The 67,985-nt window shown below is 46.4% G+C and overlaps 7 protein-coding genes and 1 pseudogene across 14 annotated transcripts in view; 2 read left to right on the top strand and 6 right to left on the bottom strand.

Annotated features, from left to right (window-relative positions):
• Positions 1–10,261: 10,261 nt before the first annotated feature.
• On the bottom strand, positions 10,262–12,652 carry LOC120710233. The gene is made up of 7 exons (XM_039995882.1): positions 12,417–12,652; positions 12,161–12,306; positions 11,244–12,032; positions 10,979–11,113; positions 10,824–10,877; positions 10,383–10,723; positions 10,262–10,274 (listed from the first exon to the last, which is right to left on the bottom strand). The coding sequence occupies exons 2-7, from the start codon at positions 12,296–12,298 to the stop codon at positions 10,262–10,264; spliced, it is 1,470 nt and encodes a 489-aa protein (XP_039851816.1). The 5' UTR covers positions 12,299–12,306; positions 12,417–12,652.
• A 6,961-nt stretch (positions 12,653–19,613) lies between these two features.
• On the bottom strand, positions 19,614–22,785 carry LOC120708480 (iron-sulfur assembly protein IscA-like 1, mitochondrial). 5 transcript variants are annotated; one of them, XM_039993761.1, is made up of 5 exons: positions 22,307–22,785; positions 21,675–21,754; positions 20,689–20,932; positions 20,004–20,121; positions 19,614–19,926 (listed from the first exon to the last, which is right to left on the bottom strand). In XM_039993761.1, exons 3-5 carry the CDS (start codon positions 20,867–20,869, stop codon positions 19,833–19,835), a joined length of 393 nt encoding a protein of 130 aa, XP_039849695.1. In that variant the 5' UTR covers positions 20,870–20,932; positions 21,675–21,754; positions 22,307–22,785; the 3' UTR covers positions 19,614–19,832. The 5 variants fall into 5 exon arrangements, with proteins under 5 accessions (XP_039849695.1, XP_039849692.1, XP_039849696.1 ...); XM_039993758.1 differs by having other exon boundaries at positions 20,689–21,754; XM_039993762.1 differs by lacking the exon at positions 21,675–21,754.
• A 303-nt stretch (positions 22,786–23,088) lies between these two features.
• Positions 23,089–27,953, bottom strand: LOC120708479 (cell wall protein RBR3-like). Of its 2 annotated transcripts, XM_039993757.1 has the most exons (6): positions 27,735–27,953; positions 27,545–27,647; positions 26,237–26,357; positions 25,514–25,525; positions 24,208–25,176; positions 23,112–23,815 (listed from the first exon to the last, which is right to left on the bottom strand). In XM_039993757.1, exons 2-6 carry the CDS (start codon positions 27,589–27,591, stop codon positions 23,399–23,401), a joined length of 1,566 nt encoding a protein of 521 aa, XP_039849691.1. In that variant the 5' UTR covers positions 27,592–27,647; positions 27,735–27,953; the 3' UTR covers positions 23,112–23,398. The 2 variants fall into 2 exon arrangements, with proteins under 2 accessions (XP_039849690.1, XP_039849691.1); XM_039993756.1 differs by lacking the exon at positions 25,514–25,525 and having other exon boundaries at positions 23,089–23,815; positions 24,208–25,308; positions 27,735–27,952.
• A 2,075-nt stretch (positions 27,954–30,028) lies between these two features.
• Positions 30,029–31,152, bottom strand: LOC120710779 (annotated as a pseudogene).
• Positions 31,153–41,182: 10,030 nt separating this feature from the next.
• On the top strand, positions 41,183–50,305 carry LOC120708477 (probable LRR receptor-like serine/threonine-protein kinase At1g06840). Of its 3 annotated transcripts, none has more exons than XM_039993751.1 (21): positions 41,183–41,673; positions 42,302–42,453; positions 43,023–43,170; positions 43,548–43,619; positions 43,937–44,008; positions 44,101–44,244; positions 44,334–44,405; positions 44,501–44,572; positions 44,926–45,000; positions 45,554–45,622; positions 45,856–45,924; positions 45,989–46,060; positions 46,217–46,303; positions 46,384–46,452; positions 46,724–47,214; positions 47,404–47,556; positions 47,983–48,269; positions 48,440–48,491; positions 48,721–48,971; positions 49,113–49,247; positions 49,682–50,305. In XM_039993751.1, the coding sequence occupies exons 2-21, from the start codon at positions 42,348–42,350 to the stop codon at positions 50,024–50,026; spliced, it is 2,841 nt and encodes a 946-aa protein (XP_039849685.1). In that variant the 5' UTR covers positions 41,183–41,673; positions 42,302–42,347; the 3' UTR covers positions 50,027–50,305. The 3 variants fall into 3 exon arrangements, with proteins under 3 accessions (XP_039849685.1, XP_039849686.1, XP_039849687.1); XM_039993752.1 differs by having other exon boundaries at positions 42,288–42,453; XM_039993753.1 differs by lacking the exon at positions 41,183–41,673 and having other exon boundaries at positions 43,939–44,008.
• A 785-nt stretch (positions 50,306–51,090) lies between these two features.
• Positions 51,091–54,889, bottom strand: LOC120708478 (WUSCHEL-related homeobox 8-like). Its single transcript, XM_039993755.1, has 3 exons — positions 54,298–54,889; positions 51,557–52,081; positions 51,091–51,480 (listed from the first exon to the last, which is right to left on the bottom strand). The coding sequence occupies exons 1-3, from the start codon at positions 54,497–54,499 to the stop codon at positions 51,395–51,397; spliced, it is 813 nt and encodes a 270-aa protein (XP_039849689.1). The 5' UTR covers positions 54,500–54,889; the 3' UTR covers positions 51,091–51,394.
• A 2,434-nt stretch (positions 54,890–57,323) lies between these two features.
• On the bottom strand, positions 57,324–60,858 carry LOC120708476 (KH domain-containing protein SPIN1-like). The gene is made up of 7 exons (XM_039993750.1): positions 60,525–60,858; positions 60,291–60,379; positions 59,842–59,996; positions 58,663–58,776; positions 58,462–58,578; positions 58,218–58,361; positions 57,324–57,820 (listed from the first exon to the last, which is right to left on the bottom strand). Exons 1-7 carry the CDS (start codon positions 60,620–60,622, stop codon positions 57,689–57,691), a joined length of 849 nt encoding a protein of 282 aa, XP_039849684.1. The 5' UTR covers positions 60,623–60,858; the 3' UTR covers positions 57,324–57,688.
• Positions 60,859–67,005: 6,147 nt separating this feature from the next.
• LOC120708473 (pentatricopeptide repeat-containing protein At3g14730-like) overlaps positions 67,006–67,985 on the top strand; it is a 3,429-nt gene continuing 2,449 nt past the window's right edge. The window contains exon 1 of the mRNA XM_039993747.1: positions 67,006–67,985. This exon is cut by the window's right edge and continues 1,118 nt beyond it. Coding sequence (XP_039849681.1) covers positions 67,119–67,985 — 867 coding nt within the window. The 5' untranslated portion in view covers positions 67,006–67,118.

The raw sequence follows: 67,985 nt of genomic DNA, 5'->3' as shown, positions 1-67,985 counted from the left end.
GTGTGATCTTGGACTAACGTGTGCCTTTGACAAGAATGGTGTTGTAGTAACTCATGAAAAAGACAAGTCATTGGTATTCACGGGGTTTAGGCATGGCAACATTTACTTGGTGGATTTCTCTTCAAAGCAAACAAGCACCATGACATGCCTCTTCACCAAGTCTTCTCTTGGGTGGCTTTGGCATAGAAGAATTGCTCATATTGGCATGAGCAACCTCAAGAAAGCCCACAAGAGAGGGATGATCACCGGCTTGAAGGACGTCACCTTTGACAAGAACAAGCTATGTAAAGCATGTCAAGCCGGGAAGCAAGTTGCAACACATCATCCCATCAAGACGATGTTGTCTACCTCCAAGCCGCTCGAGCTACTTCACATGGATCTCTTTGGTCCAACTACATACAAGAGCATTGGTGGTAACCTCTATTGCCTAGTAATTGTTGATGATTTTTCACGTTACACTTGGGTTATGTTTCTAGGCGATAAGGGTGAAACTCCGGAACTCTTCAAGACATTTGCAAGAAGAGCTCAAAGGGAGTACAACTCCCCAATTGTGAAGATCCGGAGTGACAACGGCACCGAGTTCAAGAACATGAAGATTGAAGAATGGTGCGATGAAGAGGGCATCAAGCATGAGTTTTCCGCCACCTACACGCCTCAACAAAATGGAGTGGTGGAAAGAAAGAACAAGACTCTCATCACCCTAGCTAGAGCAATGTTGGATGATTATGGCACGTCCGAGAAGTTTTGGGCGGAAGCAATCAACACGGCGTGTCATGCATCCAACCGAGTATATCCTCACCGACTCCTCAAGAAAACTCCATATGAGCTCATCACCGGGAAGAAACCAAATATATCATACTTTCGAGTCTTTGGTTGCAAATGCTTCATCTATAAGAAGAAAAGGCTCGGTAAGTTTGAAAGTAGATGTGATGAAGGTTTCTTTCTTGGTTATGCATCAAACTCCAAAGCATATAGAGTATTCAATCAAACCTCCGGGTTAGTTGAAGAAACATGTGATGTGGAGTTTGATGAATCTAATGGCTCCCAAGAGGAGGTTGTTGGCTATGAAAATGTAGGTGATGAGGAGATTGATGAAGCTTTGAAGAAGATGTCCATTGGGGATATCAAGCCGGAAGAGGTGCATGAAGACAATGATCAAGGGGGAGGATCTTCCTCATCTACACCAAGCACCTCCACGGCGCCCCAAATGGATAAAGATCAAGAAAAAGATGATACACAACCTCAAGAAGATGTGCCAACGCCAACACCCCAAGTCCAAGAACAAGAAGAGCAAAACGTTCCACCACAAGCACAAGTCACCCATGATCCACCCCAACAAGCATCCACGCAAGTACCGCTAGTGAAGCATGGTCGCATCTCCAAGGATCATCCAATTGGTCAAATCATTGGTAGTCCATCAAAGGGAGTAAGAACTCGCTCTAAACATGCTTCATTTTGCGAACATCACTCGTTTGTTTCTTGTATTGAACCCACTAGCATAGAGGAAGCGCTTGAGGACTCGGATTGGGTGATGGCCATGCAAGATGAGTTGAACAACTTCACCCGCAATGAAGTTTGGGTCCTCGAAGCTCCTCCAAAAGACAAGAACATCATCGGCACCAAGTGGGTCTTCCGGAACAAGCAAGATGAACATGGGGTGGTGGTACGCAACAAAGCAAGACTTGTGGCAAAAGGGTTTTCTCAAGTCGAAGGTTTGGATTTTGGTGAAACTTTTGCTCCGGTCGCAAGACTTGAAGCTATCCGTATCCTTCTTGCTTACTCTTCACATCATAACATTAAGTTGTATCAAATGGATGTGAAAAGTGCATTCTTAAATGGTGTTATTAACGAACTTATTTATGTTGAGCAACCTCCCGGGTTTGAAGATCCGAGGAATCCTAACCATGTTTATAGGTTGCACAAGGCACTCTATGGGCTCAAACAAGCTCCAAGGGCTTGGTATGAGAGGCTTCGTGACTTCCTAATCATGCAAGGCTTCAAGATCGGGAGGGTGGACACCACGTTGTTCACAAAAGACGTCAACGGGGATCTTTTTATTTGTCAAATTTATGTTGACGATATTATCTTTGGCTCAACTAATGATTTACTAAGCCATGAGTTTGCTACCATGATGTCTAGGGAATTCGAGATGTCCATGATTGGCGAATTGACCTTCTTCCTTGGTTTTCAAGTCAAACAAATGAAGGAAGGGACATTCATCCATCAAGAAAAATATACTAAAGATATCTTGAAGAAGTTCAAGATGGATGAGTGCAAGCCAATCAAGACACCCATGGCAACCAATGGGCATCTCGACTTGGATGTGGACGGTAAACCGATTGATCAATCTCTCTATCGTTCTATGATAGGGTCTTTGCTTTACCTTACCGCATCTAGGCCCGATATAATGTTTAGTGTGTGCTTGTGTGCCCGCTTTCAAGCTAACCCAAAGGAGTCACACCTTTCGGCTGTGAATAGGATCCTTCGGTATCTCAAGCACACTCCTAGCATAGGCTTGTGGTACCCCAAAGGCGCTAGTTTAGATCTCTTGGGATACTCGGATTCGGATTTTGCCGGAAGCCGTGTGGATCGCAAGAGTACCTCCGGGGGTTGCCACTTGCTTGGGCGTTCTCTAGTTTCTTGGTCAAGTAAGAAGCAAAATTCCGTGGCTTTGTCCACCGCGGAAGCGGAATATATAGCGGCCGGTGCATGTTGTGCCCAAATCCTATATATGAAGCAAACCCTTTTGGACTTTGATGTGAAACTAGATAGGATCCCACTCCTTTGTGACAATGAAAGTGCCGTAAAAATTGCCAAGAATCCAGTTCAACACTCTCGCACAAAGCACATTGATATTCGCCATCACTTCTTGCGTGATCACGAAGCCAAGGGGGACATTTCCCTTCAAGGTGTGAGATCCGAGGAGCAATTGGCGGATATATTCACAAAACCTTTAGACGAGAATACCTTTGTTAGGCTAAGAAATGAGCTAAATGTGTTAGATGCGGCAAACGTCATGTAAGTTGCCATGTCATATAGAAAAATGCATACATATAGGACACTTGTCTAACCATGGTAAGATAGTGATGAGCAAGGGTTTAGCTAGAGGTGGTGGTCCACTTGTTTTTCCTCTAGGCTTGTAGAAAGGCTCATCATGAAGAAGCTTCCCGTGGGTTCAAACTTGACAAGTAGATCTTAATTTATTGTTATGCATTTCTTGTCATCTAGATGTGCACTTCATGTTTACTATACTTTCGCATGTGGTTGTAGTTTGCATCATCATTGCATGCGTAAGGGTCACAAAGGAGATCACTTGATGAAAATGAGACTTGTTTTCATATACATGATCTTAATTCATGAAAAGTGAAAAGAGCAAAGTGTTAGGTGCGTTATTGCCTAGTGAGCAATGTCATGATGAGTTTGAAGCTTTCTATCTTCAATATTCCTATGACATGGCTCATACATTTTATTTGGCGTTTTGTCTCTCTTGCGGCTTTTCCTTGTGTTTGAAAAGAAATTTACTTAAGCAAGTGTGCTATCCTATTTATTTTGAGGGGTAAAGTCGCCTATGCAAGTCCATTAACTTGAGTTTATTTGAGTTTTATAAGTTTATTGGACTTAGCATAGAAGAGTGAGCTGAGTGTGGGGTTTTTGGCTTCACCGGTTAAACCGACGTTCAATGGAGCATCATCATCGGTTTAACCGGCGTTACTAAGTTTTGTCTCAGCTCAGTCAAGTTACAGGCGTTCAACCGGCGTATACAAAAGTCAGAGCATCGGATCAACCGGTGATAGTAAATGCAAATCAGACCTAGCAATCAACCGGTGTTTTGATCAATCAACCGACGAGTACACTTTTGGTATCGTCGGATCAACCGGCGTTCAGAAGGATTTTGTGCTGAGTGTCGGGTGAACTGCACCGATGAAATCGACCGGTGTTCTAAACCTAGTCATCGGATTAACCGGTGTTAAGGAAATTCGTGGGGCCCGTCTGTCATATATGAGTCTTGCTCGAGCCGCCGCCTCTCTTCCTTCTCTGTTTCACCCGCGTCCCTCCATCTCGAACCGCCGCCGTGCGCCATCCGCGCCGCCGCTCGCCTGCAAGACCACCGTCGCCGCTCCGCCACAGCCCACGCGCCGCCGTGCGCCATCCGCGCCGCCGCTCGCCTGCACGACGAAGTCGCCGCCGCCGCGCCCTCGCGCTCGCCCAGCGCCGCCCGTGCGCGCCTGCGCCGCCGCCTGCGCGCGTAGCCGCCGCCGCCGCCGCTCCACGCTACTCCACGCCGCAGCCGCAGCCCCACGCCGCAGCTGCAGTCCCACGTCGCAGCAGCACCCGATCAGCGCTCACCAGGTGCTCGACAATTTGCTTGTTCGAGATGGGTCGCGAAAAGAGAAAGGGAAAAGAAGTTGTGGTCGAGAAGCCCGCTCGCAAGCGGACTCGTGCAGAGAAGGAGGCCGAGAGGGCCGAGATGGTGGCCAAGGCCGCCGAGGAGCAGGCATCAGGCCGTGCTCGTCCGTTTCAGATCAGGGAGGACCGCAGAGGCAGAGGCAGAGGCAGGGGCATGGGCAGAGTGAGAGGTGCCAGGGCCACCAGAGCCGCGACAGCAGCAGCAGCAGCAGCAGAGTCAGATCAGTCAGATACAGCTGCAGATTCAGATTCAGAGGCAGAGCAGTCCGAGCAGTCTCAGGGGCAGAGCACACAGGAGTCACCGACTCTACGACGGTCTGGCCGCACTCGGCAGACATCCCCAGCAGCAGAGACTTCACCAGCGACCGAGCGTCGCACTGGACCGAGGACGCGAGGAGGTCACCAGCCACAGGAGCCTCGCAGGTCCACAGCTGCAGCAGCAGCAGCTCGTAGAGCCGAGGCCCTAGAGGCCGAGCGCGCAGTGTTCCGTATGGACACTGTTGTGCGTCTGGAGCCAGGTGTGCTGCTCCAGAACTTGACCCGAGCCAATGCGGCCAAGGTCAAGAGACTCAGGTGGAGTGTTGACGAGGAGGTCTGGTTCCCGGTGACCCGAGACAGCAGAGTCGACAGGAGGTTCTGGACTTTGCTACAGGCCAGTTTCTACGAGACCTACCAGAGGCGGGGCCACCGGATCTTTCAGCACAGGGTTCTTGACTGGGTCTCACTGAGGACAGCCGCAGGGGGAGCAGATGTGAGAGCACACTTTGCTCATTTCAGAGGTCTGCCTAGACTGCTAGAGATGGAGCAGAACCGTTATATCGAGGACTGGGTCAGAGTGTTCTACGCTACAGCTTGGATAGCCCCCGAGCGCAGAGCTGTACACTTCATGTTTGGAGGGCAGGACTTTGGTTTGTCGAGGGCGACCATTGCTGGTATTCTTGGAGTTGACCTGGTCGACGTCTCGCTGCACGAGAGGGTTTACGGGGACTCAGATCCACCCCGCAGGGCGATGGTTGGCGGGATTGCTCCTTCTCACGAGGCGATCACTCAGTGTTTCCGCCAGCCGTTCCCAGCCTCTTACGCCAGAGTGCCGAGCTTGCTGACCCCAGAGGCTTACGCTATTCACATGGCACTCCGGAGGACTCTGTTACCGAGGAGTGGCTACCCAGAGGGGTTTACGGGACTGCAGCAGCTCCTGCTTCTACACATCCTCACTCACGAGCCGTTTGACATAGTTGACTTTATTCTGGCTGAGATAGAAGATGTGATCACAGACGGGATGGGTGTGGTGCGACAGTTTCCCTATGCGCACTGGATCAGTTACATATGCTCTATGATAGTGCCAGCAGAGTCACCCATCAGTGCTCCTTACCGTCACGACGAGGCTCCCAGGTTCCCTGTCTACCGACCCACAGCTCCACAGGACAGGAGGAGGGGCAGACACGCAGATAGAGCAGCGATGGCTCGACTGTCACCGGAGGTTCAGGCACGAGTGGCAGAGGAGGATGAGGCACTCCTAGCAGCAGAGGCACAGCTTCCCGGGGGAGATGATGAGATTCACTGGTCTGAGCTTGAGTCAGACTCCTCCGACGACGTTGAGTACTTTCCTTCAGCTGCCCCAGCCAGTCACGATCACGAGGCAGGAGGTTCAGGACAGTCAGCACCTCCGACTTCAGCAGCTGCTACAGTCTCTGAGTCTCAGGTGACTCAGCCGTCCGAGCTCACTTCACTACTACAGCAGCTCGTGACCCAGCAGAGAGAGGACAGGCTTGCTCAGGAGGAGGCCAGGAGAGCCCATGAGGCCCAGATTGCTGCTATACAGAGAGAGGCCGCCCGAGAGCGGGCTGCGTCCGAGGAGCGTTTTGTCGGGCTTATCGACAGAGTTTCACAGAGGACAGACGCTCAGTTTCAGCAGATGCAGCAGGGGATGATGGCGATGTTCGGGATGATCTCACAGCTTTACTCTCACACCGGACTCGCCCCGCAGCAGCCAGGACAGTCAGGCCTTCAGGGTGTTGGAGCACCTCAGCTTGCCGTCACACCAGCTCCTCCTCCTCCAGCCCCTACTGCAGCTCCAGCTACCTCAGCGACACCGGAGACCACGTTCTCGATGTCAGCACTCTTTGGGTCTGCCGGTCGTCCGCTCTTTTCACCACTACCGGCGACCACACTCTTTCAGGACTCACCGCCAGCGGTTCAGTCGGTCGCCCTCCCCTCCTCACTTCAGGCAGCACCTTCAGGGGGAGGAGCAGTAGAGGAGTCCCTGCTTCCACAGTCGACGCAGCCGGCAGCCTCAGCAGTCACCTCTTCAGATATTGATACTTCTTCTGCTGACCCGGTTACGACTTCTACGGATCCTCTACCAGGCAGTGCCAGCACGAGAGCCTCCACGACAGTTACTCCCCCAGTGAGCTCAGACCCAGACCAGCAGCTTCCGTCTGTCACCGAGGGTGAGAGTTCTCCGTCCGACGACGACGACCCGGACCGCTTCGTCGCCGTACCACGACAGCACGACCCGTAGCTCGCCTTTTGGTGCTTTGATGCCAAAGGGGGAGAGGTGTTAGGGGGAGCACCAGAGTTAGGGGGAGGGTAGAGCTAGAGAGAGCTCGTAGTTATCAGGACTTTGATTCTTTTGATTCTTTGTATCTCTTTTGGTGTTAGTTCATGGATATGTACGTTTGTCGCTTGAGTATGCCGTGCTTTGAGACATATCTATGAATTTCGTTTGAGCCGTTGAGCTTTTTGGTCCTTCTTTTCGAGTTTGCTTGTGTTTATCCTGCTTTATCTTTCTCGCTCTCTCGTTATTTATGTTTGTGTTGTCATCAATCACCAAAAAGGGGGAGATTGTAAGCATCTAGGCCCTCAAGGTATGTTTCGGTGATTAATGACAACCATTATTGTGACTAATGAGTTTGTGCAGCTTAAAAGATCATTATCGCTCATTTGGTCATATGTCAAAAGAGGCCCCTCAAATTTCATTATTCAAAAAGGCGATCTCGGTATTCAACTCAATTTTATGTCAAGGCTAAGGATCTTTCTAGTCCTAAGTGTCACAAGGTTGAGAAGGACACTTAGGTTAGTATAGGTTTTATAGTTTTGTAGTGATCGCACTATTAAGAGGGGTTAAAGCTTAGTAACTTGAGCATGGACATGGTCATTTGAAAATGGATGCACACTATGGTCACTCAGGTTTCTAGAAGTTCAAATAAGTGGTTCTCAAACTATATCTCAAGAATATTTGGATTTCATTCAAGACTCAAATCAGAAAAGACAAAATCAGAAAAAGTCTATACACCGGTTTAACCGACGCTCTCAATTTTCCATACGTCGGTTAAACGAAGTCAGCAGAGTCTGGACAAATTCAATACACCGGTTAAACCGACGTGTTTGAATTTAACGTCGGTGCATTGGTCCAGAGTTGGTTTTTCCAGGGAAATTCAAGTTCTATTCACCGGATTAACCGACGCTGTTTGAATCAAGACGTCGGTGCAATTGACCAGTGAGATGGTTTTTTCAGAGGAATTCAAAAGTTGTACTCACCGGTTAAACCGACGATAGGTTTGAGTTAACGTCGGTGCAGTTGTCCAGAGACTTGATTTTTCAGTGGTTCAGTGGACAACTACACTCACCGGTTAAACCGATGCTACGTCGGTTAATCTGCCCCAGTTGTAACGGCTAGTTTTCAGAAGAGGCAGTTTACATTCACCGGTTAAACCGACGATGACAATGGGGGGTACGTCGGATTAACCGGCGCTACGCAGTTTTCTGGCAGCTTTTCTCCAACGGCTCTATTTGTGTGAGCTGCCTATATATACCCCTCCAATGGGTCATTTCGCCCACTCTTGACACCAGGCAACATCCAAACACTCATACCATAGTCAAGAGCCACCTTGAGCTTCATCATTCACATACTTGTGCATTCAATCAATCAAGAAGCAAGATTAAGGACTTGAGTAGAGAGAAGCTAGTGTGCATCCGCTCTTGGTGATCGGTTCTTGCTCAAGTGAAGGCCTTAGCTTGTTACTCTTGGTGATTGGCATCACCTAGGCGATCTTGGTGATCGAGGTGTTTTCTCGCGGAGCTTGCCAAGGATTGTGGGAGCCCGGAGAAGAAGATTGTACGTGGCTTGATCTCCACCACGCCGGGATGGTGAACGGAGACTCTTAGTGAGCGCCCTCGTCTCGGTGACTTGGGAGGTGACAATACTCTTTGTGAGTGTCACAACGTGGATTAGGGGTGTGTGCCAACACATCGATACCACGGGAAAAAATCCGGTTGTCTCTTGTCCATTCCTTTTATTCAAGCATTTTCTTTCATGCAATTTACTCATGTGCTTGACTTAGAGATCATAACTTAGCTCTACCTTGATAGGCTTTACTTTGTTTTAGCTCTCTTAGCTTGTGTTTGAAGCTTAGTTATCCGGTTGGTGAATTGGTGTCCTACTAGCATTGCATAGTTTAAGGTTGCTTTACTTTGTTTTAGAATTTGAAAAAGGCCCAATTCACCCCCCCCCTCTTGGTCCATCGATCCTTACAGGCACACATCATACAATTTCTTTAGCTAAAGACGCATTAAAAAAAGTGACTGACATGAAACACAATAGTAATGCCTTTTGTTACACGTCATCCTTGAAAAAAAAAGAGAAATAAAACGCCGTCCATGCGCCATTTTTGCATTTCTTGCCCCCCTTCCGATGCTTCCTCTATGTCCTTTTCCCCATTGATGTGCTACAACCAGCCCCTTCCCCCCTATTGTTTGGATAGACGAAATAAACAACAAGTTACTTCACCAGGGGAGGAGTACATGATAGGGGGGGAAGAAGAGAAAAAAGAATGTTTTGCTAAACTTTGAGTAGTGACTTACTTTGTCTCGCTTCCTTGACAGAGAGTGCTCTTCTAATCAGCTTGGTTTGCTGGACTAGTGATCCACTGGTGAAGAACTTGTTTCCGCAAATTTACCTCACTAGATCCAATAAACTTGGGCAGCCTGCTTCCATCCCAAAACTCAATCGCCTTGAGGGTGAACAATCCGTAATCATGGTTGCCGTGGGCAAAAAATAAAAAGTGTGTACATCATTAAAATGTTAGATAAAAAAATAACTATATGATAGAAAAGGACAAGATACAAGAGGGGTGTAGTGTTATGTGCGTACATTCCAAATTGCCGGTAGCCCGAGATAAATCGAAGTTCATAGCTAAAAATATTAGGGACTGTGCACCCATTGTGCTTTGCCGTGTACTTCTTCCATAGTGTTATGATCTTCGCGCGAACCATGTGTGCTTTCAGAACCAGTGACTGGGTACCAGAGGTCCTTAGAGAATCAATGACTTGGAACTCTTTATCTACCAAGTTTAATACAACTGTAAACCAGTGCCCTGCTGCATCCGGTTCGTTTTCATTTGCTTCATGGATTGGGAACAAGATCTGGATTCCAGGTGAACAACTTGATAATTAATTCATATGTAAGTTGCTAGTAGGTGATGTAACTTGTGTGCTAAAATGTAAGTAACTAGACATGGAAAAAAAGGGGTAAAGAATATTTTCAGGAGCATACCAGATCATATTCTGTGTTGAGGAAATCAAATGTTTTCTCAACCATCCTGCAATAAGCTTCTGTTGGCATCATCATCTTCAACTGTTTGTTTTGCCGTTAAAAAAAGACACATTATTAGACCCAACTGATAAAAATAGATCATACAATAACTAGATAGGGGAGGGGGGCAAGTAATTTACCCCAACCCATGGTGACATTATTTTCTTCCTCCTTTGTGTTGGATCTTTCGACAATACAAATGTCCCAACTTGGAGCGCAATTGTGTTTAGCGATCTGCCCATGGCCATGCTATTTGCTAGCTCACTCGCAGTAGCTGTGATTTCATTTGACTTGAATGCGTCCAGACTGCGAAACAAAGGGAGAGCTTGTTAGTATTGTTTTATTGTGCATGTGTAGTTTCTTTATTTGTTCACCTACATACCTGATATCAGCACCGGACCGCGACCTCCACTTGCAAATTTCATTGTATATGGTTTCTTGTTCCGGGCTCAAATGGTTTGTGTTTATGGTGGGGTTTGTGTTTATGGTGGAGTAATCTTGATGCTTCGCTGAGTTCTTCATGGCATCATCACAAAGTTGGTCAAACATTGAGGAGGTGATAAAATCATCAGTAGTTGATTTAATTGGGCTCTTCTGGGTAACATCATCAAACCCAAGTGAGAAACTGGGTGCGTCTGGGGCATCCCTGTATCCTTTAGATTTCTTGATCTCCTCAATAGTGCGCATGATTGGAAGATTGCTTCCTCCCTCACCGGAAATGCCCTGCCAAAACAAAAAGGAAGGAAAAATGTTTGGGGAAAAACATTTGTACTCAATTTGCTGGTTGCATATGTCAGGGTAGTGCTTAAAAAACTGCTCGCACCTTTGCTTTCTCATCTAACTTTTTGGCTGCCAGCGGGCCTTTGCTCTCTTCACCCTGGCCGTTTTAGAGAAAAAGGAATATTTACAAATATGCCTTGACATATTGGAAGTGAGAAAAAAGAAAAAGAAAGAAAAGAAAAGGAGGCAAGCAAAAACCTTGTCTGTTGGAAGCGAGGCTTCTACTAGCTTTTCCATTTCAGTTGAAATTTTCCTTGGCTTCTTGGTGTAAACATTTATTCTTGCTGTTGTTGATGATGCTGCAGATGCTTCATCTTTTTTATTTTCATTGCTCTATTGAAAAAAAAAATTGCTGTTTAGAAAGTTGATAGCCAGTGATGTGGAAATTGCTAGTCCAGTGGTGCACAAGTTGACACAATTTATGCACAAGTTGATGCTGAAAAAATGATGTGACCATGTGTACCTGTGGGCTTTTGCTGTTTTGTTTGAGTTCGTTTGAACCCTTTACTTCTTGGGGGAGCTGCATTTTGTCTGAAGTTTTCTTTCCATTATCCTTTTTGGGTGCAAGTGGAGGCAAGTGGCATGCAGCCTTCAGACTTTCAGCAGCCAACTTCTTTCTAGTCATAAAATCTGTCCTTGTAGCAGTTCTCTTGGTCCTCAATTCTTTTTTTGTTTCAGGAGAAAGGTGGTTGTCGATGGCATCTTTGATTTGTTTAGCCTCGAACTTCTCAGATTCTTCTTTGAGTGGCAGATTTAATCCGGAGTCTGGCATAGGTAGTGGATGCATGCAATCCTCAACCATTTTCTTCACCTCCGCTATTGCACTCACTTCTAAAATCTCTATCGGTTCAAAAACCATTTGCTTTGCAGTCGCACGACCTGATATTGTATCATCAAGTAGCCCTAATGCTTCCATCTCTTCTCTGATACTCAGCGTATTTTCTTCCCTAGGCTCCAGATGGTCATCACTGCACTTGCCTGAGACTTTTGTATCTGCTGTCCCTTTAGAATTTTGAGGTGTTAACCTTTGACTTGCATTCCCACTTTCGTCCCCTATATTGCTTGCAGCTTGCTCTTCGGGATTGTTGTCCCCACTATACCCTTCATCATCTTGGTCGTCATCTTTCCTTAGTTGTTTGCCTTTAGCATCATCACAATTTGCTAGTGGTGTGTTTTTTTTTGTCTTCTTCTTTGTCATCACCATCTTTGTTGTCTTCTTTGCCTTGAGGGATACCTTTCTCCTTGCTTTGAACTGAAAATCTCAAACAACAAAAATGAAAAAAAAAGTCATGTAAAAAATGTATAACTTGCCACTTCAGAACTAAGTAAATTGCTCCTTGTACTGAAGAAATTGCTAGTGTAGATTAAAACTCGATATACCTTGTATTTCATCATCATTTTGTTGACTCTGCAGCCCGGTGATGTCAACTTCTTGTGTACCATCTCTTTGTGTTGCAGTAAAGCCGGTGATATCAATGTCAAGCGACTGGGTGTTGCAAGCAAGTTGAGATCCCTCATTTATATCCCTGTGCAAAAAAAAGAAACAAAATTTAGCTTGAAAAAAATATATGATGGGTGAAAAAGAAGACATAATCATTGAAAAGTTGCTATCCATGAAAAGTTGATGATTGCATACCTACTAACAATAGGCTCGTCTTCCCGATCTTCTCCCCCATCTTCTCCCCGATCGTTGCCAGAATCTGAATCGGCATAATCTTCCAATTCCTCACTACTACTTTCCTGACCCTTTCCCCCATCATCTTGTTTTCTTTTGGATATGCGCTCACAATTAACAATGGGCTCGTCTTCAGACTCCTCAGCGTACTCGAGATCCCCCCCAGAGGGTGTGTCACTTTTATCTTCAAACTCAGCATCTTCGTCTTTTGTTGCTGCCGAGCTGCTCTATTTTTCTGCCGCAGCTGCACGTGTGCTCTGTGCTCTTGCTGGTGCACCTGTGCTGATCGTTGGCTGCTTGCCGCCTTGAGACAGTTTGAAGGTAAGATTTACCACTGCTTCATTGATGGCCAAGCTGAACTCGCTGATGGCTTGCTTGAAGGTGTTCCTATCCTGCATTGATATATTGCAACCTTATATATATTAACATTGATACATTGCACATGATGTGGTGGGAGTGTGAAAAAAAAAGCTAAAATTACCATGGTGACTGATTCAGCGGGCATGTTGGAGTTGACAAACTCATCAATCCTTTCTGGTTGTATGAGCATGTTGGGGGAGTTCATTTGGTACTTAGCTTTGAGCTGCAAAAAAAATTATATGACGTATATAGTCAACTTGACTCAAGGTGGTGATGTAAGTTGATACATGTCCATGAGTAAGTTGATACTAAGACAACATGCAGATTGATACTCCATGAAAAACTGAGAGAAAAAAGGGACAAATGACTCACATGTAACATCCCAAATTCAGTGCTGGATACCTTGTCCATTGTAGTGATTCTGGTAACCAAGCTTTGTGTCCAAACAGAAGCTCTTACTTTTGCAGTTTGATCTACAATATCACCGGTGTCGAGGGCATCCAAATACAAAATCTACAGGTAATGTGTGGAACTCAGATTATATAGTTGGGCAAAAACAAATAACTTGCATTGTGTGAATCAAAAAAACACATGGGGGGGATAATCCGTCGTACCGTAAGGAGAAAAAGATAGCCTGATGTAACACCCTGGGTGTCTGCACAGTAGTTGTGTATATTTTATATGCATCATGTGCTTGAATTGCTTGAAAAAGGACCTTTTTGTAATTAGAAAAGGTTATATGTGTAATATTGATTTTATGCAAGGGTCTTTCTATAGTTTAATTTGAATTGAATGTGTGATTATAGCTTTTGTGGAGGGTGTTTTTCCAAAATGTAGTGTAATCATTACATGGCAGGAAACTTTTCAAATCAGCCCAAGTTTGAAGTGAAATTTCATTGAAAAAGTCAAGTTTCCTTTAAATTCAAATTCCCTTCTATGTTTTCAAATTTAGCTCTCTATTCTTTGATCAAATAAATTTTTGCACAACATAAAAGTTGTAGATCTTGAAGAGTTGAACAACTTTCATGTTGGGCACTTTTTCATTTGAGCCCTATTTTAAAAGATATCACGGGTTTACAGTTTAGTCCCTGGAATTTTCAAAAATTGCAAAACAGCCCTTATCCCCTTCCTCCAGCTCCCTGCTCTGTTTTCCCCCGCCGCCGCTGTGCAGTGCCGCCGCCGGCGCCGTGGAGAGCCTTCCCGGCCACCCCTTTGCTTCGCGCTGGCACCCACGCGTCGCTCCGGAGCTCCTCCCCCTCCTGTTGCCTCGCGCTGGAGCCTTCCCGGCCGTGCCACGCGCCCCGCCGAGCCCAGAACCATCCGCGCCACCGCCACCTCGCCGTTGCGGTGGAAAGCCCGCTGCAGAGGCCGCCGCCCTCTTCTAGCGAGCGCCCGAGCACTACACATACCCGAGAAATCGATTCCGTTCGCTCTTTTGCTCTCTCCTCGCTCCCACGCCACAGAACGTCGCCGCCGCTCCACCCCGAACGCCGGCAAGCTTGACGCCGCCGCGGAGCCGCCTCACCGCCGCTCCTCCGCCCGTGCTAACCCCCTAGAGAGCTCCGCCGTGAGCCCGCGTAGCTCCCAGACCACTTCCCCTCGCCCAACCCTCACCGGAGTCACCTCGCCGCCGTTCTCCTCCGCCGCCGACCCGCCCTGCTCCGTCGAGCCGCCGCCTCCGAGCCTCTCCCCGCACCCCAAGACCACCCTGTGGTGCGCCTTGAACCCGTGAGGCTCCCACACCCCTCCACTCTCGCCGCCGGTGAGCCCCTCGCCGGGAAACGGCCGGTCAACCACCGCCTCCCCTCTCTGACCCGGCCCAGGGACCTCGGGTTGAAAGAAAGAAAACCCCAGGGGGTTATTTGAATAGCCATAGACTCAGTTGAATAGTGCTCTAAGGACTCCTTTGTAATTTTTGCAGTGAACTTTGAAATTCCATAGAAATTCGTAGAAAATTCGTAAAATAGCAAATCTTGATGTTTTGGAATCCTTGAGAGTAGCTCTTTGCAGTAGAACCATAATATTGTAGGTGTTTGTTGCAAGTTTTTGCTGTACAAGTTGTTTGTGTCACTAGGTAAATAAAGACTAGTTATTTAATCTTGTTCTTATCTAATGGTTAAAAGCTTGTCTTGCTCTGAAATTTTTATGGTAGTTTGTTCTTGTAACACTAGTGTTGATATAAATATTTCGTGGTCAGTTCTCATGTGTAGCTATTTATGTGATTTAATCCTTGTTTAGTAGACTTTAATTATGATAAATAGTTTGTGCTGATGATAAATCATGAAAATATTCTTGAATGTTCTTTTGGAGTATCTTAGCTTGTACATGAAGTTTGAGCATCAGTTCATGACTAGAACAGGATCTAAAAATGAATCTTGCTAATCTGTTGTTCTGTTTTGTTTATTTTCTCATAATTATTTCTGTGTAGATAAAATCATGAAAAATTCACTGTAGATAAATCATTCCTGTGTAGGCCTGTTGTTAAATGTTGAGCCTCTGTTTTTCTCTATCTTAATCTGTGTAATTCAATATTGTTCTAGGTGTGATCTGAATGATTGAATTGTTATGAATAAGTGGCTACATGTTTTGGCGTGATTTTTGCAGGAGAGCTTACTCTGTTCATGTTAGGTTTAGGGTAATTTTTTTTGCCAAATTTATTACTGTTTGTGATCTGAGTTGTTAATTTATTAGCAAACCTTGGTTTGATTGCTATAGGAATCAACCACTACTTACTTTATGAAGTTAGTATAGTTTTCTTGTGCTGTTGATCATGATGCCTTGTGTAGTTAGATTTGTTATTTAACTACTCTATAAACGATTGCACTTGTGTGTTTATAATGTTGTTCTTGCATTACATATAGATACGACTACTTTGTCGGACGGGACGTACGAGCTGATCCCGGAGTCTGACGGAGGTGATCCAGAAGTCCAGGTGAACGCCGCCGAACTAACTGAAGCCCCGAACCAAAGTTTGGAAGAGCCTAGAGCTGAAATAGTTAGCGACTACCGAGAAGGCAAGCCCCGGACATAACCTATATTTCAAATTATTATCATTTACTGTTATTACTTACTTGTGCATTTACAGTTCTTAGGATTTGAATTGAAACCCTAGATGCATGATCCTAGGAACCTATGTACTGAACACTAGATCTGAGTTCGACTACTTGCTAAGCTTATAGGACCGGTAAAAGTCGAGTGATTGCCTGTCACTCGCGAGCTTTATAGGAATTGCTTGTTTACTTTCTGTTATCAATGTAAGGACGACAGACGGGGTTGTGTTCGATATCATGACCTTATGTGAGACCCCGTCTGTGTTAATGAACTTGCTAAGGTTGCGGTGTGTGGTAGTGGTGGTTAAGTTTTTGAAAGTACTAGCCACATGCCGTAAATATGGTACGCGGCAAGCGTAGTAGCCGATTGGACGGCAAGTGAATATACCTTTCACTCTCTCTTAGGGATAGGTTTTATTTTTATGTTGCGCAACACTACGTCTTCGAGGGACTAGGTTCGGCCTTGGAGCCCTGTAGTCGGGGAGAGTGACCCTATCCACAAGCCGGAAAGAAAGGTCAACGGTTGTTTGGAAACGACCCGACGGTGTTCCAAACGTGTGTGTTAGGTTTGTCTGGCCAGGTTGAATTTCGATTCAGAATCGTCCGCCTCTCACGATGAAATGAGACTGCTTGATCCCTTTGCCACACAGAGTAATAAGAGCAACAATATTATTTATCAATCTTGATGTTTGCTTAGTTTTCTACCATGATTGGATAGTAGTTGCTTACATAGAATGGTTAATCTACTAAAATCTTGAAAGCTAAAATTTGAAAGTAAGGATCTACTCTTTATTGCTTTTTCAGCAAAAGAAAACCAGAGCCTCACAAACCCTGCATAGTCTAGCTAAAGTGAGTTAAGTATACCCGTTGACAGTTAAGTCTTGCTGAGTATTAGAATACTCAGCCTTGCTGTTGAAACCCTTTTTCAGGTATGAGTTTCGAAGAGCAGATCGCTAGTTTGACCTATCCTTGCTCGTTGCCTCCTGGCTGGTCCGTAGAGTGGGATACGTCTTCGGCCGGCAATGACCATGACGAGTGATACCATGCTTGGGCTAGCCTGGTATACCTTTGCGACGTGTTGTAGCCGTCGTGTTTTATCTTCCGCTGTTTAAACTCTGAACTTATAGTTAAGGCTTGTATAACTGTTTTACTAAAGTCTGGTTTTGTAATAATGGTTTGATCTGGTTTGTAATCTTTACTATGCCTGTGTTGTAAAATTGTGGTTGTAATATCTCTGGACTCGTCTTCGTGCGGGGTATGCTTGTTCGATCCGAGAACCGGTGGTTGTATCGGGACGTTACCCGACAGACCAAGAATTGTTCCGTTTGAAGTGCGTTTGAGCTGGTGTTGCCTTTATGGTGATGGCCTGCGCACTTGAGCCGGGATAATTTAGGCGGTTCTGCCACATCTGACACTGATTTGTTTCCTACTTCATTGAACTCCGTGATGCCTCTAATCAATTTTTCAACTACAAGCCTACACCAATTGTATTTGTTGATCTTTTCTATATCTGTGATAGCATGGAACGCCCGCACACACAAACTTGGGTTTGAAGTAGGGCACAAGAATGAGCTGATGGCAAACTCAAGCCAATACCACAGCCATAAGGTGTCACTCCTCTTCTTTCCCTCACCCAAAAGCTAATTTTCAGCTTCGGTGAATGTTGGCGCTTTTTGGTCATTTTCATGGTTGAAAACTTTGTAAAATTCTTCATATGTGTCAGCAAAGCTGTTCTTTGCATAATCGATGTGCTCTCCAACCATTGGGAGCCCCAGGATCCTGTGGACAGCGTGGTCATCAACCTTTATTCTGCCCTTGTACGGTATGACCAATTCGGATCTTGTGACATCAAATCTCTTGATGAGCCAGGAAGATAGCTTCTCTGGGACTGACCAACATTGAACTAGAAGCAGCCCCTCAAAACCGACTCGTTCGATCTCCTTTTTCTAAGGATCTTCTAGTGTGCTGTTAATAAGTATCAACCTCCTAGCTGATCCCTTTTTCCTCAAGTCCTTGAACATGAAAAAAAGTGTAGAAAAAAATCAGTATGTAGCGCTAGAAAAAAAATAAAAAAACAGTGGCAAAAACACAAGTGCTTCAAGAAATGGAAGGTGTATGAATAAAAAAATGCAAAAAGGAGAAGGCGGGTGTGTTGAACCTTATCTGGTTGCTTCTTGATTGTGTGGCATTCATCCATCGCCTCTTTTCCTTTTGATTTCTGCTTTACTTCATTGCCCATGATGATGCTTTTCTTGCGCCTCTTGTTTTCCACATCTTGATCCGGCATTCCCTTGATATCCCTGCAGCTTGCTCTAGTGACTCTCTTCGGCGAGAGGGCAGCATCACTAGCACGCTGTGTTTGTGTGGGCCCACCAGCACCACAACCTCCCAAATCTGATTTAGAAGCTGCTCTTGTATTTCTTCTCGGTGGAGATGGATGTCCCACAGTTTTAAGTTTCCGTTTCTTAGCCATGCTAAAAAAACAGGCACAAAAATTTGAGTTAGAGTATATAAAATGTATATTGACCCTAATGTGATACTATATATTGAGTATGTAACTTGGCGATACAGGGATGTCTGACTTGACACTAAAATCGACGCTATTTGCATGCAAAATTTCACACAACTTGACACTGAAAAATGACTGATGTCAAAATGACTCACTAGATTTCCCCATGTCGTGTAATTTGGTTCTATGGGGGCACCAGACATAGGAAACATACAAAAAATGGAATCTGAAAAACAACTGATTTGCTGCTGTTTCCATAAATTCGTAATGGAGAACAACTTCATTCGCCATGGCGTAAGCAGTGTTCCTGTGCTGCAAGGGGGTTCGAGTGGACGACGCAAATGGCGGCGGCAACGGGGAGCCCCGTCTACCTCTACAGCACGCCGCGGGTCCAGCAACTTCGCTGCATACCTGTACTGCAGGGGGTGTGCGGGTGGAGGCAGCAATGCGCGGCAACGGCACGGAGCCCCTTCTACCTCTACAACACGCCGTGGATCCTCCGCAAACTTTGCCACCTACCTTTACAGCTAGGGGGTGCGGGTGGACCCGCGGCGATGGCGGGCGGCAGGGCGAGCCCCCCTTCTACCTCGACAGCAAAGCCAACTACGGGTGGAGCAATAGCATGCGGTGCGGGGCCCCCTTCTACCTCCTGCGCCTCCTGCGCGAGCTCGGCTGCGGCACCATGGCGGGGGAGGGCAGGGCAGGGGTGAGATGGCGGGGGGGAGGGGGAGAGGATGGGGGTTGCAACTCACATTGAATCCGCAGCGGAGCAAGCGACCCAGATCCACTGCCGCCGCTCCTCGACGGAGCCACTGCTGCCGCTCCTCGCCGGTCCTCTGCCGCCACTCCTCGCCGGCCGGTCCTCTGCTGCCGCTCCTCGCCGGCGACCAGGACCCGCACGGCTGCTCTCGCCCCCCCCCCCCCCCCCCGGTCGCAGGAGGCAGCCGTTGGGGGTGTGCAGGTGGAGGCGGCGTTTGGGGGACGGGGAGATGAAAGCGGCGTGGGACGGTCAAAACAGGCCGAAAAAGGGAGCCTGGGCTCGCGTCGGCCTGCTGGGCTGCGAGGGTCGCGCGTTGGGTTGCTGGCGCCACCCGTCGCCGGATAGACTTTGCGAAGTAACTTATCCCTAACCAACAAACCCTATAGGGATGGCGGCACTACAGTACCGCGCCGCGCTACAGTACCTTGGCCCAAGTGGCCCTATAAGCCCAGCTGACTACCCGTGACACATACATTGGATTTCCAGCACAAAAATCGCTCAAAATGGAGATTCAAGCTATCAAAGGAGTACAAGGTGCAAACCCCACAATCTTCATCTGTTCTAGCAGATCTATGAAAAAATGGGGGAAGTAGGAGACAAAACAGAAACAAATAGCTGCAGACCCAACAAGGTTGCAACACAACAGACCCAACAAAATCAGTAGCCGAGGCCTTTATGCATTTACAACGCAAAACACATCATGATGTGGACCCTTTGCTGCTAGTAGTCATAAAGGATTCACCGCAGCCGCACTCCCCTTTGGAATTTGGGTTTATGAACACAAACTCGGACCTACAGCAGGATTATTTAGTTCATAACTGAAAACAGATAAGCAGGGTAAATAAAACAGTCACTAGGAGGAGTCATACTTCAGTGGATCATCAACATAGTCCATCTTGGTGCCAATAACATGCATTAATGCCTTGGGGTCGATAAGCACTTTAACCCCTTTCTCCTCGACAAGCTCATCAAACTTCCCCTTCTCATCTGAAATTAGATGATGCCCATTGAGCAAAATCAGATGAGAAGCTAGAACTTAGCATACATGGCCAGGCTTTTTATAGCAGTGATTAATGCTGATGCAATTGTAAAAAACAAGTCACTCTAGGATTCAAAATTTGTCCCAAAAAACAAGTCTCCTACCCTATTTAGAAAGTGCATGTGCATGTAAGAATCAATTAGTGCCAAATATAGATAATAAATAGGGGCAAACACGGTCATTTTACCTTCTTGTTAATTTGTCTCAGAATTCCTAGGATGACTTTTTTTTTGGAACGGAGGGAGTAGAAGGTAAGAAAACTAAGCATCGTATGGACACCATGGTCAGCATCTTATATGGAATTCTACATATTTGATGCAGGGGCAAGTATGCAGCAAGATATGTAACAAGTAGTATGCAACATGAACTTATTGAATTTGAGGGCATATCACTTTTTCTGTCATTTCCAAGCCCTCTAAAAAACTGTCTGAAATTTGTTGAAGTCAGGAGGTTCTTGGTATGAAAGTGAACCTATGACGAACAGGTACAGGAAGAAACAAGGAAAGCAGTAGTACCGGCGTAGTTGAGCGTGTATGAGAGGCCGTTGCAGCCTCGGGCTTTGACGCCGAGCCGCAGGTACGGCCGCTGCCTGAGGCTGAGGAGCTGCCGGATCCTGGACGCTGCGGCATCCGTCAGCGTGAGGGCCTGCCTCTGGATGGCCCTGTCGGCCACAGCCCTCAGCACAGAGGACAACATGGCTAACTAGCTGCGGCTTCCTCGGCAAACCCTCCTCCAAGAACAAGCAGCAAAAGCAAGGTCCTAACGGAATCACATATATAATAATGTTTTCCACTCAAACAGGTCAGAAAACATAATTTCTGGATAAGTTCAAGGCAACATTGATAGCACCATAACATGTTGATGTCAGCAATATTTCACCATAGGAAAACATGAGGGGAACATGCCATACGGGAAAACCAACTTTGATCACTCCACTTGCCTCCAATATTCCAATCACAAGCATTAGGTACACTTTCCATCACAAAAATTAGGCGTACTAACAAATGAAACAGTACCACCAGACACCAGAGACAGAACGAACTTCAAATTATCCTGTTCTGACAAAGCCCAAATTTTCTGCGCTACCCAATTAAATTGATCTGCTTTTCTGGAAAAAAATTAAACTGATCTGACGCTGTGAACAGAAACTGAAACAAAATAACTGCACAACTCTAGGTATCACAAATCGTATTCACAAATCAACATAAACTTATTTCGCCAAATAGAAGGATCTGTGGGAGGAACGCCGATCGTGGACACACGCGAGAAGGGGTCCTCGCGGGGCTTCGCTGCACACCGGGAGGGGAAGCCTCAGGAGGGGCCTCAACCAAGTGGGTGGCCGCTGGGATGGATCTCCGCCGGAGGGGTAGACACTGCTAGGAGAAGCCACCGCCATCACCTGGATGTCGCGAGGGTGGGAGGGTGGAAGGGAAGGGGGATGCGGTAGGAAATGGAGAGGCCAAACTCGGACCGGGATAAGGTGGGATTGGCGCTCGTGTACCTTGCCGTGACGTGTTCCTCTTCTTCGAGGGATGACGAGGGCCCTGTTTGTTTGTTCCCGCTTATCTGGACCTCACTTTTCTGAGAAGCAAGATTTTGAGATAAGCCAGCTGTCTGGAGAATCGGCTGTCTAGATAGACTGGGTGTTTATCTGAGTTGAGTGGTAAAATGTATGAAGTGCCCTGAGGCTGATGATATCTCATTTTTTTACTATCTACTAGCAGAAGTCAATAATTCTTATGTTTTTTAGTATTTTGACTACATAATTAAATTACAATCAGATCAAATATAGGTTAATGTCGTAAATGTACCAAAAGATTTATGAGCACTAATTTCTAAATTCCGAGTACATAAACGATGGATAGAACTAAATCAAGAAACCATAGTGGTAAATGAATCCCATTTTGCCACAACATTTCCTGACTTTTCCATCTAAAAATACAGGGGCTATTATTCCAAAAATTTGTTCTAGAAACTACCAGTACCTCAAAGAGAAAAAAAAATCCTATACATATACCAGTAACCTACAACAATCCATCTAGTAGCAAAACATGCAAAACAATCCATCTATATAGCCAAACTAGTCAATCATCCACTACTTCAAACTAATAGCAAGAGGAGGGGGATACTTACAGCTCCTGAATGACAAAAGGGGAGGCAGCGGCGCACAGCAATGCAGAGGCAGCAGGGGCGGAGAGGGCAGGGCCTGCAGCAGGGAGAGGCAACGGGCTGCAGGGGCGGCGGGACAGGGCAGGGGGGTCACGGCGGCGGCAGACGGCAGGGGCGGCGCAGGGAGTGGCCAGGGGAGGCGCAGGGTGAGGGAACGGGCAGCAGGGGCCGCGGGACAGGGATGGGAGGGGTGCAGGGAGAGGGAACGGGCTGCAGCGGGGCGGGAGAGGGCAGGGGCGGCGGCGGCGCGGATGAGGGGGAGCGGCGGCACGGGGCGACGCGATTCAGGGCGGGCGGCGCACAGCACGGGAATCGGTGGAGGCGGTGCAGATCCTTGTCGGGGAGAGGATGGCAGGCGGCGGGTGCCAAGGGAGGTAGAGGCCGCGACCGGAGCGCGAGGAAGAGGCGCGGCGCAGGGCGGGGATCGGGAATGCGGGTAGAGCGATGTAAACTGATCCTATATATTACTGTTATATTTGCTTTTATATTTTTATTCGAATACAGATAGTGCTAGTTTTTATCAGATAAAATTGTAATAAATATTAACATTATAAAAATATAACTTTGTAGTATTCAAATACTGATTGATGAATGTCCGAAATCAGACACGAACGAATAAAAACTCTTCTTGACCAGATCGAATTCAAATAAAGTCGAAAAATATCCGTACGTCTCTAGATGCGGGAGAGGAAGCGAAGGGCAAGGACCTCTAAAAATAACCCAATTGTAAATCAATGCAAAGAAAGGAACAAAGTGGTTTGCATCATCATACCGTGAACAGTTGAAACTTATACATCATAAAGATGTCAAGGTTGTAAATTGAGTATATATTGTCCCATACATTGGATTTCCAGTACAAAAATCGCTCAAGATGGAGACTCAAGCTATCAAAGGAGTACGAGTGCAAGGTACAAACCCCACAATCTTTATCTGTTCTAGCAGATCTATGAAAAGATGGGGGAAGTAGGAGACAAAACAGAAACAGATAGCAGCATACGGTTTGCAATATCTAGGGAAGAACAGAACAATGAAGTATCTTTACGGGTTGTAAACGGTTCATAGCGGACCGAATGGCTCAGGAAGCGGCTCGAACCTGTGATCAAACACTGGGCTCTGGTCAGACTTGTCGTCCACGCTATGCAACCAACTCATGTTCTTGGTGTCCTCCTTCAGCAACATCGCCTCATATCGTGAATTGGCATATATATCCAGTTCACTCAAAACCTCTTTTGGTCCAGTACTTTCCCTATCAGGGGAACCAATTGAGCTCCCACCATTGTGTGAAAGAGCACTGCTAGAATCTCCAGAGAAGTGCCCATTGCTGCTGCCATTATCAGCGATACATCGGTCACCATTTGTGATAGAATGGCCTGGGTCTGATGCTCGAGCTGGTCGGCCCTTGGTAGTAGTAGAGCGAATGCTATGAGGAAAAAGAGATGCACCACGGATGCCACCCAAGTTTTGTCGAATGTCCTGTAATAAATATGAGTCAGTCCGTTTCTTCTAAGCAACAAAACTGTTACTTAAAATCACAACAACCTAAAAAGGAGCAAACTTACGAAACTCAAAGTAACAAGAGGAACTTACCAACAGCAGATCCAAGACGTAAAACTTACAAATTCATGGTTTTTTAAAAAAAATAACATCTTTCAAGAGATATCAAATTCTTTAAAGCATTCAAATTTACTATTTTAATTTTTAAATAGGCATAATATGAAAATTACTTTCAGTCAGTAACGTGATGGTTGCAATCTTAACTGAAAGCAGATGAGAACTACTTCTCTCCTTTTCTGATAAAGTGACAGGTAGAAACACATAAGACCTTGTTGAATTGAATTCAACATAAATATGAGGGGTGAACGTACCATGTGCCTGATAGCCATGTCAAGTGACTTCCTCGATATTGTCCTACCGAATCCATTGTCTGCTGCTGTGACAGACCGCGAGGTTCTAGTCGTTTGACCTTCCAAAAAAGATCTTTCGCTCTGCCTGCTTTGGTGTCCATTGGTAGATGTCTTTGATTGGGTATCAGAGAACTTACTTCGAGTGATAGCAGGCACAGACATCTTTTTTACAGGAGCTGTGGGAACTGGTTCAGCATTCAGGGTTGATCTGACCCCCAAAGACATACCTGGTCGTGCTCTACCAGCAGAGAGTGGTCTTTCTGGCAGTTTAGTCCTTAAGTTTGGTGGAGTTTCACTTGGGAAATCTGGAATATCTAGTGGGCGAACTGGAGCTCGTAGCCGTGTATTTGGGGAACTTGGACGGGATGATGGTGCTGACGAAGGTGCTGAACTCCGACCACTACTGGCTAAGGCTCTGCCATTAGAAGTCAAGTTATTGCTGCCAGAAATCCGCCCAACAGAAGGTGAGCGACCAACAGATGGCGTTGACGAACGCATGGTAAGCTGACGAGTGGGTGTGGATGACCGGGAGCTAGAACGGCTCGATGAAGGAACTGTACTTGATGAAGAACTGGTACGAGTTCTTGCAGGAATTTTACCAGAGAACGAGCTGGGACAACTCACTGCACTAGTTGTGTTTGAAGATGAAGTAGACAATATTCGAGACCGAGATGTTGGAGTTGATGATCTTGAGCTTTGTGCTGATGTGGGCTTGGGAGCCGTAGAGTTGGCCATAGAGCTAGACATAGAAGGATGATTTTTCACTGGAGTAGATGGACGAGTTTTAGTTGGTGTAGACGGACGGGCCTTGACAGGTGTAGAGGACCGTGTTGGCACTGGACGTGAAGATGGAACAGATGGCTTTGATGCAGTAATAGTGGCAGTCCGCTTGCTCGGGGTTGTAGGTCTTGAACTGACAGAGGAAATGTTTGCATTGAGGATTGATGATCTGTTGTTGCTAGACATAAGAGTAGATTGAACTGCCGGGTGGGAGACAGAATTACTTCGTGCTGGTCTAGTGGAAAATGTTGAACGTCTATTCTCTGGTTCAGAAGAGGAAAGCTGCAATGAACATATACAAAGCTATATTAACTATAATGATGATCCACCATGATATGAGCAGCTGTAGAGAAAGTTTCAAGAAACAAGTCATTGGCTGAGTATGTTCTCACAGTTAGCCTGAAGATGGTGTGATTATCAAGTTTGCCATTCTAAATTACATGATACTTAATTTTCGTTTCTCAAAAGAAAATTCCAGTATACTGTGGATGCAAATGTACTGCATGTTGTACAACTAACATCAGAGAGATGTGTGCAATAATTTAAGAGTTTTCAAATATGGGTATCAAATTATTAAGCAAGGCATAAGCATCGCGCTATGAGAAGAACAGCGATTTCTGCCAATTGCACAAATAATGATCATTTCTAAGGAAAGCTTTTCTGGCAATATTGACAAATCATCAAGATGTGATTTTTGAAAATAAAGAATGTACTATGTTGCAATACCCACGTCTACCATCCACTATAATTTAACAGGATGCCCAGATGAACAAGAATTTTATCGTCACTCTTATGCATACTATCTAAGACTGTCCAGAAGATGATTCTAGCAAATTCTTGAAGCTAGACACAAATTACTCTTAAATCCACCATAAAATATGAAATCCCAGTAGTTGAAATTCCTAGCTTTGCAGTTGTATATTCCATAAAGCATGCATAAAAGATCGTTACAAGCATGTGGCGATAATATAGACCAATAGAATAATATACTTGACACCGCAGGTAAATTTGATGCATGCAACTTGAATGTGGCAGTACATTGTTATTCCTTATGCAAACAAACCATTAATATGGCCTGAGAGAATTCAAATGCCACTGGTAATATAAAATATATATAGTCTTCACAGGGTATCTTGACACCTATATAAAGAATCAAGAAACATGTTGCATGTAGAAACATATGGCATCTAATAAAAGTAATTGTACCAACCTTCGAAGCTCTAATCGTCGAGTATGATCTGGTAACAGTACGTTTAGTCACAGTTGAGGATGGGTCTTTCTCAGCAGCATCTAATGCAGGAACACGGGGTGTTCCAGGGGGTGTCAGAAGCCTAAGGAATGCATTACATATGTTACATAAGATCAGGACAACATATGTAGTCAATCATGCACACATCACACATGCACCCGCACAGGAAATATCAGAAATCTTTAGCTGTGAAATGATGAGGTTCAAGCAAGCATAAATGGAAGTTAACTCCTAAATTTTGACCAACAAGGCAACAACACAACAATCCATTTTGGAACAATCTCATAAAATGGCATCCAAAGCAACCTTATTGTAGATCACTATTTTGTTATCGAACACGCAGGATACTGTACATCATTAAATTAAGGTAAGTGAAAAAACTGTCCAATTACTAGCCATTCTACAGCACAGGATAGTTTATTTTGCACACAAGCCATGGAAAATGTTGAGACTACGACCTAGAAACCACCTCACGCAGTTGCCCCTGCTACTGTAACAACCCGGCCTTGCCATAAAGCTCCTGCAATCGGTCTGGACCCATGGCTGCAGCACATTACCACTGTAACACTTCCTAATACAGGTGAAGCTGCCGTGTTCAATAAGGGCAATTGAAATGGTGGGATGGTTGCATGAAAGCAATACATATTTCAACTAAACATGTATTCAAATGATAAGTCAACCATAGTTCGATCAGTGTACTTTCGAAATTTCAGAACTACATGGGCAATGCGATCTTGTATAAATCAATGTATGTCATTTAATCAGCAATAAAGTAATTCTAATGTAAGATAATTTGAAGACATTGTGAAGTAGGAAAACCTATTTCTCATTCTATTCTAAGAAAAATTGTATACACGTAATGTCCAGAGCTTTGCTCTTCCCGGAACGAGCCCACACAGACACACCAACCATCAAGTTGCATGCTTATCTTTGCTCTTAGCACAACAAACCCTTCAGCCAGTCCAAATAAGGTCCCTACCGGGCAGGCCAACCTTGCCTAATGCCCAAAAGCAATCACAATCATCGGACCCAAAAATCCCAAACATGATTTTGGGGAAATCCCCGAAGAAAATAAGGATAATCAGCACAAACTCGTCCGGGAGCGAATAGACCAACTCTCCAGACCGTTTGAGAACACCGCATTGCCACCCGTTGTCACCAAGTTCACAGTAATAACTATTCGAATGATTAATCAATCGCGTGCCGCACGAAATCATCCCCAAAATAGGAAATCGGATCACCAAAAAACGAGAGAAATCATTCAATCACCAGTCGTAGTCGTTCTTCCCGATCTCCGTGTCCAGCAGGTCCTCCATGTCGGGCCCCCCGCCACAGACAAAAAAAACCGCCACTACTAGATCAACACCCGCAACTGCAAAAGGGGAAAATAAAACCACGGCTCATAAACCCAGACGCTAACGATAGAACCCAGCGGTTGCGGTTACGGTCCAGCACTCACCCGGGCGATTGGGCGAGAGGGGATCCTTCGGCGCGGCGGCCGGAGACTGCACGGGCCCTGAGAGATTTGAATCGGCGTAAGGGGAGAGCCTCGCACCCCCGCGCCGTGCTCTCCTTGCCCTCTCGCTCGCGGCGAGGCGCTGCGCGTGCGCGCGGGTTTGAGACCGCGGGGGAAGAGGAGGCGACTACGACGGGAGACGGGGCCAGGGCCCAGGGATGGATGCGTGTGCTTTGCTCCGCCGCAGTTTTACTTTTTTTTTTTTAGTTCTCGAGTCTTCCTTTCGTTTGATCTTTCGAATCGCCGGGCGGTAAAAATATTGGCGCCTGGTGAGTGTTTCTTTAGTCCATGTGGGCCCAGCAAGATCTGGTCCCAGCGGTCAGTGGATTTTGGCTGATCGAGGCACGGCGTGGTGGTAGCGAAAGGGCTGGTAATAAACTACTACGATCCTGCTTGTTTTCACTTATAATCCGCTTATTGGTGAAAGTAAGCGAGAATTCCATCCAAACGTCTTGATTATTTCTCGCTTATCTGGGAAGCTGCTTACCTGGGAATCGGGAGTACAAGGTTACACCGATTTCCTCCAACGCGGGGTCGAGGCCGCGTATCTGAGAATCGAGCAACAATTTCCTCGCATGCCCCGCCTCTACCCGTCTTCCGACCAGGGTTAAAAAAACCGGCCGAAACCGGTCCGGTAACCGCGGTTACCGGTCTAACCGGCCCGGACCGGTTCCGGTTCCGGCCGGTTTCAAACCGGCCCAAATTCAAATTTTAAATTTGAATTTCAAAATATGGGAAAATCTCAAAAAATTCTTAAAAATACTTCAAGTTGCGACGAATCTAATGGTGTCAAATTTTTTCAAATATTCGTTCATTTAGTATACTTTGCGAGCATTTGAAGTTAAACAAAAAAAATATGCATACAAAAGTATACAAATACAATGTAAAAGTAGTACAAAAGAGAGTTGGAGGGTTCATTTAGGCTAAAACATATTATACAAACATTCATTTAGTATACTTTGCGGGCATTTGAATTTAAACTAAAAAAGAAAAAAAATTTGAATTTAACCTAAACCGATCGGTTACCGGTCAAACTGACCGGTAACCGGTCAAACCGGACCGGTAAACCGGTCTAACCGGCCGGTTAGATGTTCGAAACCGGTATAACTGTGGGTTTTGAATTCAAATTTGAGTTTGGCCGGTTTTTACCGGTAACCGGTCCAACCGGTCCGGTAAACCGGAACCGGTGGCCGGCGGTCGGTAAAAAAATCCCTGCTTCCGACCCGTGCCCCTCCCCTGCGCCGCCGCACCTATCCTACCCACGCCTCACACGCGCATGGTCTGGGCTAATCTTCTTGTGTTAGCACATGGTCTAGGCTAATCTGACGAAAAAAATTAAATAGGCTACTGCAAATGATATTGCACGTTTTACTGAATTGAATTAGTGTTGCTATATCATTTGGTATATTAGTGATATTAATCTAATTGTACTGTAAAAATTATTAACTTCTACTTGTATTCAGTAAAAATATGAGATATCATCAGTCTCAGGGGCACTTCAGATATTTTACCACTCAACTCAGACAATCGACTCAAAATAATTAGAATTGCCAAACGTTCAGCTTATCTAGACAACTAATTTTCCAGACAGCTAGCTTATTTAAGAATTTTGTTTCTCAGAAAAGCAAGATCCAAATAAGCGAAAACAAACATGGCCTGCTACTCCCGAACAATGGTACTTGAGGCGGACCAAGATTCAGTACCTTTGCTCCTTGAAGGTACGCCTTACCTTTAGCTTCATCCCGTGCGTTCATTCCACATCCGATGACCCTTGGCAATCCAAAAAAAAATAGCTAGGACTTCATCGTTCTCCCCGCAGCAGCAGCTCCTGCCGCCGCGCCAAGGCCTCGCCGTCGCCTCCTCCCGCGCACTGACCGTCCCCGGTGCGTGCGCCAGCTCCGTCCCCCACGTCACCCTCTCGCGACGCCAACTATTTGCCGCCTTCTCCCTATGCGGCGACGTTCACATAAACGAACCGCTCCCATCCGCCATGGCCGCTTGAGCGCTTCATCAGGAAGTCTCTGGCGCCGCGGAGCTGGTCCGGGATGGCCGGCGCGATCTCGGGCGCGGCGCCGTCTGGCAGGGCCGGCGGGACCGGGTGGAAGAAGAGGAGTCGTCGAGGCTGGGCCTCACCCGCCGCGCCGCAGCAGGCCAGCAGCCTCAGGACGCCGGCGCCGAGTCTACACCCGGACTGGCGCGCCGACGCCAACATTGAAAATTGCCGATTGGAGATGCAGTTGGTTGGAGAGGCTCTCTTTGATTGATGATGGTTTTCTTTACAAGAAGAAGCACGAGCGCGATCATCTACCGCTAACCCAAAGAACAAATCAAACAAGCTACTGCTATAACTAATGATCTCCGTTCACTGCGCGCGGGCGGCGCCGGCGGGGCGTCATGGCGGTGGTCACCCTCGTAGGGGACGACGAGCATGGCGGGGTCGTCGGCGGCGCTCTCCTCATGCTTCCGCGCGGGGCACCCCTTGGCGCTGCTGCACCGGTAGTACCCGCGCGGGTAGGAGGACCCGTTGATGGGCTTCTGCCCGTACTTGCGCCACGAGTACTCGTCGCCGGGGATGTCGGACGACGCCGGCGAGTGGGACGACGACTGGGACCCGCGGCGGCGGTCACACGCACTGTGCGGCGAGACAGCCCGTGCCGGCTGGCTCCGCTTCGCCTTCCTCAAGCAGTGGCACCGCGCGGCGCCGGGCTCGGCATGGTGGTGGTGCGCGGCGGGGGCGGCGGCGTCGGAGGTGGGGTGCTTGCGCTTCGGCAGGGGGGGCTTGCCGGAGGACACGGCCGCCTGGTCGGCGATCTGGCTGAGCGGCGGGGACTCCGCGCGGGGAGAGCGAGGACGCCAGCAGCTCCAGGCTGCGGAGCCCCGCCGCGGCGGCCTCCTGGAATGCGAGGTGCTCGTAACGCCGCTGTAGGACATGAGGTCCACCGCCATGGCTTTTGGCTGCTCCGCTGCCTCCCTGCCGGCGCTGAATCAGAGAAAGAAAGAACGAATGGGGCGACGGAAGCGAAGCCTTGCTTGTTGCTTGCCGGCGTCGGTGGTGGTGGTGATTTCTTGGCTTGGTGAGCGCCGCCGTCGTGCTCCCGCCGTCCGTCGCGTCGCCGCTCCACCGCGCGGCGCCGCGCCCACCACCGCCAGCATCACGATGAGCGGCGCCCACCTGCCGCCCGCGGACGGCTCCGGCGCACCGGGACTCGGCGAAGGGCCCGAGGACGCGAACGCCGCCACGTAGGGAGGAGGCGGCGAGGCCTTGGCGTGCGCGGTGGCAGGAGCTGCTGCTTCGGGGAGAATGATGAAGTCCTAGCTATTTTTCTTTGGATTGCCGAGAGTTGTCGGATGTGGAATGAACACACGGGATGAAGCTAAAGGTAAGGCATGCCTTTAAGAAGCGAAGGTACTGAATCTCGGTCCACTTGAGGCGGTAGCCTGGGAAAGTCAGCGGGTCTTTTGGACGGGCAGAGAGGCCAGGCCCAGGTGTTGGGGTTCAATTGGGTCGCACGCTGATAGGTGGGGCAAGGTTTCCTCACCAACCCCACAGGTCAGTCGCTGTCCTTGGCAGCGGGAGCCCACCGCCCACCGCCCGGGTCAAAGGTTGAGGTGGGTGCGTCATGGGTGGATCACCGGTCCGAGAGCGCGAGCGATTCTTTTTACAGGTGTCGGATGTTACGGGCGCGACCGGCGGCAAGCTTTTGACGAGCGTTTTTGTTATTAGGTGATGCTAATAGTCACATAAATGCTGCGCTAATAATCATCTAGGTCTAGGTCTAGGGCCTTAAATCAATTCGAGTAGGCATGTTAAATTTGAATGAGCAAATGTTTATTTAGAGCAACTCCATTAAGGCTACTAAATGGGCTGTCATCTTTATATTTGCTCGGTGAGTGTAAAAAATTGATCTCCAACAGGCCTTCCAAATAAGCTGTCATTTTGGTAGGCCTTCCAAATTTCTCTCCCCCCCAAATTTGGTGGCGCTCTATTTGGGCTGCCAACTATGGGCCCTTTATAGAAGCCCAATTTACTCAGCCTGCTGGAGTGGAGGCACATATTTGGGTTAGTAAAATTTAGAAGTGGGCTTCTAAAAAGACATTTGCTCACTCAATTTTAGAAGCTCTACTGAAGTTGCTCTTAGAAGCTCACTTCTAAATTTTACTCACCTAAATATAGGCGGCCTCTACTCCAACAGGCTGAGTAAATTGGGCTTCCAACAGTTGGCAGCCCAAATAAAAGGCTATCAAATTGGGGGGGAGAAATTTGAAACACCTACTAAAATGGCAGCTCATTTGTTCCCCTACTGAAAATTGATTTTTTATATCTACTGATTAAATTTTTTATATGGCAGTTTGTTTGCTCTCGCTACTGAGTTGAGTTGCTCTTATCCAAAAGCTCGCGGCAGCGAGAAGCCATGATCCGAAATCGCCGTACTTGCAAAAGCCTCATCATCGCGTATCGCCGTACTTGCGTACAGTACTCGGTACGCACGCCATGAAAGGATAGTCCGGATCCAGTACCAGGAACACTGATACGGCTGCCGCGTACCCTTGCGAGCCGCGAGCAGGCAAGGCATGCCGCCGCCGGGAAGAGCACACGTCTAGGCAGAGCCGCAGCGCAGGGTTAGTTGGCGGTGGCGATCGGCACAGCCGCAACGTCACGAGGGAGAGAGACCGGCCGGGCCACTCCGATCAGTCGCGCCGGGGTTGCCGGCGGGACAGGACAGGAGATCGATCGCGCGCGCCGTTGATGAGGGCCGGCCCGACTGGCCGAGCTATAACTATAACGAACTTCCATTTACTGGCATCAGCCGCCTCTCGTGAATGCTTGGATGGGTGAAAGAAAGGAGCAGGACTGTTGCTGTAGGACATCATCTATTGCGGCGGCACATGCGTGAAGTGTGATGCGTGGCGCCATTGCCCTGGCATGGGGGCGCGGCGGCGTGGGCTGGGTGCGCACCCGCGCGGGCCACGCACCGGCAGGGAAGGAGGAGGACCGTGGCCGCAAGGCATTTTCGCGAACTGCTGACGCGCGTGCTCCAAGCAACGGCGGCCATCGTCAGTCGCAGTAACCCACCCAGGGGCCAGGGCAGCTGTGCCAGGCACAGCTCGCCTCAGCAGGAAGCCAGAAACGGAGGGATTGAAGAAACTCGTCGGTTGTCGTGAAGGTGGAGGCGGCGGCGGGACCACCTTGCGCTGCCATTGGACGGAGGAAGAAGACGAAGTCATCGCCAACGGGGACAATGGTGTCGACGGGAACCAGATTGACGCCCGTGAACACCGGCAGCGCCGTCAGTAGCCGCGTTGAGACCTCGTCCTTTCCTCGCTGGCAGACCTCCCGCGGCGAGGCCAGACGTGTCTCGCCGATGAGTCGATGACGGTGGCGCAGCTGGTTTGACGACGCAGGGGTTGCTTTCTGTAATTTCCGTCAGCTTGAAGGGCCTGGGGTGCACGGAATCTGAAATCAGGTCCTCTAAAACTAGATCTAACGGTCAAAATAACTTTCCAAATTTTTGCATAAAGGTCCCTATGTCGGATCATGATTATTATTCGAATATTTACAGTAAACCTCTCATTTGGATCGTGGTCCAACTTTTTACAATAACACCCCTCATTCGGATCGCGATTGACCTTTTACCCAAAATCCCCTCTAATTTGGTTTACATTAAGCCCCTTATGGCCCTATTTGGGTTGGGATATCTCGCGACAGGTTCCTACGGAAGAATAGCGATAAAGAACGTGGAGATTTTTTTTTTCCAAAAGACCCATTTCTATCATTATTAATTAAAAATAAGAAGCAGCAGCAGTTGTAGGCGCAAGAGGCACCAAGGTTTAATCGGTTCAGGCTGGAGCATCAGAATAGCCCCACAACATAAAAGAAAAACCCCACTAATTACTCGCTAGGGGTTCTATCAACTAGAATGGCCAAGTGTTTGGCACCGGCCGAGACCCAAAGCCTGGAAGTATCTTTGATTTCCTCAATGATCCTGCTTGACGTCTTCTCTTCATCATGCCACCAAGATCTTCATTTCATCATGTCACCAAGATCGTTAACGAGCGAGCACCATAAACCCTTGAGGAAAATGAGCATCACAAATGTGGACACAGCTAGAAGGCCTCAACTTCTTTGGGCTTTTCACCTGATGGCCAAAAATTTGCCAAGTCATCACTCGTCTCTTCTCAGAACCCAATGTCAGAAACAGGGAGAATGAGGTCGCTTCAGCTTCAGTCACAGGAGACCCTACTAAACCAAAACTAGTTGCACCATCCTTCCAATCTGTGATACCTCCTGCTCGGTGCTGATTGGTGGTGCAGGGGAGTACCTGAGATTTTCCAGGAGCCCGGTGAAACGTTTTCAGTGCGTGCATTGTGATTCTCTGCAAAGAGAGATTCAGTTCTACAGCTATTTCGGACAACAGGTAGTGCTCCTATCCAGAAACGGATCATCGCATTGCATTTGCAGATTAAGCAATCTGCTGCAAGAGACTCGACGCCATCAGGCTGCGAGGCAAGCCATAGCAGTAGCAAAATGCAAGCGGTTGCCCAATCCAGGCATGACTGACAACGTAAGATCACATTTACCCAAAGAACAGTTTTGCATTGGATGATACTACTGGCTACCGAGTTGTTTCTGCAATTCTTGTTGTAACCGAGTGGTGCGTTATCGCAGCACCAAGTTCAGTCAACGGCTAACCCTGTCCATCTGAATCCTGAATCTATGCTTTCCCTTCTGGAGGCCTCTTTGCATGTCGGAACATCGGACCGGGCCGGATCTAGTCTGTCTGTTCTCATCATTTGTTCCTGTCAACACTTTCTTGACGGCGTGCTACTGTCAACTTCAGACGTACTGCAAGTCTTGTGCCTATGTAAACTTGCACTTGCCTTGCCTACCTAAAAATCTGTCCTGCTCAATCTCCACCGAAAGCTACGGTTCCACCGCCTTTCGTGTGTGAACTGCTACTGCATTTGCTTGATTCCATTGAGGACTGCAACTGCAGCGCTGTTCTCCGTCAGCATCAGATAACGCATAGAATGCCGTCGCGCGGAGAGCATCGCCATCGACCCTCCGATGCCGTGGAAGGCAGAAAGTGAGTGATCCGCAATCTTCTACCTGGATTCCTTGCCCTCGATTCCCAAATGAGCCTTTCTTTTCTCCACGTCATCGAGCTATCCGCAAAAATATCATAGAACAAAAAAAAAACATCCGGGTAGCTCATCATCGGCAACGTTTTTCCGATGGGATTTATCCGCCGGTCGGGCAACGAGTCCGTACTTGAGGCGCCGTCAGTGAAAAGCTCCTGGCCGCCTGCAGTCAACGCGCGTGCTCGTTACGAATATGAAGCAACGCAAGCCGCTTACGGCCATGGTTTATCCGTTGATCCTTCTTCTTCCCTCGGTAGATTAGTGATTAATTAGTGCGTAATGGACTGGACCGTTGGGTGTGCGAACCAATCGGAGACGCTGCCGTGGCCGCGCCATGGATCTTGGCAAGCCGCCGGCCCGCCGTAGATGAGATCCTCAATTTGGTCAGGAACTCTGGACGTCCGCAATTCTGATGCTTGCCATCGGCGTCTGCAAAGTCATATATAACAAGTTATTATCTGTTTTTTCTTTGGAGAGCAGCTTTGTTGTAAGCATGTTTTCCCTGAAGATCTTAGGCAGTTGAGGAGTTAACCAAACACCTGGACCGTCCAGAAGCGGCTACAGGGCACGCACGCACGCGTCCTCGAAGTTGAATGCGCCCCGTGTTGACTTGGCTTCTTGTTTTTTTCCCCCGGCCTCTCCTTGACCTCTGGCTTGATGATTACCAGTGTTTGCTTTACTATAAGCACAGGACAGCCATCAGGTTACGATTGGGGCACGTCCTACGTTTTAGCTCTACGGATTTCACTTCTGTCCACCAGCTAGGACGAGATGTTTACAGGGATTTTTGTTGCAGTTGTGTGTCTCAAAACTTCTGTTGAAAGTTGAAACCCTGTGTTCTACAGCACTATATGTCGCTGTCACTGTGGTGTCACACTGTTTCTGGCTCTGTTTAGTTGATGAAAAGTTGTTGATTTTGGTATTGTAGCACATTTTGTTGTTACTTGACAAATAATGTCCAATCATGAACTAATTAGACTTAAAAAATTTATCTCGCGCTAATCAGTTAGACTGTGTAATTAGTTATTTTTTCAACTGTATTTAATGTTCTATGCATATGTCCGAACATTTGATGTGAGGAGTACTGTAGAAATTTTTTAAACTAAACAGGACGTGAATCCTCGAGTCTTAAGGTCAAGGCTCCAAAATTTATGTCCACCTGTCCATGTCTTGGACTGATCAGCGGCGCCGTACCTGCAAAGAAAATTACGTACAGCAGGCCGAGACGGGTACTTGGTGAACTTTGCGTCGCCGACAACGTATTCCGCTTTGGTCACGCTCAACCGACGGTGAAAACTCCGAATCACCTCGCTGACTTACCATTTCAAATTAGTTACAATATTCAGCTAGTTTAGTTAAATCCGCCACATTTTAATTGCGTATTTATTTATTGGGTAGCTAGACTTAGGATATAGCTAAAATGGAACGGAGAGTGTACTTCACATTCACAATCACTTGCAATAGGCAGTTGCGCAATGACACTCGATTTAATATGATAATGGCTTATTGTTGGTTACCACTACTAGATCAGAAGGGGAGAAAAGGACCATTGCTTCCGGACTGAGCAATGCTTGTAAGATGCTAATATCGCGTTACCGCAGCTATTCATGAACAGCTGGTTTGATGTAGAAAAATGTCAAAGCCAGAAAAGAAACCAGTCAGATTGAGTTTCTTAGTGTCCGCACTTGTGTTACTCTATTTTCATTTTCTAAAAAATATATTCCATTATAGTCATGAAGATTCATTTTTTATACTAGTTTCTCCTGCATCCATCATTCTCTATATTTCATACTCTATACCAACTATCAGGATGTGGGGTTCATGTGTCAGATTTTTTTTCTTTTTTCCTCCCGCACCGGACCGTCCGTCCCCATTGTAACATCCCGCCTCCCCGAGGCCAGGCCCGCTTACCTCCGGCAGTTTTCTAGGACATAGACTGCCCTCACAGACCAACACAAGTCTTTTATGCACACTTTGTCCTCACTCGTGCGCACTCGGGAAGAACTTTCCGGTCGGTCACCTATTCCCAAATTGCTCCGGGCTAAGCACGTTTAACCTCGAAGTTCTTTAGAGATCGGCTTCCGGAAAAGAAGGTGCAGCTTGTTGGTATAAATATTTTATTAATTCTATTAAGCCCAGGGTCGGGATGTCACACCCATCCAGCTCTCTCTCTCGCTCTCTCCCACCGGGCTCGAGCGCTGGCGTGGGCGGCGGCGGCCGCTCTCCATCCGTGAGGGCGGGGAGGCCGCGCCCGCGGCCATCGCCAAGGCGGTGGAGGAGGGAATGGGAGATAGGGAGAGTGAGGGCCGGCGTCCTCGTGCGTAGGTGCAGGGTGCTCGGAGAGAGAGAGAGGAGGAAATCACGGCACGCGGCAGCCAGGCCGTCGAGGCGTGCGGCGGCCAGCTTTAGCGCGCTGCGGGGCGGAGCGGTAGGGCTGAGGCATGGCGGTTGCGAGGTGAGTCTGGAGGTGAGGCGTAGTGGAGGACAACACTCATCTCGATCTAGCGGATGACGGGGCGTAGCGGGAGGCTCCTCGAACTTTTTTTTTTTGAAAAGATAGCAGAAACACTGCTCTGTCATATAAGAGAAGCAATCATACATAATGCACCGAAGCATATACTATCACACAAATAAATGCACACCACACACACTACACCACCAGGAGTTGAAAGCAAGCCCACACGGCTCCATGAACCTCGGTGCGGAGCTTTTCGTACTAGAGGACCGGGTACCGGATGGTTCCTTAGATGTAACCCCGTTCGGCAGTGATTGATTCCGCCGTCTCATCATCCGCGCCGTGTTTTCTGCGTGCCGGACAGTGCGTCCGTCCTCCAGGCGTCTTCAGGTAGGGCGTCTTCAGCTAGAAGCCCTCCATCTTCTGCAGTCAAACGCGCGTGCTCATTGAAGTGTCTGAAGAAAAATGGACCAAACGCGCAAAGCAACCAAGCTTATTGCCTCGGTTACCCATTAATCCTAATCCTCTCCCAATTTTCCCGCTGGATTAGTCAGGGTCTGAACCATTGCCCCTCTGCTGGACCATAAGCAAGCGGCTGCAGGGCACACACGTACGCACCACCATCCGTGCTGACCTGACCCTGGATTACTGCTGGTGGTGATGGCCTGACTGATTTCTTCTTCGTTTTCCTGCCTCGAGACCTCGTCCTTTGCCGCCATCAAATCGGCGATTGAATGGCTTCCGAGAAAGAAACAGCAGTGTATCACGCTAAGGGTGGGTTTTAGTTGGCGAAAAAGTTTGGATTTTTGTACCGTAGCACATCTCATTGTTACTTGATAAATAATGTCTAATCATAGACTAATTAGATTTAAAAGATTCATCTCATGCTAATCAGTTAGATTGTGTAATTAGTTATTTTTTAACTGCATTTAATGCTTCATGCAGGTGTTCAAAGATTCGATGTGACGAGTACTGTATGAAATTTTTTAAAAACTAAACAGGGTCCAAGATTAGAGCACGCCCAACGCGCTCACCAGTTCTAGCCGTCACAGATATATATCAGCTAGGACTCTGAGTCTGGTCCAGATCTATCTATGATTTCATAAAAAAAAAATTGAGATCAATGTATTGTTTAGATTTATGGGTTATTTTTTAGCCCACCCCAAAATAGTTCAAGAGCAGCCAAACAAAAGAGCTATTACCGAGCTATTTGCAAGTAGCTCACTTCAAAAAATTATCCCCTCCAAGAGGTGCTATTTAAGATATTCTGTGTGAGGTCCACTTATTCTCTCAGACTCTGTTTAGTTAGTGAAAAGTTGTTACTTGACAAATAATGTCTAGTCATGGACTAATTTGGGCTTAAAAGATTCATCTCGTGCTAATCAGTTAGACTGTATAATTAGTTATATTTTTAAAACTATATTCAATACTACATGCATGTGTCCGAACATTCGATGTGACAGGTATTATAGAAAATTTTTTGGGAACTAAACAGGACCTCACTCTCTTAAAAAAAGTGGTAGCCCAAAAAGTATTTTAGGAGCCAAATGGCTCTTAGATCAAAACATCTCAAGAGTTATTTTATTGAAGAGCTATTTTTTAAGCTAAATTTTAGTCTTCAAAATAACTCTTAGCTATTTTTCCAAAATACGGGCTATGGACTATGAAGCACGATTTGTTCAGAAGTTCGGTTTGCAACTTGTCTCAAAGTTTCAAATAGAGCCCCATGTTATAGGAGTCTACAGTGACGACGAGAGCCTCAGCTGTGCGTCACTGTGCTGTCACAGTGCTGTGCTGTCTACAGGAACGGAGGTAGTTGTCTAGACTCTAGACTGAACTACGACCTTTTCTCCGTGGAAGTGTCCTCGACTGTGTTTAGTTCCGCGAAAAATTCTCAAAATTTTTCACTGACGTATATCATATCAAATTTTACGATACATGCATGAAGTATTAAATGTAGTTAAAAAATATAACTAATTGCACAGTTTGGTTGTAAATGACGAGACGAATCTTTTGAGACTAACTACTACATAATTGAACAATAGTTGCCAACTAAAATCGAAACGTGTTATAACAATTTTTTCGCGAACTTTTCGTAAACTAAACACACCCCTTGTCATAGACCAATAACCGATCAACGGCGCCGTACCAACGAAAGAAACAAGTCGCCGATACGGTTTTCCGACGGAAAGGTGCAGGCGACAGTGTCGCCGACAATACCTTCCCTCTTTCGGTCACGAGCCTCGCTGACTTTTCTCGCCCGTTGACGGGGCTTATTAATCTTTCGAGGAGTCTGCTAATGCACTGCTCGGCCATCGATCATTCAAACCCTCTAGATCTATGCATCCACTTGTGTGCCATATGGATGCAACCTATCTGTATCGTGCAGTGAATGCACTGCAAATCGCATGAGTAGGCTTAAATGAAAGTTTCACTCCGCACTAATGAAAGTTTCAAGGACGTGACTCTTGAGTGACGCCGGGTGATGGACAAGATCGTCGTTGCTTGTATCGCAGGGTCACTACAGCCACAAGCTCGAACAGCTAGCTGAAACATGGAAATGGTCAGGACCAGGCGGAGAAGGTGGCGATCGATCGACTCTGAAAGCTATTGGCTACCTATATTTTTCGAAAAGAAAATAAAGCTATTGGGCACAGTGACAGTGTTTCCCGGAGCAGGAGCTTCTGTCGCTTGCTGAAGGAATGCTTCCTTATTCTTCAATAATCAACAATAATACAGCATGTTCTGTGTAAGATACCATTTGTCCTCTTGCAGAGGATGTTCTTTAGGTTAAGCAGGAATGAAAGGAACAGAATTATTTTATGCAACATGATTGTGGCTGCCGTTTGTAATTTCTTGAACCTGTCCTATCCTATGTAGTATATAGTGTTCATGATCTTCAACAACAATACTTTTATCCAGTTTTTCCTATAAGAAAAAGGCGACCTCTGTATCCACTGGTGCACTCACGGCACGGAGGCGGAGCGACCCGAACGCAGCGCAAGATAGAAAATGTAGAATAATGGCAGTCCCTAGAGTAATCCATTCCATTGCTTTCGCAAATAAAGAGAAGTCCATTCCATCAAGAGATTCGTCAGGTCCCTTCCGCCCCTATGTATACCAAAAAAAAAATAAAGTAAGAAACATCGAGAAAACGACGTGCATGATTATGTACTACTCCAGTAGACTACACATGTACACATCCCATTACAATACACTACATATTATATCATGTGACCCTTTTCATCAAGAGATAGAGATCGTACGAAAACTGGTAGCTGGAAACACCACAAAGTCCTCTCAGCGTACTCTACTACGTTGTACAACTTTTTTGTTGCCCAATCCGTCCTTCGGGGGGCAGAGATTACGCAGGCCAGCTGAAGAAAAACCAGCAGCCAGCAGGGAAACCCAAATCAGCATCGCCATCAGAAAACCACCACCACCCAGCCTGCAAACCTGTCTCCGTATGAACAGGCAAGGGGAACAGGCAAGGGGAGCCGGAGGAGCAACCCAACCCCCCAACTTTCCGGGGGGAGCATTAACGTCGAGTCGGACACGCCGGCGCATGCGGAGAAACTGTCAGCGCCCGTCTCGGCGCACCCCGAAAGCGTACAGGGAAAATGCGCCACCACCTTCGTCTACTACTAGTGGGAGGAGGTGGGAAGCGGTCGCCGGCGGTTGTGACTTGTGACTGACCTGAGCCGCGGCGAGCGCACGCTCGCGGCTCGTTCCCACCTGTAGCGGGTGGGGGCAGGTCCGGGTGCACGGAGACGTACGCGGTATAAAAAGCCAGGGCGCCGGGAGGCCGCCATTAACAAATGAACCCCTCTGTTCCGAGCTGCCAACCCAACAACCCACTCGCCTCGCCGCACCTGCCAATCGCCGCTGTTACCACGGGCGCGGAGGCGACGAGACACTTGCACTATTGAAAAACGGGAGATCTTCGCAGCGGTTTCCTGTTCGGGCGCTGCTACTTGTACCTGTTTGCGCTGCCGGCGGAGGGGAAGGACGCGAGCGCGAGCGCGTACGTCCGCCGTCTCCTCGCCTCCCCAGGTTCTTCTCCGGCCGCTACCTGCCCGGCGTTCGTCCTGCGCTCCTTGCTGCGCCCGCCGCTCGATCGGGCTTGGTCGAGCTGGTGGATTCGTCCCGGGAGCAGAGAGAGAGGTGTCGGCCGTAGCTTCCACGGCCGGCCGGTTTCTTGGAGTTTGTGGTGTTTCCTTCTCCCTTTCAGTCCAGCCTTTTTGTTCAGCTCCGTTCAAGGACTCCCGCCTTCCCGGGGTTCTGCTGGTGAGTTCACCTCACTTGGTTTCCCTTGTCCGGTTACGATTTCGCTTCAGGTTTGTTCATGTTTTCGTTGCTTACTTGATCATTTCCCCCCTTCTGTTCCTTTCATAATTCCTATGCGCACCATCGAATTATCAGAGCTTTGCTTTTCTGTAGAGAAAAAAAAATGAGACGTGCTTAGTAAAATTCAAACTACCAAGGTTAGTACTACGGTACGGTACTGCAATTCGGTTGGCGAGTCCTGATTCCTCTAGATGGCGTTGCTGTCAGCGTTAGTGTCCTCTCTACCACCTGCTGTAGAGTTTAAGCAACATAATTAACCCTGTTTACTTTTCTCTAGTCAACACAAGTTAGTAGTTGATATTGCTCGCTGCGGGCCATATTTTCTCCAGGGGCTGTTGGTATGAACAGCGGACCGGTGTTAAGGTCAGAAAGGCCGTTGAGAATCTGGGGCGACTGGCATGCTTTCACACCTAGGCATAATAAAGATAGCTCTGTCGTGCCGTGAAGATTGAACAGAGAGAAACCTCCATTTTGTGCTCGCCGATCATTTGATACTGCTCCAAACCATTTGTGTCTTTCAATGGTTAATTTGGATGGTCTCAGATTGTTAGCAGTTGTGCTCTCGCAGGAATGACAACTTGACAAGTGGCTGCTGATATACCTCCTGTTCAGACATGGGCAACCTTAGAGTTGGAGGCCTCCTGCATGCAGTGATCCTTCTTCTTCTGTACACTGGCTGCGTGGATATTGCAAGGGGACAGACAACCGACCCTACTGAAGGTAACCCCCTGTTGTCTTTGCTTTCTTCCGTCAGAGCTTTGAGTCAGATCGTTGGGGATTGCTCGTGCCAGAAAGAAATGAGAGACGCTTTACCAATTACCATTTAACTGGAAATTGGCCTGAAGCAGGCCCTACTTTTTGTAGATTCACTGTCAGTCCTCCTGTTGCATGGTTCAAATCCACTGAAAGTTTTGAAGAACTCGTTTTGGCTTCTGGTTCAGTTGGTTAATTGTCCATAGTCCATTTCTACGATGTCTATGTAATCAAGTGTTCTATCCATTATTGTTGCACAGGCCTGTAGTACTCGTGAACTAATCAATATCACCTCATAGACAATACATGATGAGAAATGTGATAACTTTACAATACACACCTTATTCAAGTACGTAGGAGGTATAACTAGGGTCCATGGACTCGTTCTTGTTGACATATTTTGAAATGTGTATGCATTCTCATTCTGTTTCTTGATCAGGGGCGTCTAGTTCAGACAGTAACAATATTCTGCACTACTCTGATACTCTGTTGATCTTTTGAACTGCTGCTGAATATTGCCTCTCTTATATTTGCAGTAAATGCTCTCAAGGCAATTAAAGGAAGTTTGATTGATTCTTCTAATAAACTTAAGAATTGGGGCCGTGGGGATCCATGCACATCTCGTTGGACAGGAATCTTATGTGCCAAGATACCTAGTGATTCATATCTTCATGTAACAGAAATGTATGATGATTTTTTCCACATTATTTATTACATTCACAATCGTTTTATTTGTTGCTAGACTATCTTACTTTCTCTGTTTGTTTTTATTAGCTGTTTTAGGATTTTAAAGTGTTTAGCTATATATCATCAGTTGCTAAAAAACAATGTCATATTGAAAGATCTTTGAAATATGAATCTACATTTATACACTAAGCATGCATATGGTTTGAATAATTATTGGTCAAAATGTGTTACTTTTGATTATTTGACATGTTAATATGCCTGCCAATTTCAAACAGAGGGAGTACATCCCAATATCTGTTTATTGTTTATTTCTGTCATTTTCCATATAGAGTGTAACATTTAGTTGTAACAGTGGATATTTTTTATTCTTGCAGACAATTGTTTAAGATGAATCTTTCCGGAACTTTGGCACCAGAGGTCGGCCTTCTATCCCAGCTGAAAACATTGTGAGTACTAATTTGACAGACCACTGATGCTGCTTAATGCAAACTGAATTGAGCATTTTCAAGCATTTCATAAACAGTGTACTTCACGGCTCTACTTCATGCTCTATACGGTTAATTAACTGTAAAGCAAATCCCTAAGTTTCTGACTATGCAGGAACTGAAAAGATATCATAAAAAGAAACCCTAACATTATCTATTTTAACTGTTTATTTTCATAGTTAAAACTCTTCTTCTTTTCTCCATGATGCTCTTGTAGTCGTCCCATTAGGTACCCAGCCTATATGTTTACTAACTTGTGCGAAATGTTCTTTTTCAAGAGACTTCATGTGGAACAATTTAACTGGTAACATCCCCAGAGAAGTTGGAAAAATCACAACGCTGAAGCTCATGTAAGTTTCTCCTCTCTAAGAAAAGTTTCCAATACCATTTCTTTGGATACGAAGTACGAACAGTGCTAACTGTCGCTGCCACAATCTTGCAGAACTTTGAATGGTAATCAGCTATCTGGTTCTTTACCTGATGAGATCGGCTATCTGGTGAACTTAAACAGATTACAAATCGATGAGAACAACATATCGGGCCCCATACCCAAATCATTTGCTAACTTGACAAGCATAAAACATCTGTAAGTGATGAGTATCTTTATTTTGCTGCCCATCCATTACACTTCTCAATTATAAACTTAGTACTGATTAGTTCCACTTTTACCTTTAGTCACATGAACAATAACTCACTAAGTGGGCAAATCCCAGCTGAGCTGTCCATATTGCCTTCACTCCTTCATCTGTAAGTGGATATCTACTTTTTCTCTTCTTTTTTTTTTGTTATGCGAGTTACAGATGAGTTGTGCCGTTAATACGTTCTTGTACTGAAACTTGCAGCCTTGTTGACAACAACAATTTATCTGGGCCCCTTCCCCCAAAATTAGCGGAAACACAGAGTTTGGAGATACTGTAAGTACATTTTTCTGTACTCCTATGAGATTTCCTTAATATAGAAATTGCAGCACAACATAATAGCTTCCAGTTTCTTTCAGAGAATTTGTACTAGCTTATGGTAGCATGAGGTTGAGAGATGATCACTCTCCTTTATTTCTGAATGTTTAAGAAGTTTAAATAATAAAACCAATTTCTTGAGTATGCTTCACTTCTTTGTAAAGTATGACAATGGATTATAACTTTCTAATGTTTCAAATAACTAGCACAAACCTCTCTCTTTGAAAATGTTTTCTTATTTGGTTGAGATTAGACCTATTTTTCCTATATGTATGACAATCATTTCTTGTATATCTGTCTTCCTACAATAGTCAGGCTGATAACAACAACTTCAGTGGAAGCTCTATCCCTGCTGAATACAGCAACATACGAACACTACTAAAGCTGTGAGTGTAACTCCTATTCCATCAAGTTTTCTCTTCTTGGAATTTGATGTAGATGGGTGTGAAAGAAAATAGAAGTAAAGAGCTCTTGCAAGTTATTTTTACAAAAAACTTTGTTAGAAATGTATGCACTGGTGATTAAAAGACTAGTGGGAAAAGAAGAATACTATGTGTAAAATGTTTATATTTCCTAACAGCTTATGCTTTTAGTTGAGATAGCCAGTATATCAAGTCTAGGGTATCACATTGTTCTAGAAAAAGTCCAGGATATAACATAGGTAATATTTTTTTTCTTTTTATGCAACTCTCCTATTACAAGTCATAGCAGCCAAATAGTTTGATGCAGTTGGTCCATTTATCTGGAAATCCTTGCATAAACTTTCTATAGGAACTCTTCTTTCACTCTGTGCTCCTGTGGAGATCATTCTCACAGATAACTACAACAGCAATTTACTTCATTATCTCCATTTAAGAAGGACAAGCAACATTCAGTCAGCGTTATGTTTAAACGCAAATCAAGATGTGCGGGGTAAATCATACTTTTCCATGTTACCAGGAGTCTTAGGAACTGCAGTTTGCAAGGAGCTGTTCCCAATATGAGTGGTGCACCTAAATTTGGCTACTTGTAAGTCCAGATTAAATGCTGAATTTCCTTTTTCCAGTTGCTAGACATCTTACAATCATATACTATCCTTTTTATATCAGCTTGTCACAGCCTTTCTGAAAGAGTTATTTTGCCAATATTATCTCTTAAATGCATTTAGTGATATATTCACACTAGAATCAGAAGGATACCACTCAATTATCAATCCCAGATATTATTTCAAATATATTGGTATTAATTCCATGTATTTTCAGGGATCTTAGCTGGAACCAATTGGAAGGATCTATACCAACTAATAGGCTTGCTTCAAATATCACTACAATGTATGTAGCTTTTAACAATCTTCATATTTTTTTTACAATGAAGCTAATTTCATATTTTTGGCAGAGATTTGTCACATAACTTTCTTAATGGAACTGTTCCACCAAACTTCTCAGGGCTACCAAATCTTCAGTTCTTGTAAGTACTATTTAACTTAGAATAGACATTTATGCATCGTTATCCTGATATTGAAAAAAGTTCATTCCTTGTCAAACTAGTGATCAAACTTTTCAAGAACAATGCACTTGCCAGCACTACTCTTATACTGCATTATCTAAAATTTCCATTTTACAGGTCAGTCAATGGGAACCTCCTAAATGGTTCTGTTCCACCGGCAATTTGGAGTAACATTACTTTTACGGGAAATAGAACCCTTATTCTGTATGACAATCTTCATATATGTTCTCTCTTAATACTTATTGAGATATACTTTTGTGTAAGATAGTATTCAATTAACGCAGGGATTTCCAAAATAACTCCCTTGACACTATTCCAGCTCTTTTTGAGCCCCCAGAAGCTGTCACTGTTCTGTAAGTTTGTTCACCATTGAGATATTTCCTCTTTAATTTACACTCATGTATTATGTTCAACTGTATAGTTTGTTGGGATATAAAATGTTCATTGCAAAAACTCTTATGAATTTAATTAGTAACCTTACATATCGTCGGGTCACTGATGATGTAGATCTGCGTAGCACATATTAAGGTTCCACATACCCTAGAATACTGATAAAAAAGCTCAAGTTTTCAAGCGAATTTTCTCAGTTTCTGATGCAACAACAAAAATAATCATTTTCTGCAGACTTTATGGAAACCCTGTATGCACGACATCTAATGCAGCCCGAGCAGCTAATCTTTGCCAACCTAGATCTGTAATTGTAGCACCATCTGGAGAGGAAAGGCAAATTAATAATTTGTGTAGTCCTTGCTCAACGGATTATGAATACAATCCAGCATCCCCAATACCATGCTTATGTGCTGCGCCTCTGGGAGTTGGATTTCGACTGAAGAGTCCAGGCATATCAGACTTCCGTCCCTATAAAGAAGCTTTTGAGACCGACTTAACCTCCCTGCTGGAATTACGTGTTTATCAGCTGGACATCACACGATACATATGGGAGACAGGGCCAAGGCTTAACACACATTTAAAGTTATTCCCAGATAATACAAATTTATTCAATAAGACTGAGGTGGAGCGGCTCAGGCAAGTACTTGCTGGATGGCAGATCACTCTATCAGATGTTTTTGGTCCATATGAGTTTCTCAATTTCACGCTTGGTTCCTATGAGGATGGTACGTGAAACTTACTTTGCCACAATTTCATTCCCAGTTCTATCAAATGAAACTATTAATCGAAATTATCACACTATTAGTGTATTTCTTTTTTCCAAGACATAAGTTAGAACATGTTTCATATTGTTGTACAGGAATGCTACAACGTATTTGATAAACCTCTGGTTTACTGGCTATTACCTTTTGCAGAATTTCCTACTATGGTGTCATCCGGTTTAAAAAGGAGTGCACTAGCTGGCATTTTGATAGGAACAATTGTTGCCGCCATTGCACTATCTGTGGTTTCTACAATTTTTATAATGAAAAAACGTAGAAAACGTCGAACTGTTTCAAGGCGGTCATGTAAGTCAATTTTCCTTTTTTTTCTTCCTCTCACAAAAATGGAGATACAATAACATGAGGTGCATCGACAGGGTTTAGGGTTGCTAGCCAACGACTTAAAACATCTTGCTGTTTTAAGATGAAAAGGAAATATGTCAACTGTCAAGCAATATTTACAGTAACATATTATAGTAAAAAGAACTATTTTTGCATATCTAAATCTCGGAATTTAGCCTCATTCAATTGTAAAGACGTCACGTCTTGGTTTCATGACCTCATTCAAATGCATTATATTGGGAGCTCTGAACAGTAAAAAATATTAAAAAAATGTTTCATCTCTGCAGTGAGTAAAATTTAGCCTTATGGTAGATATTAGGTTGGCTCAGATAGCAGAATCTATTCTTCGAAAAAATAATCATAGTATCTAAGATGCATATTATTTTGCAGTACTTTCAAGGTTTTCGGTCAAGGTTGATGGCGTGAAATGTTTCACATTTGAAGAAATGGCTGCAGCAACAGGCGATTTTAATATTTCAGCTCAAGTTGGTCAAGGAGGTTATGGAAAAGTTTATAAAGGAAATTTAGCTGATGGAACAGCTGTGGCAATCAAGCGTGCACATGAAGATTCTCTGCAAGGTTCAAAGGAGTTCTGTACAGAAATAGAATTGTTGTCAAGATTACATCATCGTAATTTGGTTTCTCTTGTTGGCTATTGTGATGAAGAAGACGAGCAGGTGTGTGTTCCAATCTTTTGAATTATTAATAATGTTGGAAATTTTCCCCACGGCTCTCTCCATGTTGTGAAAGGATTAAAATATTGGTAAATGTGCTTAGAGCTAGTGATTCTGCAGTCAATTTGCTGAGTTTGCAATACGTTCCCCTCATATAGAATTATGTTTTCCAGATGCTGGTGTATGAGTTCATGCCCAATGGTACCTTACGTGATCATCTTTCTGGTAAGTGGGAACTGACATGTTCAAATTTCCCTTTTGTTTTCCATAGACCAGCATAGACATCCACATTTAAGATTACCCGCGATCAAGGCCATCCCACGGTTTTTGTTTTTGGTGCCTATTATCTATATTGCATTTTTACATAGCTTTTGGTTTAGCATTGCATATTGGAGTGCATAGTTCTTAGAAATGTATCCGGCGAAGAACATAATCTTACTCAACATTTTCACAGCTAAGACTGAAAGACATCTGAGCTTTGGTCAGAGGGTGCATATTGCGCTTGGTGCTTCTAAAGGAATTCTATATCTACATACTGAGGCAAATCCTCCTATATTTCACCGTGATGTCAAGGCCAGCAACATTCTTCTGGACTCCAAGTTTGTAGCGAAGGTGGCTGACTTTGGTCTTTCAAGGCTTGCTCCTGTGCCTGATACTGAAGGGACTTTGCCAGCTCATATATCAACTGTTGTTAAGGGTACCCCAGTAAGTGTCATTACACCTAGCAAAGAAGAAACACCAGTCACCATGATCTCATTTTTCTGTGCTTGTCAGATAGCCATTTGAGCACACTAATATGGCATAGAAGTTAAGGTCATCATAACCATTCTTTTTCCCTTTCGACAGGGCTATCTCGACCCAGAATATTTCCTGACTCACAAACTGACAGAAAGAAGCGATGTGTATAGCCTTGGTGTTGTGTTTCTCGAACTATTGACTGGAATGAAGCCGATCCAGCATGGTAAAAACATTGTTAGAGAGGTAAAAACATTCCCATCCCAGTCCTTAATTACTATTTTATTTTATTATCCGCCTATAGATAAAACCATCAAGATACATTCAAAGTAGAGTGTGAAGTACTTATTGAGATACTAAAACCATCAAGTATGATTCAAAGTAGTATGCCTGGCTTCAGCATTGATACTTAAGAAACTTACCGAACACACTAATCTCATCCAAACATCAGCGAATACAGCACATAGCTATGTCTGGTAGCATGAATTGCCGTTTTGTGCTATATATAGGTCTGAATTGTTTGAAAATGATTGGCAACATAAAAAATAGAGATACCTCAACATGCATTTGCTTATCTCAAATAAACTAGTTGCATATTCTTTGCTATTCAGAGCTCCTTTATTCGTTTTATTCGATTTAAACAGATGAATAAAAATCAAAACGATTTGATCTTGCTGCAGGTAAACTTGGCTTACCAATCAGGCGATATCTCCAGGATCATCGACAGCCGAATGCCCTCATACCCTCCAGAATGCGTGACGAGGTTCCTCTCCCTGGCAATTAAGTGCTGCCAGGACGAGACCGAGGCGAGGCCCTACATGGCCGACATTGTCAGAGAGCTCGAGACCATCCGAAGCATGCTGCCCGAGGGAGAGGACATCCTGTCCGAGACCACGGGATCGGGCTTGCTGACAAAGACAACATCGTCCTCAACCACCACGGGGCCACTGTACGTGTCCTCGCATATGTCCAGCAGTGGCCAGGTGGACAGTGGCATCCCCTCCGGGACGGTGGCTCCCCGGTAGTTGCTGACGCTGGCCGCGCTGGAAATGGTTTTGTAGGTACCTGCATAGCTTTGTAAGTAGTGATAGGAGTAACGCCGGGGGTGGTGTTCCCTCCCCTGCTGATGGAGTTGTTCTGTACATGAGTGGGGTGTTGTTGTGAAGTAGTGCTGCAGGGATCAGGGTGTGATGTACTTGTAGTAGTGGTAAAAATGCAGGCGAGGGATGTATATATACTGATGTAACTCATCAGTTACGTACACTGGATGTGGACGGGAATCTTGGGTTGATGTCGCTGTGGCATTTGGTCGAGCGTCTTCTGCGCGTGCCCGGCCGGCGCCCATGGCAGCGTGCCGTCCCATTGTCACTCCTCACGGGCCCAGGCGAGTAGACGACCAGATTGCGATTGCTGCTTTCAGCAAATCGGCCGCTGGGGCAGGAATGAAACTAGCATCCATGCAGCCAGTGGCGGACCTTGCGATTGAAAGCAGCCCGAGCGAAGCGCATGGCAATTCTTTCTTCTCATCTCTGGAAGAGCAGACGGGCAGTAGAGTTTATGGCTAGCCTCTGGACGCTGCTGCATCGGAGCCCAGGTAGGGACGCCTAGTTCCAGGAGCTTCGCCGATCTTGTGTGCTCCGCCGTGGGGGATCGCCGGAGCTTCGCCTCTGCGTCGATAGGATCGCCGGGAAGGAGAAGGATGGGGGAAGGGTGGTTGAATTTTTTTTCGCATCAACTATTTTGGGATCGCTATGAATAATCGCAAAACGGATATTTGTAATTTGCACCGAGTTTCATTTAATTCTCTGAATCGCGATCCGATTTTTTTCATTTGCCTCCTAGTTTGGATCGCGATGAACAATCGTGATCCGAATATTTTCACCAATTACGCCCTGATATTTTCAGATCTGGACGCTGCTCCCGCGTCAACACCGGCGACCGGCGGGGACCCGGACGCCGGCGCCTGCCGCTTTCGTCACGGAAGATATATGTACTGAACTAGTGATGACACTCATGCCTGTGGTGCCTAGCTCCAGGAGCGTCGCTTCGCCAGTAACCAGTATCCACATTTCTGTGATGCAACTGAGCAAAAGGCAAGCGCGACAAAAAGCTGCTGCATAGCATACGACGGTCTCATGCTAAAATTTGCAAACGTGGAGGGATTACATGAAGATAATTGCGCGTATGATAGACTACGGGCAAATACTATATATCAACTTCTTACACCTATTCCAACAAGTCGATGCCACGAGAGCGAGCTTCCATCTGGGGGTTGGTTAAACCAGACCAGGGCAAGCAACACAGAGTCGCTCAGGGATGAACTTTCATGTCAGCGAATTGGGCGAATGCTGTCAACAAACACTTTTTACAGGGTAACTCGGTGCAGAGAGATGTCATCCAAACATGTCGAAGCCATCCCCGTGCTGGAGATGTGAGAAGCTCCGGGAGCTCTCCATCTTCCCTGGGAAATGGTCGATTCCTGCAAAGACAGCATCAACTTCAGTAAATCTTTTGCAATTTGGCGCCGCCTAATTTAGTAGTGACAGAGTAGGTACTTGAATTCGACATGATGTTCTCGTAGAAGGACATCTGGCCTGAATTGCCAGACGATCTCATGCTGTTTTCACTGGATCCATACATCATGCCACTGATTTGATCATGATCTGCATCAAAGTGGTGCATCCCTGAGATCCGCTCAGCATTGTGAACACTCATAGCCTTGTCATCATGGAGCAGCCTATCTGACTTCGGCTTCTTGTCGGTTAGGGCCTCCTCATCCACTTCAGCTTCAGATTCAGCGTTATTATTAGGTAAAGCAGCAGCAGCCTGCTTCCGCTTCGACCGTGCCCGTCTGTTCTGAAACCAGTTGTAGACATTTGTCTCAGAGATCTGGCCATGGTGTGAGAGCTCTGCTGTTATCTCCTTTATCTTTTGCTTGCTTGGCGTTCCATTGCCTTGGTCAAATATGTTCTCAAGGATCTGCAGCTGCATCGGTGTAGGTTGCCATCGTTGCCTTGCTGTGATCTTGTGACCTCCAGGAATAATTAGAGGATCACAGTACATATTACTGAACCTCATTCCTACAGAACAAAACCAAACTTCAATTGATCAGGGTAAAAAGAAGAAGAAAGAACTATGTATTCCGTCAACAACATATACATTAGAAAAGGAAAACAAAACACATTTGAAGAGGGGGGACGGGCAGTTTTAGTAAAATCTGTTTTGATGATTATCTAAAAGAGAGGGAGAATAATCCTGAAGTGGTACAGGTCAGGTTTCAAAACAGTTTACCTGGCTACAGGTAAGACCATCACGTAATTAGGTTGAATCATCAGAATTTTCAAAATTAATGACTTCATTTAAACAAGCAAGTAGAAAGCTTACATAAGTTGTGAAGAAGAAATTAGTTAATTGAAGAATATATGTTGATTACAAATGAAATGGCTTTACAAATTTTAAATAAGTGATATCTTCAGTTCATAAGTAATAAAAAATAATTGTAATTATATAATAAAGAACTAAGTATTTTGGCCCAAGAAAGACGTGTGAACAAATTATGAGCCATTTTAGATTCAGAAGGGCAGCAGAAGATTGCGGAATAATCAGGGTTCACATGGCACAAAAATAGTACTAGAGTAGTTGGCACTACAAGACAATCATGTCTTAATAGCTAACTACTATTATCTATTTATAGGGTTAGTAAATGATTGAACATGCGAAATCGATCATACAACAAAATTTTACATGTTAGCACAAATAACAATCATGCTGCAACCATAGAATATGACCCTGAGCAATTAATTAAATATATGTACATTAGTTGATTGGCTTGAAAAAGGAATAAATTAAAGGATTTCTGCTGTCTGGTATTTACTAAACCTATAGTCAACTTCCTAAAATACATCGCATTAATGCATCGGCACTTTTGACCTATCATCAAGTACCTACACATTGATTGGTAGTTTCTTTTGTTTTGTAAGCAATAAAACAATTTTTTAACAAAATCACAGAATAAAGTTCGCGAACCAGAAGTATGGTACATCCTGTGGTGGTTGTAGCAAGACTCAGGAAATTAAATTCTGCGAGCAGCATAATGAATAAAAAAGTTCTAAACTAGAGCAAAACAGGAGAAGCATCTGGATTGTAGTTTGTTTACTGTATGCTTTGCAGTTTTTGTTCAACAGGACAAGCTCAGCTATATGGAATTCTGCCTGCAAGTTCTAGTTTCAGCGAGCAATGCAGATGCAGTGCCCTAGCTTTTCTGCAAAGAAATAATGTAGCGCATGTACTGGGCCAACCGCCCGAAGCTCATTTTCTAAATTGGTCCATTTGACCACCCATGAGGAAGGTCATTACATTTCACAAGATAGTTTACAAGTATTATGTAGTATCTCATGTGAGTAACAATCTTAACAGATCGCAGTACAATTAATGACAGCAAATAATAAATGATGAACCAAATTTTTATTACCTCATATCCAGTATTACCAACCATTTACCAATATTAAGACAGTACCCATGACTTCAGCAAAGTAGAACAGAGTCAAAGCCACAAATATGCATCTAGTAACATCAACAGAGTGATGATGATCTGACTTCAGCAATTGGAGAAAGCAGGCTGAATTTCTGAATAGTGAACATAAACTGAACAGAAGAGCAATAGCAACGAGATGAGGCCTGCTCGTGGAGTAATGACAACTAATGCAGTTAGTCTTGAAACAGTTAGGGGCCGTTTAGTTCCCAAAATTTTCACCTCCCCTTTAAACACATGTATGAAGCACTAGATGTAACTAAATAACAAAACTAATTACACAGTTTGGATGTACACGACGAGACCAATCTTTTAAGCCTAATTAGTGCATGATTAGCCATAAGTGCTACAGTAACCCCACATTTGCTAATGATGCGGTCAAAGGCCTCAAAAGATTCGTCTCGCGGTTTCCAAGTGAGTTCTGAAATTAATTTTTAATTAGTGTCCGAAAAACCCTCCCGACATCTGGTCAAACTATTGACGTGACACTTGGACCAAAAATTTTCACCAACTAAACAGACAAATTTCGTAAAACTAGTTAAAGCTTGATAACAGACAAAGGGTCCGGCCTTTAGAGCAAGTGATGGAGGTGAACATGGGGACCTCACAAGCGACAATGCAAGCACCAAGGCAAAAGTAATCTCCTAATTTTGCACTTCCAAACTCCATCATATTGCTGCGAGGCGCGAGCACAAGCAAGCAAGAAACAAGGAGCAGCTAGACTAGAGAGCAGCACTTGTTTTGTGAGCAAGTGCGCTGACCGACCTGCAATGGAGTCCTGGTGCTCGGTGAGGGTGCGGTGCATCTCGACGAGCTGCTCGCAGATGGTGGCGTAGATGGAGATCTGCTTGCGGAGCACCTCCATCTGCTCGTCGGTCATCACCTTGACGAACCCCCCGAGCCCCTCCCCACCTCCGGCCCTCTCGTCCGCCGCCGCGGCGGCCTTGGCCCTGTCCCCCCACTCCATCGCCCCCAGCCGCTACAGGAGGACGCACCAAGTGGCAAAGATCTCGGAAGAGGGCCACGGGACGGGAATTGGGAAAGCCGCGCGCTATTTGTGCGGTGGAATGGGGGCTATGCAAGGAAGGAAATCGGCCGGTTAGGCAGGCACCCGGTTGGCGGCGATGCCGGCGTCCCTGCGACGCGCCCTCTCGCGGGAGGGAAGGCCGCGCCGGACGGGGTGCAGAGCAGCAGAGGGGAGGGGGGGGGGGGGGGGGGGGGGAGATGGCAAGCAAGACAGGGACGAGGAAAGTGGCAGGAGGACTACTGCTATTCGGGAGTGGGAAGGCGGTGGTGGCGGTTGCGGCCGCGCGCGCACCGGCCACGAGCGGGCGCCGCGAGTCGCGGCGGAATGAAATTCCGGGCGGCGGGGGCGGGGGCGCATGCGGACAGGACACGGAGGGGACGGGCGGGCCGCGCCGCGCGTTACGGCGTAGCGTGCGGCGGGGTGGTTGGGGTTGGGCCGGGGGCCCCAGCGGCGACGGGCGTTCGGCGGCACGGCAGACAGGTGGGGCCGTTCCAGGGGAGGGGTTGGGTGTGGTCAATGCAGCAGCGGGGAGGAGACACGCGGACGACGACGTCGGCCCCGGCCGGGCCCCCCAACGTGGGCAGCAATGATCGCAGGAGCACGAGCAAATACGCTTTCCTTTGAAACGGGCGCAAACGGTACAGTGAAAGCGCAAAGGCACATGTCCCTCTGTGCCAAGTGATCTCAACCTTTTTCACATTGTCTGATTGCGTTAGGGCATCTCCACCGGCGTTAGCCCCTGCTAGCTATAGCCACATCATGTTCTTGTCCCAGTTGGAACTTGGAAGAGAACGTGAAAACTGGTACTCGTTGTCGAAAAAAAAACACCTAGCTACTATTATAAGGCTACAAGCTAGGCGGCAAGAAAGGAACATTGGAAAGTGAGAAAGAGCGAATTCATTGCAATAAAAAAATGGCAGATAGTAGGTCCTACTTAACATTTATGCTCGGAGTGGTGACTCGAGAGCGTCTGGCTCTTGCGAGGTCCGACTACCTCATCACATCTACTGTAGACTGTTATTTAGGCCTGATTAGATGCATTGTGTAAATTTTTTGAAATAAAATCTATGCATATTTGAAGTATTAAACATAGACTAATTGAAAACTAATTATAGAACTCGTCTATAAACTACGAGATAAATTTATTAAGACTAATTAATCTATCATAGCATATATTTATTATAGTTTTACTGTAGCAACTTATTATCTAATTATGCTTTAATTAGGTTCATTAGATTCGTGTCGTAATTTACAAACAAACTATGTAATTAGTTTTTTATTTTATCTAAATTTAATACTTCATACATGTGCCGCAAGATAATTTTAGAATTTGAATTTTACATCTAAACAAGGCACTTCTATAATGCTGCAAAAATTGATCGGTACACCGTGCAGCTCTATTAAAAATGTAACTAGAAAAATGCCGCGCCGAGAGACCCGTCACGGACATATATATCAATGCTTATAAAGTTTTATTACGGGCTCGGTCAAATTTGATTTGGGTTGTTAAATGTATGTGTGTGAGGTGTGGAGCGTTGAAATATGTCTATAGATCGTCCATGTGTCCGTAGCAAGAAAGCATGTATGTGGTAGTCATCATAAGTGTCGATACTTCACCCTGGGTATTCGGTAAATACCATGCCATTGCTAATTCGGTTCCTCAGAAATTGGTACTGATCGGTTCCTAAAAAAATTTGGTACCGAGAAAATTCGGTATCGGTAAATTCGGTTCGGTTTCGGTATTTACCGAACAATACCGAACTAATCACAGAGAGGATGTAATAGCAGGTTCAAAGACTAATTTTATCATCATTTCATAGATAATAATAGTGCAAAATATAAATGCATATAAAAGTCCACATGACTATAAGTGTGAGTGCCAAAATACATAATATAGTAGTCTACGATAGTACAATCAATAATATAACAACACTCAAACTTATCATATTTCATGTAAGTTCGGTAAGTTCGGTATACTCGGTTAGGTTTCGGTATTTACCTCGGTAATTCGGTTCCTGAAAACTCGGAACCGAAATAGGAACCGAATATTTCGGTTTCGGTAATTTCGGTTCGGTTCTCGGTATTTTGTGCCCAGGGTTATCGATACTGTTTATATGCAGTGTGTATGTATGGGAGACGATTTAACCCGTCACCGATACACATTAAGGGGGTTGGTTTCACAAAAGTCTTAAGGGTTTTCTGTGAAATTTATGTTCATGGAGTGCAAATTGATTTCATCAAAGTTCAGGGGGTTTCATGTGAAAGCAACATAGACATAGTACCTGTTGATTTTACCCAAATCTAGGGATTTTTCATAAAATTGCCGTCAATAGAGTGCGTGTCGATTTCGTCAAAGTTCAAGGGGGTATTTTGTAAAATTGACGTTCACAAAGGTTCTTTTGCAAAATTGCGGTGCATGGATTGCGGGTTGATTTCACCGAAGTTCAGTTTTTTTTAAAAAAAAGTTACGTCCTTAACTGTTCGCCGTCGGATCGGCCGAGGTGATTCAAGGTGACGTGGCCACCCTCTGGTGCAAGGGAATACACCTGAATTAGTAGGAAAGAAAATGCTACCTTGTCACTATAGACTATAGTTTGCATTAGAGTTAACGCCACCACACAGCCTATCAGAAATACGTTGCCCCTCTGCCAATCAGAAATTCGGTTACTGTCCGTGTTACGCATACATGTCGATTCATCAACAGATAAGGATTTTTTTTAAAAAAATAAGCATTCGCAGATCAGACGAACCTGGCAAATGCGTCTCAGAAATATGTTTTAAAAAATCACTATCATGATCAAATTGTATGTTGCACAGGCATTACTTCATAGTCAATCAAATAGCTTAAAATCCTGGAAATCTCTCTGCACTATCAGCACTAATAGTCGGCGACAACGACAAAATCAAATAAGTATCCTAAGTACACAGCCATGGAGGATTTTGTTCACTACTAGTCATCTCAGCCACGAGTCAACGTCACAAGGGAGATCAAAATCACCAGCTAGCAATGGTATGAATTCCAAAACCATCACGGGAGCTTGAGCATCAGAAAAGCTATGTCTGTCATGAGAGCAGGATTGGGGAGAAAGTTTCTGCAAGGATCGGGGCTGAGGACATTGAGTCCCACACTCACTGTTTTGTGCCGCCATTGCTGAAGGGAGAAGCACTGCCGTTCTGATGTGGGCTATCCTCTCGATATACTGAGTTCAGCATAGCAAGTTCTCGAAGTTGTTGCCTCTTGATGTTGTCTTGTGACTCATCCTACATGATATACCATCAATGAATAGGCATTTTTCACAGAAAAAAAAAGAAGAAAAGAAAAAGGCAAAAACAGAGATGAAGAAAGCAGATTGTGTGCTACTCTTCTATCTGTTTAATTATGGGAACAGACCATGGGATGTAACTACAAATTGGCACAAATGCTCCCGAACAATGTTATCAGTTATGGCATGGTATCATAGAAAAGAAAATAGAACTACCACTAGTTCATAACTAACATTGCTAATCCATAAATGACTTATATCCAATACTTAATGGAATGCAAAAAAATTTGTTACACAACTTATTCGATAAATCATTTCATTGACCTTTCCAAAAATGTTACTGCTTGCTCAAGAGTTACAGATTGGGGAATGCATAAAGGAAGAGGTATGTGTACCACTGGTTTCAGCAACTCCTCTAGTATCTCCTGTGCTTGTGCCAGTCTAGCGTCAATGACATCAGCAGGTAATTCAGCCTCAATCAAGATATGTGTTGGATCTCCCAAGTGTTCATAGCCAGGCCTTCCCTTGTACTGTTCCTCCTACAGGAAATGGACAGAATACATCAGCATTATATGCTTGCCCCACGAAGTGTTACTCTAATTGTAGAATCAGCTTATGAATATGAGAGAATTTGTTTACCTTTACAGGATCTTTGATGGATCCCTTCCCTCTAATGAAAACACGGCAGCCTGTAGTAGCTTCAACTCTCTTCAGTGAGTGACCCCTTGGCCCAAGCAGACGGCCAATGAAGTTGAACTGCATGAAGTGCATCAAGGGTAATTGATAAGTTATGAATAACAGTTTGATATTGTTAACCATCACAAGCAGGAATGAACATACGTTAGGGTAAGCATCTGTTGGTACTTCTAATCGCACAATCTTCTTGACGATGTAAGAGGAAGGGTTCTGTGCAGCACCTTGCCAGCCCATGGCTCCCCTAGGAAAACCATTTCTCTGAAAAGTCAAGGTATGAAAATAGAATGGTAAGTTAAGCTTACTTCTTCGGAGATAAAATGGATAACATGGCAGTATGAGAATAAAAAATTGTAAAACAAGAGCAGCTGAAAATATTATTCTCCTATTAACATTCATGATACGAAGCCATTCAAAAGTATCTTGCATATCTCCAACATTTTAGGTAAGACCGAAGCCTTCAAATGCAATATTTCTTGTACCATACCACTGAACATACAGTAGCTTCTAAAGTACTCTTCAAGGAAACTTGGGGGGAGAAACCATCCAGCATGAAACATAGTTGACTTTTCAAGCAGTGTAAGATTTAGGCATCTAGAATTTAAAAAAGAGCATAACATTGAAGCCTACTCTTATGGGCCAAGCGCAAAATATCATTCAGAATGAAACTAGGTCACTAATGTAGCAGGCAGGTGGAAACTATTTAGCGGCATTAAGATCTTTTGGATACCTTCAGACTGCCTAGCAAACTGATCCAATGCATTAAGCAGAATAAATGAACCAATCTGTTCATTTCATAACTAAATTATATGGACAGTATATCTAAGTATTTGATATGCATGCACTGTTCCAATAAAAAAAAACGCTGCCATCAGGCTTTCCTATAAATGGATAGTCAAACTCTAAGCTTAGAATATCAAATATACTTTTCTAATATAGGCAAGGTTCCATCAATGTAGGTGAGGTCAGTTTATTTTGGAATTCATGCGTTGCGTACATCCATTGATGATAACATGTTAAATAGATGTGATGGTATCTTGTTTGTTCCATTCGCCGCATCTTGACATCCCTGTAACACTTGCACTATCCAAAGAGCAGTTTTATAAACACATTAAAGACAGGTTCATATGACTATGGAGTATATCCTAACAAAACTACAACAAAAGTGCCAGAATTATATTTCTGATTCGCTTCAATCTCAGATAACCAATATATCTGCAGTATCATTTTTTTTCAGCAAGAATTTGATATCATTCGATGCTGAGCTATCAAGTAAATGAATGGACGGGAACAAAATAAAAAAACTTTACTAGACAGTGCAAATACCTCAGGTTGCATCCCATTCCACGGACCAAAACCGTTTCCACAGAAATTGGGCACTCGGGACAATGGATGCATATGATTTGGACTTGCAATTGGTGGCAGCCTCTCATTTCCCCTAACCCCAAGGTGTGAAAGCATGCTTGATATTCTCATTATCTCTGCACATTACAATTCCAAGAGTTCAGGTCTGTGATCATCGTTAACATTGGCATACGAAAAAAAAATACCTATCACTGATAAAGCTACCATTTTTAGAACGCAAACAATTCCATCTTGCACTGAGATACAGGAAAGTCAGTTCTCCTTACAAGTCATCCCATGTGCCTTTACGAACAAATAAATGAAAAGACTGTTCTTTTTATCATAATAAAGACACAAGCTCATACAGGAAGTGAGCAGATGAACTACTGAATCTGAGCAAGACTGCTGCTATAAAGCCGAATCATCCTCACCTTGATTCAACAGCCTGCCGCAAATTGGGAGCACCTGCACGAAGGGCCCGAGCTTCTGTTGCTCCTGCAGCAACTCCTCCATATACTGACTGCGCCGCCGCAATCAAATCCCACCGAACCAATACAGAAAAAGGACATGATTCAGACGACGATCCAAGAACACCAAGAACAGGGGAACAAGATTACAGCAAAAAGCGAGTAAATTTCAAGAATCCAATCGGGGTGTCGTCTTACCTGGCAGCGTCCGGTGATGTAGGGGGCCTCATAATCGGCATCGGGGACATCGACCTGGCGGGGGAGAAGCATTTGTCTGTGGCCGTCAGCGCCTCCATGGCGGCGGGCTGGACAGGGGTCAGATTAAGGCGCTACCAATGGAGATAGGAGGAGGAGGCGGCGGACGAAGAGAAGATGGATTGTGTTTTCCTTAGATTTTTATCGTGTTTATCTCCTTTTCCGCTGTGCGGTAAAATCAATCGCGGAGGATTCCAGCGAAATCGAGCATACGAGACGTCAAAAACGGCAGCTTCCTCTGGGGGTTTCTTCGGCTGGCTCGACTCCTTTTTACCCTCTTCGTAGGGTTTATAGCGGCGGTAAGACGGAGTAGGTTTTTGGCAGCCGCCGCCGGTTGGTGATATATTTTTTTTTGAGTGAAATGCATGGTAGCCCTTAAACTTGTAGTGTTGTGTCAGATATGTCCATCAACTTTGAAAATGTATTTTTGGGTCCCTAATCTAATTGAGTCGTGCACCACAGGTCTAAAGCGCCACTGGAGCACTTTTTTGCCGACGTGGCAGCGCCAATGTGGCGTCCACCTGGTATTGGCGCACGTGAGGGGAGTGGGTTGGCCCGCGTATCTGTGCACCGTCCCAACCACCGCGGCTGGGAGAGAGAAAAGATAGGAAGGCGCCGGAGAGGGAGTGGAAGAGGAGGCCGAGCTCGGATCCCGCCGCTGCGCGATGGCCTCCACCGCGCGGCCATGGCCTACACCGTCGCGCGCGGCCCTCCGCCGCGGCCGGGCGTTCGCCGCGCCGCCATGGTCTCCACCGCCGCGCCGCTATGGCTGGCCGCCACGCCTCTGCCTCGCCATGCAGCGCCAAGGGTGGAAGGAGGGTGGACCCGCCATGGCCGCAGAGGGAGAGAGGAGGAAGGAAAGGAAGGAGCTCGAGGTCCGCCATGGCGGGCCGCCGCTGCTCCAGCCGAGCTCTAGGAGGCCGCCCAACATCTGCTGCATGGCCGCGCTAGAGGGGCCTCGGCCGAGGGGCGCCGGCGGAGGGAGGAACGAGGAGGAGGAGGGGCTCCTGGATCCGCCCCGTGCCAGAGCTTGAGGGCCTCCGCCCGCCGCCGAGCTCGAGCCACAACCAAGGCGGAGGGGAGAGGGCGGGAGGCAGGGGCGTCGGCACCTCGCTGGATCTGGCGGCCGCCTCCTTGGCCCGATGTCCGGCCCCGCGTGGGAGATGGAAGGGAGAGGGAGGGGCGGTGCGGCAGCGCGGCTCACCTGCCCGCCCCGCGGTGGCGCGCTTCGCCAGCCCGGGGAGGGAGGAGCGCCGGGGAGGCGTCGCCGGGGATGGCCGGGGCGGCAGGGCGGGAGAGGGAGATGGCAGAGAGCAGGGGAAGGAGCCGCGCGCGCCCGCCGTCGTGGCGCGTGCGCCGCTCGCCGCCGGTGAGGGAGGAAAGGGGGCTCGTCGGCTGGAGAGAGAGAACCCACTCCCCTCACGTGCGCCAATACCGGGTGGACGCCACATTGGCGCTGCCACGTCGGCAAAAAAAGTGCTCCAGTGGCGCTTTGGACCTGTGGTGCACGACTCAATTAGATTAGGGACCCAAAAATGTGTTTTTAAAGTTGATAGACCTATCTGACACAGCACTACAAGTTTAAGGGCCTACCATGCATTTCACTCTTTTTTTTCCTTTCCCAGTTTGACGTAGGGTTTAGGGGATGCGTTGAGGGCATACCGTATCTACTCGTTCTACTCGTAGGGAAACCTAGAATTGAGTCATACTTACCATTGAGCTTAGTCCATTAAATGTATCTTAAATACATTTTCATCTCATCATATTTATTTAAAATAATTACAAATACATAATGCTAGTATATTGTCGTCGGAGACATGGAACGTTATGTAGATTGTTCTCCACCATAGAAATAATAACACAAACAATTTCTCATCTCCCCAACCTGCCCAGTCTATAGCTTGCTTGTGGCAACTCCGTGAGGAAGCAACTGCCTTTTCGCTTGGCGAGCAAATCCAATGTTAATTTGGCATAGAAAAGATCGATCCAAGAAGAATTACCGAGAAGACAAATCCCTTTAAATTATCTTGGATCCTTGAGGTGATGGATTCATCGAGGCAGCAATGTCTCTCTGATCCAGACGGAGCGGCCTCCCGTCCTGTCGTGCTTGAACTAAGCAACTGCCCTTTTCGCTTGGCGAGCAAATCCAACATTAATTTGGCATAGAAAAGATCGATCCAAAAAGAATTACCGAGAAGACAAATCCCTTTAAAGTATCTTGGATCCTTGAGTTGATGGATTTATCGAGGCAGCAATGTCTCTCTTATCCAGACGGAGCGGCCTCCCGTCCCGTCGTGCTCGAGTTGCTTATAATCAATCAATCAATCAATCAATCAATCTCTCTCTCCATATGAAGATATGCTTCTACTATCAAGATGCAAGATGCAATAGTGAGTTTATATATTGCAAAAGTTTGTTTTTGATGTGCAGTGTCTTTGTCCGGATGTTTCATGAATTGATTGTTTCTATAATTTTTGTTTTTGTTGCTGAATATTGTTTTTATGTTGCATCAGTGTATTCGGCTTCTTGCATTGAGTTGGTGATGTTAATAAATCAGATACAGTATGGTGTCCATTTATTGATATTGTAAAAGTATTCTTTTCATGTTGTAGAAGTGGATTCGTCTTGTCACATCAAAATGGAGATATTTATCAAAACATTGCGATGTGTATTTTTTTAATGTCACAATAGCATCTTTTTGATGTTGCAGATGTGGATTTGATTTGTTGGGAGGCTTTGACTTTGTATACGTGTTGTTGTATTGAGATTTAGATTTGTTGATGCTAGGATTTTTTGTTTCAATACAATGAATTTTCAGGATGAATTTACTTAGATGATTTAGCGGTAAGCATAAATTTTAAATAGAGAATTTAGTTTAGATAAAGTTTATTCATTAGTATGTTGCGTGAAACCTAGCTTGAGGTTGCGGTGGGACTTTTGCATCCAATTTATGTATGATTGCTACAACCAAAGTTTGAACGAGCGCTAGTGCCTGGATCGGACGTCCGAATGCTAGCAGCTCAGTTACAAATAACCATGTTTTTCATGTATCAGCCTATCACATAATAATCGATATCTAAATCTTCCATAGCACTAAATATCTATTATCGAAGGTATTGTCTCCTTTTGGTATATATTTCCTTGTCAACATTTGAGCACTGTACTATATGTTATTAATATGTGTTTGATATTCTTTATATGTGAAAGTATACATTTACTTTAGTTTGGATTCTTTTTCACTGCAACCATTATAAACATTTTAATATTTTGCTTACCAAATTAATCATCAAAGATCAATTTGATCAATCATTTCAGTTGATAAAATAGAAAAATGCTAGTCCATGAGATAATGTTATCACCTAATGAACATAAACTATTTAAATAATATATTTAAAATTAGACTCTAAAATGGTCGCTAATTCATCATTGTGATGTTTAGCAACATTGCAGCCGTCTCCATGGACTTCTTTTAATAGGAAGCGAAGTAACCAAATGATCAAATCTAGCGCTTTAAATCCAAGGCACACAATCGATGGGTCAATTATGCCATATTTACTCTAATTTTCCTTCATAGTTATACACTACCTTTATGAACTAGATATATTTTCATAACATGTAACCAGAAAAATAATATCAAAGCGGATGTATTTGAAAGTTTATGTCTGAAATGATAATAGAGAATTTATTAGGTCAGTCAATTATAACAGGAAAATAGTAGAAGAGAAGTTCTAGAAAACAAAGAGAAGGATGCCACGGTGCCAATCTGCATACTGTGTTCTGCTGTTCCGTGAACATGGTTAATGCGTATTGTCGGTGTCCTGACCCGGCGGTCCGGATCCCAACTAGTAATGCAGCGTGTTTCCTCGTCCCAGATGTTGATGCAAGAGACAACACAGTAACGCACGGGTTTATCCTGGTTCCGGCCGAGGGGCCGTACGTCCAGCAAGGGGGTGTGCGAGGGCACTATATTATCTTGCACCGGAGGTGCCTGTAGTAGGGGGTACAGGCAAGGCGAGAGAGGGAGGGAAGCCCCAGGTCTCTTCTAGAGGAGAAGTCGATTGAGGCGAATGCCAATATCGGGTGCTCAGTGATGCTGAGTGTTGCGTTCTATCGAGTGGGTCCGGTCGCGCGATGTTGCCGACGTCGTTGACGATGGCATCTTAAAGGAAGCCCGCCTCCTCCTTTTATAGTCACAAGGAGGGACGGTGTACATGCGCAGGGGATCGTGGAAGTCGTCGTTTTTCCCCTGAATCGCGGGGGTGCAGTGGTCGAACACTGTAGGAAGTACATTGTGGGGCATGGCGTCGGGCGTGGCAGTCGTCCTGGGTATCGTCCTTGATCTTGCGGAGATCGCGCCGGCGTCCTGCCAGCGTCAGCAGGCGGCGTGGTCGTCGCTGTAGGGTGTACAGTCCTCCAGATGTGCCGTGGTGGCGCTCCGTGGGTCCTGCAGGTCAGGGTCTTGCATATATACGTACACCAGCGGTAGTGGGGCACGCGGCGGTCCCGGACCCCCTGGACGGAGTGCTGGCGTGTGCACTAAGGAGGTCCGGGAGTCACATGGAGATCCCAGACCCCTCGAGGTGGGAGGTCCGGGCCCCCGGCTGTTAGTGCTGAGCATCCCTCCTTGAGGGGCACGTGGCGACGCCGGACCACTTCCCGAGCAGGCGGCGGGTCCGGGGCCATACATGTGGTGAGGTGGAGTCCGGACAGCCGGAGTTGGCGGAATAGTAATGGGAGCTGTGTCGAGCACGTCTCGTCCCGCGTCGCAGGTCCCACAGTGCTGCCACAGCGTCCGGGATGGCGGAGCAGTGGCCGGAGTTGGCGGACAGGACTCCGGTCACAGCCACTGTGGGGAATGGCGGTCTGACGCCGTCTGTACTAGGCACTGTGGAGGAGTGGTTGGCATTTAATGCCTCCGTACGGCAGGCGGGTGAGCGGCAGGGATGTTTGTCTTCTTCGTCGAGGGGTGGTCTCGAGCGAGGCGGAGATGATTTGCCCTGCTCGAGGATAGATTCTCTACTCTCGAGCGAGGCGGAGATGTTTTACCCGCTCGAGGATAATTTCGCTCTTTTCTAGTTACGCTACCAATTGACTTGAGCAAGGAAGTTCATCATAGGACGCAACAAAAAAAAAGGGCGTCGTTCGTAGTTGCTGACCGAGTGACCGACGAATAATTATACTACCATCTTCTTCAGCAAATGACCGACCGGTAAACAAAAAGCTCGTTTTCTCCTCGGCAGAAAATAGTAACCCCAAACAAGACCAAAACACAAAGCGGCAAACAACAACAACAATAAAGAAAGAAAGAAAGCCCCCCATGTGTTGACAAACGCCACCCCCTCGTTTACACACGCTCGAGAGCCGAGAGAGCTCAGAGCTGTAAGGTGGGGGGAGGAGCTAGCCTATGTCGGAATCAGGGGCAGGCGCACATGGACATGGAGGCTCTCCCGCGCGCGGGGGCGGCGGCGAGCCTACTCGCAAGGCTGGTGCACGGTGACATGCTCCACGCGAGGAAATAGTAGAGGGCCGGGGTCAGTGGGGAAAAGGTGGAATCGGCGCCACGTTTCGCTGTTCGGGGACCAATGCTAGCTCGTGCTCGCCGCGCCTCGCCCAAGCCGATCGATCCATTGTGAACTGGGCGCGATGACAGAGCGCGCTGACGCTGTGCATAGGATGCGCCCGGGCACGGCATGGCTGGCATTGGCATTGCCCGTACGTCGCCACGGTTGGGTCGGGGAGCAGCCCAGAGCTCGCGCATGTTACCTGGGTGAATCCGGAGGATCCGCTTGTCGTGTGCAGGGGCCAGCCAAAAGCGGCCGACGCGCGTCGGCGTCGCGCCGGCCTTGTACTGGCAGCGTGCCGCCGCGGCGCCGTCCAGCAAGCTCCGGCTCGGTCGGAGGCAAACCGCCGCGGCTGCGCTTCCGCCCGCCGGCGGACTGGCGGATGCCGCTATCACACCAAGGACAGTAGAAACGGAGGCTGACGATTCCTCGGCGCCGACGCCATATGCGTCGCAACACGCAGCAGCGCCAGAGCGCGCCCAGAAATGCCACGCCGTGCCACGCACCGAGCTGTCAGGTTGTTGCGGCCCCCACAGACACGAGGGCCCCCCTCCCGGTCCCGGCCGGGTCCGGCCTGGGGCAAATAAAGTCCCATCTGAACTGGCCCATGCCCTCTCATTCTTTAACCTTTTTGACGCTGTTGGCGCCTGCAAAGTGAGGATACCGGGAGCACGAATCCAGGAGCCCGTGTCACCCGCCGGAGGCCGAGATCCCCACCACCACCGCCACCGCCACCGTCACCCGGATCCTTCCTTCCTTTCTTTCTTTCTTTCACGGGAGTGCACGCAATCATTTTCTCGGCGGACAGTTTCGCCAATGCTTGTCAGCCCACCTTGGCGGCCGGCCCAATTCGTGCGAACTAGGCCGACATGCCGCGGGCACCGGGACGTTCAAATCCCCACGCCTCGCAGTCGCAGACCAACGCCGCCGCCGCCCACCGGGCACCGGCCGCCCGCCGCAGCCGCAGCCAAAAGAGATGGCGGCGCTGCGCGTCCCGCTCCGAGCCATCCTCTCCCGCGCGGACCCTCCCTCCGCGCGCCTCCTCCTCCCGCTCCACGCGCACCTCGTCGTGTCCGGCCGCCTCGCGGCCTCCCCCGCCGCGCTCACCTCCCTCGTCTCCCTCTACGCGCGCGCCCCGGCGGCGCTGCGCCCCGCCATCCCGCTCCTCCTCGCGCCCTCCGACCCGCTCCCCTGCTACAATGCGGCGCTCTCCCTGCCGCACGCGCTCGCGCTCCCGCTCTTCCGCCGCCTCCGCCTCGCCCACTCCCCCGACGCTTTCTCCTTCCCTCCCCTCTTCTCCTCGGCCCCCTCCCCGCCGCACCTGCTCGCGCTCCACGGCCTCGCCCTACGCTGCGGCCTCGCTCACGACCTCTTCTGCGCTAGCGCTCTGCTCCGGGGGTGCCTGCGGTTCGGCCTCGCCGACCACGCATACCGCCTGTTCGACGAATTGACCGATCCGGATGTCGTCGTGTGGAACGCCATGGTCAATGGGTTCGCGAAGCTCGGGTGCTTTGACCATGCCACGGAGTGCTTTCGGAAGATGAGGGAGGAGGGAGATGTGGAGATCAGCAGCTTCACCATCACCGGGATCCTATCGGTTTGTACCGCGAGAGCAGATTTCGGGCGCGGGGCGGCGGTTCATGGTTTGTTGGTGAAATCAGGATTTGACAGGGAGGCATCAGTGTGTAATGCGTTGATAGACCTTTACGGAAAGTGCCATAAGGTGGACGATGCAACAAGGGTGTTTGAGGCACTGCCAGAGAGTGATAAGGATCTGTTCAGCTGGAACTCAATGCTGTCAGCGCTGCAGTACTCGGCTGACCACGTGGGGACAATGAGTCTG

Source organism: Panicum virgatum, chromosome 5K (assembly GCF_016808335.1).
Source record: "Panicum virgatum strain AP13 chromosome 5K, P.virgatum_v5, whole genome shotgun sequence".
NCBI lineage: Eukaryota > Viridiplantae > Streptophyta > Magnoliopsida > Poales > Poaceae > Panicum > Panicum virgatum.
Note: the sequence above shows the minus strand (reverse complement) of the source record. Positions and strands in the feature narration are given on the sequence as shown.

What these genes read in the sequence shown, in the direction of transcription:
- LOC120710233 (XM_039995882.1), bottom strand. Translation starts at nt 12,298, where the DNA reads ATGAGGGATCTCAACTTGCTTGCAACACCCAGTCGCTTGACATTGATA. An exon ending in AAAACAGCAAAAGCCCACAG is followed by an intron (nt 11,114 to 11,243) that starts GTACACATGGTC and finishes TTTTTTCAATAG; the next exon opens with AGCAATGAAAATAAAAAAGA. An exon ending in CCTCGCTTCCAACAGACAAG is followed by an intron (nt 10,878 to 10,978) that starts GTTTTTGCTTGC and finishes TAAAACGGCCAG; the next exon opens with GGTGAAGAGAGCAAAGGCCC.
- LOC120708480 (XM_039993758.1), bottom strand. Translation starts at nt 20,869, where the DNA reads ATGTTGTCCTCTGTGCTGAGGGCTGTGGCCGACAGGGCCATCCAGAGG. An exon ending in ATACACGCTCAACTACGCCG is followed by an intron (nt 20,122 to 20,688) that starts GTACTACTGCTT and finishes ATCTAATTTCAG; the next exon opens with ATGAGAAGGGGAAGTTTGAT. An exon ending in TATGTTGATGATCCACTGAA is followed by an intron (nt 19,927 to 20,003) that starts GTATGACTCCTC and finishes ATCCTGCTGTAG; the next exon opens with GTCCGAGTTTGTGTTCATAA.
- LOC120708479 (XM_039993756.1), bottom strand. Translation starts at nt 27,591, where the DNA reads ATGGAGGACCTGCTGGACACGGAGATCGGGAAGAACGACTACGACTG. An exon ending in GGGAAGAACGACTACGACTG is followed by an intron (nt 26,358 to 27,544) that starts GTGATTGAATGA and finishes TGCATTCCTTAG; the next exon opens with GCTTCTGACACCCCCTGGAA. An exon ending in CGACGATTAGAGCTTCGAAG is followed by an intron (nt 25,309 to 26,236) that starts GTTGGTACAATT and finishes TGTTCATTGCAG; the next exon opens with CTTTCCTCTTCTGAACCAGA.
- LOC120708477 (XM_039993751.1), top strand. Translation starts at nt 42,348, where the DNA reads ATGGGCAACCTTAGAGTTGGAGGCCTCCTGCATGCAGTGATCCTTCTT. An exon ending in TTGCCTTCACTCCTTCATCT is followed by an intron (nt 44,406 to 44,500) that starts GTAAGTGGATAT and finishes TGAAACTTGCAG; the next exon opens with CCTTGTTGACAACAACAATT. An exon ending in GCACCTAAATTTGGCTACTT is followed by an intron (nt 45,623 to 45,855) that starts GTAAGTCCAGAT and finishes ATGTATTTTCAG; the next exon opens with GGATCTTAGCTGGAACCAAT.
- LOC120708478 (XM_039993755.1), bottom strand. Translation starts at nt 54,499, where the DNA reads ATGGAGTGGGGGGACAGGGCCAAGGCCGCCGCGGCGGCGGACGAGAGG. An exon ending in GCACCAGGACTCCATTGCAG is followed by an intron (nt 52,082 to 54,297) that starts GTCGGTCAGCGC and finishes TTTGTTCTGTAG; the next exon opens with GAATGAGGTTCAGTAATATG. An exon ending in GAACATCATGTCGAATTCAA is followed by an intron (nt 51,481 to 51,556) that starts GTACCTACTCTG and finishes CTGTCTTTGCAG; the next exon opens with GAATCGACCATTTCCCAGGG.
- LOC120708476 (XM_039993750.1), bottom strand. Translation starts at nt 60,622, where the DNA reads ATGGAGGCGCTGACGGCCACAGACAAATGCTTCTCCCCCGCCAGGTCG. An exon ending in ACATCACCGGACGCTGCCAG is followed by an intron (nt 60,380 to 60,524) that starts GTAAGACGACAC and finishes GCGGCGGCGCAG; the next exon opens with TCAGTATATGGAGGAGTTGC. An exon ending in CCATCAAAGATCCTGTAAAG is followed by an intron (nt 58,362 to 58,461) that starts GTAAACAAATTC and finishes CATTTCCTGTAG; the next exon opens with GAGGAACAGTACAAGGGAAG.